Genomic DNA, 56,915 nt, shown 5'->3' with positions numbered 1-56,915 from the left:
GGTTTTCTGGTAAGGATGTCAATCAACACTAGTGGTGGATGCCGATTGACAACTTATGTGGTTGGGTTTCGGTTCGATTTTTAATTCCCGGTTTTGCGTGATTGGTTTAGAAAAACTCTAAGATACAAGTTTATTAGGGAAAAACTTGACTTTCTAAGTCTTTAGCCGCTTTTGACACTTTCAAGAGATAAAAGAAGAGAGAAAAGTTCAGGTGAGTGTTCTTGAGGTTTATGGAAGTTCTCTGTGTCTATTGGTGAGATTTCTTCCTTGAAAGTGAGGATATAATGCTAAGGACGTGTGGGGAAGGTTGCTGTGGTGCTAGCTTTATCGTTTTGGGTTCAAAATCTACCTATTCGAAAGGTGAGTGCATGATCATGGCTTATCTTAGCTAAGATATATATTTTTGTGATTATGTGACTTATTTATGTGATTATGTGACTTGTTTGATTGTTTTTCATGCTTGTTTTGTGTGATTCGTGGTTACTAAGGTTTCTAATGGCCTCTAGAAGAGTCTTGGCCGAATTGGACACGGTGGAAGGCGGAAAGCAAACCATCGAGAATGATGTTGCGGGGTCGGTGTCGATCGACACCAGGAGGTAGCTCTGTAACGAATTGGATATCCGGATCTGAATCCGGTTTCGACGGATTTGTAATTTTCATATCCGAATCTGTTTCTGTGTACACTGGATATCCGAAGTTTGGATATCCATTAAAAATCCGGATCTCCGCCAGATATCCGGATCCATCATTGACCACCATCAAACAACCGTTGGACAAGCTTTGATCATCGTCAGCTACAAACTGAGGGGATCCACCATGATTGATCACCGGAAACAACCCAGATCTGCCATGAGAAAAGTAATTCCAGTTGCTCTGAGGGGAAGGGGAGGGGAGGACGAGATGGCGGTTGAAGGCAATTTGATGGTGCTTTGGTGGAGTTGATCTTTTTGGTGGCTGTCGAGATGAGGAGTCTATGAAGACAAGGTTTGGGGATTAGGTTTTTTAGTTGGGCCAAGAATTAACACATTTTGGGTTTATGTTGTAACATCCGCAAACCAAATATTGCATTTTTGGTCTGAGTGTCGATCGACACCCTTGGTGTATCGATCGACACCATGTGTTTCGGTTTGGTCGTGTTTGTTTTAATTGCTGTTTAGTTTGGTTTGGTTCAATTAGAAATCCCTAATTCGCATTTATAAGTGAAGAAGCGACGAATTAAGGGTTTTGGGGAGTTTTGTTTTGTCGCCGTTAAGCGAGAAAGAGAGAAAAAGGAGAGAAAGCGTTGGAGAGTGTTTCCGTGAGTTTATGGGTCTGTTCTTGGCGTTTTTGGAGGGATCTGTGGCTGGAGAAGGGAGAGCTGTTTCTGGGAACGAAGGAGAAGGTTCCTAAGGTGTTGTTTCCTCCGTTTCTCAACCCAATCTTCCTATAAAAGAGGTGAGTGTTTGACCATGGTTGATCTAAGCATGAGATCTGTTTTGTTTGGGTTGTTCTTTGTTGCTTGTGGTGTTTGCTTGCTTGGGTTTGTTGTTTTCGTGTTTACATAGGTTCCCGAGGTGTTTGGATGAGTTTGGGACGGTTTCGAGATGATTTGAAACGGAGGATCGACGTTCGTGTTTGTGCAGTTCGCATCTGCAGAAGAAGCATCGATCGATACCGATGTAGCATCGATCGACACCATGTCGTGCAAGCATTGATCGATACCGATGTAGCATCGGTCGACACCAGTCTCATCCGAGACTTGTTTTTCGTGGTTTGATGTATTGTTTGTGTTTGTTTGTTTGCTTAAACATGGGAGTCTCAGATGCTTGTGTATATAACCTAGTAGATGGGAGGACGGCCTCACTAAGTATTTATGATAATACTTACGCATCTCAATTGTTATTTGTGGTGTGCAGGTAAAGGTAAAGTGTGATCGTGGAATCAAGGCGATGAAGAGGAGGATGTTCTAGAGACTTGATTGATTGTGGTCTTGCTCTTGTTAGGTTGCTAGTATTGACTTGATAGGACATTGTAGGATGTTGGAACTTGGTTATTTCATTGCTAGTATTGATTTATTGCATTGTTGGCTATTGGATTGTTATTGTTGGAATTCTTATTGGTTTAATGGAATTGTTTTGTTATCCGCTGTTGTTGATTGTTGCTAGGTTGTTAGTGGGTATGGGACCACTAGTGAATTAATATTAAAAAAAAAAATGGGTTGTTTCATTTTGGTATCAGAGCCCTTACGGTTCAAGGTCTAGGGTTCACTGTGCTTTTGCTGTTGATTTCATGCTAGAGTTGATTGTGTGAGTCAGTCAATTTTGTGTGGCATGAGGTCCTAGAACATCCTCTTCGAGCCTGCTTTGTGATTCCACGGTGAGTTGTGTTCTTGTGTTATGAGAATTATTTGTTGTTTAGCCTTCTGTTCTTGGTGATACAGATGGTTAGAGGTGAGGATGCTGTTGGTCGCGGTCGTGGTCGTGGTCGTGGACGTGGTCGTGGTCGTGGTCGGGGACGAGGTCAGGTTTCCGAGGCCAGTGAGAGTGTGACCCAGAGCATGGCCAGTGAGGAGGTAGCGGAGTCACAGGTTCATCCTAGTGTGTCTGGAGACCAGGCTGGTTTGGGTGACGACAGGGCGGATGGGCCCGGTGTCGGTCACGGTGTTGCCCCGGGTGTGGGGGTTGCAGCAGGGGGTGCTCCAGGCAGGGAGGATGTCATGATGGGCTTCTTAGCTCAGGATTTGGAGCGACTTCCAGCAGTAGTGCCGCCAGGAGTTGGTGGGTAGGTTCCAGTGGTGCCGCCAGTGATTGGTGGGCAGGTTCCAGTAGTGCCGCCAGTGGTTGGTCGGTAGGTTCCAGTAGTACCGCTAGTGGTTGGTGGGCAGGTTCCAGCGGTGCAGCTTGTGGTGGGTGTGCAGGCAGGTGTGCAGCCGGGGGCCGAGGTAGTGGATGCTCAGTATATGCAGATGATGGTGCAGCTGCAGCGAGTGAGAGCGGGGTATTTCTCGGGAGGTACAGATCCGAGTGTAGCGGATGAGTGGAGAGAGCGGATGGAGGATCTTTTCCTTTCGCGTCGGTGTCCCGACCAGTTCAGGGTGGATTTGGCAGTGTACTACTTGTCAGGTGATACACGTGTGTGGTGGAGGTCGGTGACAGCACGGAGGGTGCATTGGGATATGACTTGGGGGGGATTTTGTGAGGGAGTATAACTCCAAGTATTTTCCACAGGAGGCTCTTGATCGCATGGAGGCACGATTCTTGGGGTTGACTCAGGGGGACCGTACAGTGCGGGAGCTGGATGCAGAGTTCATTCGGCTTGTGGGGTATGCAGGGCGAGCATGGGAGCCAGAGTCGGCTCAGGTGCAGAGGTTCTTGTTGGCTCTGCGGGATGATCTGAGGACTCGGTGCAGAGTGAGGAGCTATGCTACGAGAGCGGAGCTGGTTGAGGTTGCAGCTGGGATAGAGGATGACTTAAGGTCACAGGTGGTTGTGGTCGGTCCTCCGGTGCAGCCACAGCGGTTCCAGCCGCATTCTGTTCCTAACAGGGGACCACAAGGTGCAGAGATCGAGGTACGGTGGTGCGAGATGCTTTGGGTGTGGTAGCAAGGACCACAAGGTGACCAACTGTCCGCAGAGAGGTGAGCAGCGAGGAGTGATGGAGCAGCGGGCGGTGACGGAGCCGCAGGCAGATATTCAAGTGTGTTACTACTGCAGAGAGACGGGGCATATTAAGCTTCGTTGTCCCAAGTTACAGCAGATGGCAGTAGCAGCGGTTCAGGCTGGAGGTCCGCCAGGGGTGCAAGTGTGCAGAACTCAGCCATATTTCAGCCTAGTGGAAAGAAGACACTCAGTGCCGAAATGAATTCGAAACGCGAGACACGACACTCGCAACACGAGAATCAAATCTCTGCTTCGCTTACGTAGTCAAAACATTCTCGCTGGACACCTGGTAAGGAATATTTGTATATGCCTAGTGATCACGACACGCGTCGATCAACAACTGGAAACGTGTTCAGGCTTGGTTTAGGAGTAGTTTGTCTTTGAAAAGTAAGCGGTGGGAACCCGCGCCTGTGCGCCTACCGAGCTAGCAACACCCCCTCTTTCTCCCCCACAACCCCAACCCCATCTCTTAGAAAGAAAAGGTAGCACCGAAGAATGGAAAGAGCGAGATGGTGGTATTCAAGTTCTTTTTCCCAAAGAAGTCCCGCCCCGACGAGTTATCTACAGACCCTCCCTGCAGTGCGCCCCTCCTTGAATTCCACTCAAAGCTTGAAGGATGAAGAGGCCGACCTCTGTTTTTGAACAAGTTGGTGTGTGCAGCCAGTGGGTTGGATTGATCTGACGTCGCGGGTGTACTCGACTGTGGAGACCGGTGGCACAAGTGCAGGAGCGATCACATGTATAACTTCTGAGACTCGAACTTGGTCAATTCAATAGTTCAGATTATGTTTGTTTTTGCTTGTGATCGGATGTTAGGTTCTCAACACATGAGGTTTGTGTAGGGACCTTGTTGGTGGGCGGGTTTAAGTCTCATGTTATGTTCGATTCTGGAGCTTCTCATAGCTTCATCACTTCGGAGTGTGCAGAGAGTGCGGGAATCAGAGGGTACTCCGGGGAGCGTACATGAGTTGTCAGAGTTACGGGAGGCAAGTTCCAGAGAGTTATTGGACGAGCTAGAGGAGTTGATATTCAGATCATGGAGGAGTCGTGGCCAGCGGATTTGCTTATCAGTCCAGTGGAGTTGTATGATGTGATTCTCGAGATGGATTGTTTGCATCGGCATAAGGTGCATCTGGATTGCTATCTGGGTAGAGTGGAGTTTGAGCGTCCAGGAGGGAAGTTGGTTTTTCAGGGTATTAGACCGACTTTGGGGAGTCTCGTGATCTCGGACATTCAGGCTGGGAAGATGATCGAGAAGGGGCGTGAGGCCTATTTGGTTATAATTTCGATGCTGGAGTCAGTGGGGGCAGTCTTCTGTTGGAGGTATTCCGGTTGTGGAGGAGTTTGAGGATGTGTTCCAGTCGTTGCAGGGGTTACCACCATCTCGGTCTGATCCCTTCACGATAGAGTTGGAACCGGGGACCACGCTGTTGTCTAAGGCCCCCTACAGGATGGCTCCAGCAGAGATGGCAGAGCTGAAGAAGCAGCTGGAGGATTTGTTGAGTATGGGTTTTATCCGTCCTAGTTGTTCACCGTGGGGAGCACCGGTGCTGTTTGTTAAGAAGAAGGACGGAGTTTCTGGTTGTGTATCGACTATCGGGGTTTGAACCGAGTCACTGTGAAGAACAAGTATCCTCTCCCGAGAATTGATGAGTTGTTGGATCAGTTGAGGGGTGCTACTTGGTTCTCCAAGATCGACTTAGCATCAGGTTATCATCAGATTCCAATACATGAGGCAGATGTGAGAAAGACGGCTTTCAGGACGAGGTGTGGGCATTATGAGTTTGTGGTGATGGCTTTCGGGTTGACTAACGCGCCAATTGCGTTTATGAGATTGATTAACAGCGTGTTCCAGGAGTTTCTGGACGAGTCAGTCATCATTTTCATCGACGACATCCTGGTATATTCCAAGAGTCTTGAGGAGCATGTTGTACATTGGAGGGCAGTTCTAGAGAAGCTGCGGGAGCAGAAGTTGTTTGCTAAGCTGAGTAAGTGCAGTTTCTGGCAGCGTTAGATGGGGTTCTTAGGCCACAAAGTTTCTGCAGAGGGAGTTTCGGTGGATCCCGAGAAGATTCAGGCCATCAGGGAAAGGCCGAGGCCGCAGAGTGCCACTGAGATCCGGAGTTTTCTGGGGTTAGCGGGTTACTACAGGAGGTTTGTTCGGGGTTTTGCGAGTATGGCTCAGCCGATGACTAAGCTTACAGGGAAGGAAGTTCCATTTGTGTGGTCACCGGAGTGTGAGGCGAGTTTTCCAAGCCTCAAGCAGATGTTGACTACCATGCCGGTGTTAGCACTGCCTGAGCAGAACGAGCCTTACGTTGTGTATACAGATGCTTCTGGAGTGGGGTTAGGTTGTGTGCTTATGCAGCAGGGGAAGGTTATAGCCTATGCTTCGCGGTAGTTGCGGAAGCATGAAGCTAATAATCCTACTCATGATTTGGAGATGGCAGCAGTGATCTTTGCTCTGAAGATTTGGAGGTCTTATCTGTATGGCGGGAAGGTACACGTATTTACAGATCACAAGAGTTTGAAGTACATTTTTACTCAGCCTGAGCTGAATTTGAGGCAGAGGCGTTGGATGGAGTTAGTAGCGGATTATGATCTGGACATAGCTTACCATCCTGGTAAAGCTAACCTAGTGGCAGATGCCTTGAGTCGGAAGCGGGCGGCTTCGGCTCAGGAGCAGGATATGGAGGCGTTGGTAGGTGAGATTAGTGCATTGAGGTTGTGTGCTAACTCACAGGAACCTCTGGGTTTGGAGGCAGCTGATCGAGCAGATTTGTTGAGGAGAGTGCGGTTAGCTCAGGAGAGCGATGAGGGGCTGGTTAATGCCTCCAAGGCTGCGGGTTCAGAGTATCAGGTCTCTTCTAATGGTACTATCCTTGTGCATGGTCGGGTCTGTGTGCCCAAGGGTGAGGATTTGAGGCAGGAGATACTTAGAGAGGCTCATTCGAGCAAGTTCTCTATTCATCCAGGAGCGACCAAGATGTACTGTGACCTCAAGCAGTATCATCACTAGGTCGGGATGAAGAAGGACGTAGCCGACTGGGTGGCAAAGTGTGATACTTGCCAGCTAGTGAAGGCGGAGCATCAGGTTCCTGGTCGATTATTACAGAGTTTGCCCACGATGGACTTCGTGGTGGGGTTGCCTGTGTCGAGGATGTTTGATGCGATTTGGGTCATTGTGGACCGTTTGAATAAGTCTGCTATCAAGAAAACTGATGGAGCAGCGGTTTTAGCCAAGAAATACGTGAGGGAGATAGTCAGATTGCATGGTGTGCCTGCTAGTATTGTTTCTGATAGAGATTCCGAGTTCACCTCGGTGCTCTAGAAGGCGTTTCATGCAGAGATGGGCACAAAGGTGCATATGAGTACAGCCTACCATCCTTAGACGGACGGTCAGTCGGAGAGGACGATCCAGATTTTGGAGGATTTACTGAGGATGTACATGTTGGATTGGGGTGGTCATTGGGCAGATCATTTGAGCTTGGTGGAGTTTGCTTACAACAACAGCTATCAGGCGAGTAGTGGGATGACCCCTTATGAGGCATTGTATGGGAGGCCGTGTCGTACACTGTTATGTTGGACTCAGGTGGGGGGAGAGGAGCATATATGGTGCGGATTTTGTTCAGGAGACCTCAGAGAAGATTCGGGTTTTGAGGCTGAACATGAAGGAGGCTCAGGATCGGCAGAAGAGCTATGCTGATAAGAGGAGGAAGGATCTTGAGTTTCAGGTTGGTGATAGAGTGTACCTCAATATAGCCATGTTGCGGGGTCCGAACAGGTCATTGACAGAGACTAAGTTGAGTCCGAGGTACATGGGTCCGTTCAGGGTAGTTGAGCGGGTGGGACCAGTAGCATACCGGCTGGAGTTGCCTGAGGTTATGTGTGCGTTCCATAAGGTATTTCATGTGTCGATGCTGAGGAAGTGTCTTCACGAGGGTGATCGGTTGTTGCCTAAGATTCCTGAGGATCTTCAGCCCAACATGACTTTGGTGGCGAGACCATTGAGGGTGCTCGGGAGGAGGGTCAAGGAACTTTGGAAGAAGAAGATTCCTTTGATGAGAATATTGTGGGACTGTGATGGAGTAGGGGAGCAGACTTGGGAGCCCGAGGCGAGGATGAAGGCAAGGTTTATGAAGTGGTTTGAGAAGTAGGCTGCGACTTGAGCTTATCTAGTCGGATCCAAGTTGTAGTCCGTGGCTGGAGCAGGTACGGAATATTCCAGCCCATCTCTCTTGATACTTGGTCGCTTAGGGGTGGTTGGTTGTGCGACTAAGTACCAAGATGAGGTGGTGCTCAGGATGCGGGTTGATGGCTTGGATTGTTGTATCTTATTTTTCTTTTGTATTTCGTTGAGGTTGTAACGATTATGACATTTTTAAGATTAATAAGATGAGTATTTTTCTTTATGTTTGACTGTTGTTGTCATGGGAAAAAAAAAGAAATAGCTCGGGGTACTATTTTTGGAAGTTTCCATAAATAGAAAGTTTCCACAAAAAGGAGGTTTCCAGATTTAGAAAGTTTCTAAAAGGGGAATTTTTGTGGGAAGTGTTGAGGTAGATCTAGCCGGGAGATACTCGATGGCATCAGATTTTTTTTTGCTCAAGGTCGTGTAGGCCCAACTCATTTGATACCGATAGCTCGATGGACTTTGTGGCCAGAGAGTGGGAGTGGTATGTTGCTTCGGATGACGATCCGAGAGCGCGCTTAGGGTAACGACCCAAGAGCGGGATATTTACCGTAGCTGTGAGCCGTGGCTCGACAGTGAGCCGGTATGTCTCGAGGGTTGCGACCCGAGAGCGGGTGGAGTGTGTGTGAGTGACTTCCTGGATGCCGTAGCTTAAGGCGGTTGGCCTGATAGCGAGCCGGCATGTTCGTTGGTTGCGACCACGGACGGGGGAAGCACTGAGTTGCGAGCAAATAGTGTCTTTGATGTGAGTATATTGGCTAGAGGGAGACCACATGGTTCAGTTGGAGGTGTGATGGCTGTTGCGACAGTTGCACGGGAAACCTTTGCTGACGGTGTTTAGTCTGGTCGGAGGACGTGCGTGCCGTGTTGACGGTGGCACGGAAGTCCTTGACGGATGGACAATGTTGCGGGATTCGAGGACAAATCGTTACTGGTGGGGGAGAATTGTAACATCCGCGAACCAAATATTGCATTTTTGTTCTGAATGTCGATCGACACCCTTGGTGTATCGATCGACACCATGTGTTACGGTTTGGTCGTGTTTGTTTTAATTGCTGTTTGGTTTGGTTTGGTTCAATTAAAAATCCTCAATTCGCATTTATAAGTGAAGAAGCGACGAATTAAGGGTTTTGGGGAGTTTTGTTTTGTCGCTATTAAGCGAAAAAGAGAGAAAAAGGAGAGAAAGCGTTGGAGAGTGTTTCTGTGAGTTTTTGGGTCTGTTCTTGGCGTTTTTGGAGGGATCTGTGGCTGGAGAAGGGAGAGATGTTGATGGGAACAAAGGAGAAGGTTCCTAAGGTGTTGTTTCCACCGTTTCTCAACCCAATCTTCCTGTAAAAGAGGTGAGTGCTTGACCATGGTTGATCTAAGCATGAGATATGTTTTGTTTGGGTTGTTCTTTGTTGCTTGTGATGTTTGCTTGCTTGGGTTCGTTGTTTTCGTGTTTACCATAGGTTCCCGAGGTGTTTGGGTGAGTTTGGGACGGTTTCGAGATGATTTGAAACGGAAGATCGACATTCGTATTCGTGCAGTTCGCAACTGCAGAAGAAGCATCGATCGACACCATGTCGTGCAAGCATCGATAGATACCGATGTAGCATCGATCGACACCATGTTGTGCAAGCATCGATCGATACCGATGTAGCATCGGTCGACACCAGTCTCATCCGAGACTTGTTTTTCGTGGTTTGATGTATTGTTTGTGTGTGTTTGTTTGCTTAAACATGAGAGTCTTAGATGCTTGTGTGTATAACCTAGTTGATGGGAGGACGGTCTCACTAAGTATTTAAGTATTTATGATAATACTTACACATCTCTATTGTTGTTTGTGGTGTACAGGTAAAGGCAAAGTGTGATCGTGGAATCAAGGCGATGAGGAGGAGGATGTTCTAGAGACTTGATTGATTGTAGTCTAGCTCTTGTTAGGTTGCTAGTATTGAGTTGATAGGACATTGTAGGATGTTGGAACTTGGTTATTTCATTGCTGGTATTGATTTATTGCATTATTGGCTATTGGATTGTTATTGTTGGAATTCTTATTGGTTTAATGGGATTGTTTTGTTATCCGCTGTTGTTAATTGTTGATAGGTTGTTAGTGGGTATGTGACCAGTAGTGAATTAATATTATTTAAAAAAAAATGGGTTGTTTCATATGTATACCCCAATAAGCCATATTATAAAACATTGGATATTATTATCGGATCCGGATATCCAATCACATTTTTATTATTATCTGTATTCGGTATTCGATGGATTTTAATAATTATTATCCAGATCCGGATATCCGCGGATACCGGATTTTATCTCAGTCCTACCATGAGGATGTCGGTCAACACCAAGGCATGACGGGGTGAGAGATTTGGTGAGTGTCGGTCGACACTATGTGGAGATGTCAGTCGACACCAGCTATGGTTTTCGGGTTGTCGAGGTGGGGTGTCGGTTGACACCAGGTGACCAGTGTTGCTAGACACCAGGTGACCAGTGTCGCTAGACACCAAGTGACCATTATCGCTTGACACCAACACTCAGCATGCGGTTGAATGCTTGTTCTCTTCCTGGTTTGATTTATGATTGTTTTTTTATGCATGTGGAGATCTTACTGCTTGTGTGTATAGCCCAGTAGATGGGAGGATTGCTTCACTGAGTATTTGTGATGATACTAATGCATCTCAATTGTTGTTTGTGGTGCTTAGGCCTGGGGAAAATACCCGGATCTGAAACACGAACCCGAACCCGATCCAAGAAACCCAAACTGAACCCATATCCAATAGAAGAAAATACCCGAATGGGTCTAGGATTTATGAACAACGGATACCCAAACCCGATCGGGTATTATCCGAAATCCAAAATAAATCCGATGAAACTCGATGCTCCATAACCCCTTAAGACACAACCCTCTATTACCGATTCCTCTTTTTTTTTTGCTTTCACCTCCATAACCCATTCATCTTCTTGTTGCGGCAACATCGAGAGTTTGTAAACTCATTTACCCTAATTTTCTCCCAATTTATCAAACTGGAAAACCCTAAAATCTACTCCTCTTCGTCTGAGACTTCACGGTGGCAATCAAAGGTGATACATCTGTTTAACTTTTTTTTACGGTTTCTTGTTCTTGTTATTCACTTGTGTTAGCTAAATTATGTGGGTTCTGATTTAGCTTCATGTTTTATTTAAAATTATTTGTGTTTCATCCCTTGTCTAATTGTATTGTTGATCTGATCAAGTTCTCTAAGTAGAAAACATGTTTTTCTCTGATTATTTGAAAGTATCTGATTATCTTGTCTAAAAACATGTGCTTGCTTATGTGTTTATTTGAAAGTATCATATAATCTAGTCTAAAACATGTGCTGATGTGTTTATTTGAATGTATCCGATTATCTTGGTCCAAGGAGAAGGGTTTCAGACTTCAGAAGCGAATCAATGGGGAAAAAGGAAACAAAAGTTAGTGACATTATGTTCGGTTCTATTTAATTTTGGATTGATTTTGGGTATCCAAACCCGATACAAATCCGATGGGTATTTATCCAAAATCCGATCCGAATACTAGAAATACCTAAATGGATCTAGGATCCATTTACTAAAATACCCGAAAATTCTAAATACCCGACCCAAACCCGATCGGATACCCAAATGCCCAGGCCTAGTGGTGCAGGTAAAGGCAAAATGTGATTATGGAATCAAGGTAGTGAAGATTAGGATGTTCTAGTAACTCGTTTGGTTTTTTTCTGGCTTCTATTAGGTTGTTAGAGTTGGGTCACTAGAATGGTGCTAGGATGTTGGTTCATTGTTTTACGACATTGTTTACATTATTGAAAATAATGTTTATTCGGTTATTTGATTATTGGTTATTGGATTAATGGTATTAGTTTATCTTATATGTTATTGTTTGATTGGTGTTAGGTTGTTATTGGATTAATGAGATCACTAGTAATATTGGTTAAAATAATGGGTCGAGTTGTTTCAATTTGGTATCCGATCCCATACGGTTCTACGTATGAGTTTGATGTGTGCTTTGTGCGTCGATGTTTGGATTGCATGCTTGATTGATTGTGTGGGTTAGTAAATTGTGTGTGGCATGGGGTCCTAGAACATCCTCTTTGAGATTTCAATGTGATTCCACATTAAGTTGTCTTCCTTGTGTGGTTTCAGTTGTTTTTGGTTCTTAGCCTTCCGTTCTTGGCAGTGCAGATTTTTAGAGGTGTTGGAGTCGCTGGTCGTGTTAAAGGTCATGGGTGTGGTCATGGTCGTGGTCAGTGTAACGCCCGTTAACCAAAATCCCGGTTTGGGAGGTGCATCGATCGATGCAAAGTTGCGTCGGTCGACGCAAGGTATATTTTGCGGGATAACCTAAATTAAACAAACATGTTGTTGCGTTTTGGGTTTTGGAAACCCTAGGGGTCGAGTATAAAAGGTTATTTCGACGCCCTTGCCAAGTTTGGTCACTTGTTCCTTCCGCAAAAGAAAGAAAACTTCCAGAGAGTTCATGTGAGCGTTCTTGTAGAGTTCTATGACGTTTCTTGTGAGATCTGTCCGTGAGAGTAGAGATCTGAGGCTGAGGACGTGAGAGAATCTTTTGAGGAGGCTATTTTCGTGGGTTTAGTATCAGTTTCTTCTTTCTCAAAGGTGAGTGTGAGACAATGGCTTATCTACGCGTTTAGGTGTGTGTTTTGTATGTTTTTGGGTGATTGATTGCTTGTTTGCTTGTGTGTGCGTGGTTGTCGTGGTGGTTTTGGCCTGTTGAGGTCGGATTCAACATCATGGAGCCGAGAGGAGACGAAGGAGATCGCTTTCGGCGATCCTTCGCGCCACTGCATAGGTCGACGCAATTAGGGATTTGACGGAGTCGTGAGAAACTGCATCGGTCGATGCAAGGAGTACATCGGTTGACGCAGCTAGGGATTTGGAGGATTGCATCGGTCGAGCAAGGGCGTTGCATCAATCGACGCAAGGAATGCGTCGGTCGACGCAAGTGCGCAGAGTCGTCACGTGTGTTCAGAGTTGTTTGGTTTGCTTACTTTTGTTTATTGTTTGTGTTTGTCTATCCGCTTGTGTATATAGCCCAGTAGATGGGAGGATCGGCTCACAGAGTATTTGTGATAATACTCACGCATCTCAATTGTTGTTTGTGGTGCAGGTGAAGGCAAAGTGTGATCGTGGAATTAAGGCGATGAAGAGGAGGATGTTCTAGAGGCTCATTTCTTTTGTTCTATGCTGTTGTTAGGTTGCTAGTATGGAATGATGTGGTCTAGAACGATTGTTCAGGTTGATGGTTCATTGTTCTATAACTTGGTTTATGTTATTGGCGTTGTTGGATAGATGCTATTGTTCTATTTGTTATTGGTTATTCAATTTATTGGTTTAATGTTTTTTATTTCCGCTGTTTGATTTGAATGTTGCTAGTGAGTATGAGATCACTAGATAATTATAATATTAAAAACAAAAAAATAGATCTAGTTGTTTCAGTCCGAGACAGGTTCCCGAGGCCAGCGAGAGTGTAGCCTAGAGCATGGCGAGTGAGCAGGTGGCAGAATCTCAGACTCATCAGAGAGGGCTTGGTGGCTTGGCTGGTGGTGGGTTTTTTAAAAAGTGATTAAAGTTTATATGTAGGTGTAAGTTTACAAAATAAAATTAAGAGTTTAGATTTTACAATTAAAAAAAATTATATATCGGGTTGGGTTTACAAAAGAGTGGTTTGAGTTTAGATTTTACAACTAAAAGAAATTATATGTCGGTTTGGATTTATAAAAGAGTGGTTATGATTTAGGTTTTACAATTAAAAGAAATTATATGTCGGTTTGGGTTTTCAAAAGAGTGGTTAGAGTTTAGATTTTTTAATTAAACAAAATTATCTTTCGGTTTGGGTTTATAAAAACATGGTTAGGGTTTATAAAAAAATGGTTAGGGTTTAGAGTTTATAATTAAAAAGTATAAATAATATTAGGATTTATGAATTTAAAATTCATATTTATGTTTTTATTTATTTATTAAACCACAGTATGTTTATTTACTTCAATTGCTTTTATTTAAAACTATCGGTTTGGGTTTTGAACCATGCTACGCGTCGGTTTATTTGACATATTTAGATGAAATTATATACAATTAAAGATAGTTATGAAATATTATCTTTTAAAAACATTAAATTAATATTAAGACAATAGTTTTATTTCAAATACACAATAAAAAAAATATGAAAATCAATTATGTTTAAGAATCAAATCTGATCAAAACAATCATGAACCAATTTTATTTTCTAATATTGAATTGACCGTCACTACTTATGTCTTCGTGTTTTTTCATTTACTCTGCATAATCTTTCTCGTCATCTTTATTGTCAATTTTGCATGATAGTTTTCATCTTTACTTTCGTCGTCTGTTTTCTTCGTTATACTCTTAGGGGGTGTATTCAACTTGATATTTCAGGTGAATTGTGTAAAAATTACAAATCCTCTGTTATTCAATCTTGGATTTTAAAAATTCTCCTGAAATCCACTGTTATTGAACTGATGATTTAAAAATCTACTTTAAAATCCACTGTTATTCAAAACAGTTTGTGGATTTAGATTTTAATAAGTTGTAGAGATTCTGGAGGATTTGTTTAGTTAAGAATACATAAATGCAAATCTCATGGTTTTAGATGGAATTTGAAAGAATTTTACCATAAATCATATCAACTTTCCTAAAATCTATCAGAATTCCAAATTTCCTAAATCCCATAAAATCCTCCAAAATCATGGTTTCAATACACCCCCCTACACGTCCTCGCTTTCATCCAATGAATAATCATTCAAAACCTTTTTGTTTTAAAGTACACACGACTTCTCAGCAAAACTCCAAAACCAAAATCATTGTCTTTTTCTCTTAAGATTTTTGCAATTCATGAAGATCAGCATAGCCACCACAGGTACTCAGTATTGATTGATACTTTTACCCATATACTTGGTTTTAGATCCATACAAATTGAAACTTCTTTAAATCAATAATTGATGATAGTTATAAAATATTATCTTATAAAACTTTAAATTACTATTAATGCAATTAGTGCAATAATTTTATTTCAAATACATAATTTAAAAATATATAAAAATTAATTGTATTTAAGAATCATGAACCAATTTTGTTTTCTCATATTCAAACTAATAAAAATAACTTATGTCTTTGTGTTTTTTCATTGACTCTCCATATTCTTTGTTGTCATCTTCATTGTCATTTTTGCATGGTATTTGTTATCATTACTTTCACCATCCTGTTCTTCGTTATACTCTTATTTTTCTTTTTCCTCGTCCATTTCCTCGCTTTCTTCCAATGAATGATCATTCAGGACCTTTTTGTTTTAAAGTGCCACACAACTTACTTTTTGTTTATTCTCAGCAAACTCCAAGACCAAACTCATAGTATTTTTTTGTAAGATTTGTGCAATTCATGAAGACCAAAATAGCCAGCACATGTATTTAGTTTTTGATTGATACCTTCACCCATATACTCAATTTTAGATCCACACATACTCAAAACTTCTCAAACCAATAATGATACTTAAAACTTTTTAGAGTTTAAATATTTATAGTATTTTAAACTTTCTATGGAGTTTAAGTATTTATCATATTTTAAAATATTCTATAAAGTTTAAATATTTATATATAATCTTTTAACTTTTTAAAAGTTTTGATATTTATAATATTTTAAACTTTTTAAAAAATTAAATACAATAAATATTGAAAATTTTACTTAAAACTTTTTAGAGTTTAAATATTTATAGTATTTTAAACTTTCTATGGAGTTTAAGTATTTATCATATTTTAAAATATTCTATAAAGTTTAAATATTTATATATAATCTTTTAACTTTTTAAAAGTTTTGATATTTATAATATTTTAAACTTTTTAAAAAATTAAATACAATAAATATTGAAAATTTTAAAAGTTTTTATTTACTCAAATAAAACATCCAATTAAACCGAATAAATTTTTTAATTTTGGATGCTTGATAAATTAAACTTTCATGCTCATTCGTAGTTGGAAGCATATTAGTCCTTATTTATAATGGTTCTGAAACATTTTCTAAAACTTTCTAGCGTATGTTGAACTTTGTACATTTTTTTTCCATAGATTAATTTTTTCCTTTTTTAAATATCATAATTTAGAAAACTATTGTATTTTTCAAAAATGTTAAATAATAAAGTGACTAATCCTTATTGGTTGTTCAAAATCGTATCTATCTTAACATTTTTGAAGTACATTTTTGTGTCATCCTCTCTTATCTTTGTATCCAAACAAGTCCCAACTAAATTTTCTACAATCCTTACAACCAAACACAATCTATCTACCTAATTTAAAGCAATATATTATATTAAAATAGAATTCTCCTTTCACTTATATTTAATCTTATATTTAATTATTTGAATTACTATTTAATACATAGAGTTAATAAAATTTTAGATTTTTTTCAGCATATGATGTGATTTGAATTTTTATAAACGGATATCTATTTTAAAAATTGTTTAGGATTTTGTAACCAAACAAGTATTTCCAGATATATATTATTTTACATTTGAGTTATTTTAATATATAATGAATATTTACAATTAAAAATTAAAATAACACGCAAGGAAATTATATTGTGCGAATGATTTGGATCAATATGAATATAAATTTAATTAGCTTTAATTTAGTGTTACACAGATAATTTATCATTTCATTATTTTGCTAACATTATCAATATTAGAATATTAGATATATTAAATTGAGTAATTTATGATAATGTAGAGAACAAATTATTTTGCGGTAAATTGGGAGTTAAATCCTATAATTAACAGTCAAATACAATTATATAATCTTATACTAAACAAAACTAACACATAAATATAACTTAAATTTTGATCTATTTGTTAAAAAAATTTGACTGTTAATTTCTTCAGAATGCACGGGTTATTGATTTATAAAACAAACAAAAAAATAAAAGAAATGGACCCGTGGTGTACCATGGGATAAATCCTAGTGTTAAGATACGATGGGAACCAAATCGAAATTCCATAAATAACATTTATGTTAGCTAAAATATAAAAAATTAAAATTGTGATTTCTAATAGCACCATGTTATAAATAATTTTATTGTTATGTAGATATTCATTATTGGCCCGTTAGTATAAAGCATAAAGCCTAAACCTAAGGGCATCCCCATTGGGAGGTTTTAATTTTGAGCCTCTTATGTACTATTTGAATTTTTAATGAATATATTATGTACTGTTTTAAAAATAAGAACTTTTGATCTCCTAATTAAAATTATCCCCTCCAATGGTGGGATATAATTTTGAGTCTCTTATTTTTTTAAAATATAATTTTTTGAAATTAAAAGTTTTACATGATGAAAAATGTGTAAAACAAAGAAATGCAGTCTGCCTTGAAACAAAAATGAAAACATGCCAAAATTGTCGAAAACAAAACAATGTCAGATCAATTTTCAGGATAACCATTAGAAGCAGCTTAGCCTATCTTGGTTTGCATATCTGCACAATTCAAAAGCCACACACCATTGAATCAGAAAAATAGAATTTCCTCATGAACTCTTTATTTAAAGAGATGAACATAGGAAAAAAAAGCAGCAGCAATTCACATCTAATCCATACTGAAAGCAGCTAATCTCTGAAATGTTTAGCCTTTGTAGTTAGCATTATCACTATCGACATGTAGATGAATAGCAAAAAGGAAAAAACCATGATCAGATAAGAAAGCAGATTGCGGCATTTAAATACTACATCTACAAATAAGAACAAGAGCAGTAAGTTGCAAATATGGACACGAAACAACAACAAAGGTGATGCTTGGATTGATGAGATTATGTGTAGTACCTCACAGAGAGACTTAACATAACTGGAGATGCTTGGCCTCACGTTCAGATGGCTTGCAAGTTTCTGTCCCAGAGATCGATCAGACTGAAAGATAGATTAAAATTGTTAGTTTTGCTCAAACTAAAGATAACGAAAGCAGAGATTTCACTAAGTTTGTGGTTTGTTATTCCTTGTTTGACAGAGAACAGAGAGTCCAAACCTGAAACTCATTCAACTTTAATTCAAAGTTACAGAGTAACCAGATTATATATAGTGTTTGGAGTAACCAGATTATATAGAGTATAAGCATATGGAGATTCCATCTCAACAGCTAAACTAAGAAAGCAAACAAATCAATGACACCAATAGAGATTAAAATTCATTCTTTAGCTTATTCACCTTGTAGAATTTGGAATTGAAATATTTCATTTACCATACCATGCTTTTTTTTTTCTTTCTGTAAGTCACAACCAACAAATACAGAAAATACACTTGTACAGATCTATTCACTATTGTAGTCTTTAAAAAGCACAATCTAAATCAACAATGGATACTATCTATGTCTTCAGAATCAAAACAGAGAATGCTAATAAGTTCTGTTTCAATCAATTCTACATGCACAATCATAAGTTCATGACACATAAACGTCAGATTCACCAATGCAACCAAACAGAAATGAGATCACCAAGCAGCTGAACATCAGCTAAAAGCTTTGTTGGAGGACAACCTGCGGATGCAAAAGCTTTACCAGAAAATTCCACTCTCTGCAACTCTTTTTTCATCTGCAAAATTTTGTCAATTGCAGCAATAAGAGACCTCACTGAGTTGGATAATCTCTAATGATAACCTCTACATTGACAAAACATGAAACTCACAGAAAATAGTAGAGCTTTATCAATCCAAAATCACAAACTTCTATCAATCCAAAACCAAACCAAATTCTAATCTAATCACCAAATCGAGAACCAAAAGCAATAGATCTAGAGGGTTATACCATGTTAGGGTTGAACTCCTTCATCTGCTGAAGTTTCTTCAACTTCAACTTAAGCTTCTCATGCTCAGCGTCTCTGGTCTCAAGCTCATCCCCCTTTGTTCTCAGATTACATGCATCGCCGGAGGTCACAAGAAACTGAATCACTCAAACCGAGCTTTCAATCGATTTTTCAGAGATATCTCTTCTGATTTTTCAATATCTTCGTAGACAAAGAGAGAGAGAGGAGAAAGAGAAAATAGTCGAGAGTTTTTTTGGCCAACAAATAATTGACACATACAGTCTCTTATTCTCAAATCCGGTATACTAAATAAGAGAGCCTCTTAATTATTTTTCTTATTTCTGATTTATTTTTTTCCTTTTTTTGAGTTACATACCCTCTTAATCCGGTATACTAATATTCTATTTTTATATAAATGTTGTATCCAGGATGAATAAGAGAGAACTTTTCCCCTCAAACTCTTGTTTCTATTTTCCTTTTATTTTCACGGCCGCTTTCCACAATTTTTTTCTTACGCTTGTCACGATATATCAATTAGGGAGTGGTCAAACCCTGAGAGATTCGATACACGCAGGTGAAATATTAAGCTCGCCGAGATAGCAGTATACATCCTCCCCCGCCGTTCGTTTCGTCGGTGAGTTTTAACTTTAAAATAGTCTTAAAAAATCAGTCTTCATCCTCTAGATTTATTTGGTGAAAGAAAACTTATTTTCAGTTATTGTCTCTCTATTTTAATTGGTAGCTAGGGTTTCTCTAGTTCTTCATATAAGAATTAACATATATATATCTCTTGTGTTTTCGATCAGCAAAACAAAGCAATCATGGTTTCAGATTCCATCCCGACTGATCTCGTCCTCGAGATATTATTGAGATTGCCTGCAAAGTCAGTCGCGAGGTTTCATTGCGTGTTATATTTCTCGTCCATATTTCACAGAGTTGTTCCTGACCAGATCCTCGGCTCAGCCGCGTCTCATATTCGCCATTGAAAAAGATGGTCTGTGGAGCATCTTCTCGTTGCCTCACCATCAAAGTTTATGTGAGAAGTCTGTATTGTCTTCTCTTGTAGTAACAGCCGAATTTCATATGAAGTTCCCTCAAGACGATAAGCGGATCTGTTCTCGTGAAGACCGACAATTTTCTTGTGGCTATGCCGGTGGTTTGATATATTTCTATGGTATGTGGACCAAAGAACAAGATTATTACAGAGAAGTGCCTGTGATGTTTAACCCTAAAACCGGAAGGTATGCAGCCTTACCTTACCTGTATAGGTACAGAAGGACGTATAGCTTTTTGGGATTTGATCCCATTGACAAGCAATACAAGGTATTGTTCATGTCTTGCCCATATTGTTCTGATCACAATAAAATTCTGACACCAGGAACTGGAGAAATGAGTTGGAGAAGGATTAGAAAATGTGCCGTAACACGTGGGGTTATGCATCAATGGGGTTGTGTATTACTTAGGTGACACGTCCGAGGAGTTACTTGAATTTGTGATAGTTTGCTTTGACGTTAGGTCTGAGAAATTCGACTTTATTTACCCATAAGGCTATTGTGAATTGATTAACTATATAGGAAAGTTAGGTTTGGTTTATTATGATGACTACGCTGATGACGTCGTTGAGTTGCGTTTGTGGGTTCTAGAGGATGCCGAGAAACGGGAATGGTCAAAATATGCCTACACCTTTGAGGGATGATAAGTTCTTGGATCATTACGTGTCCATCGTTGCGGTGACTGCTACGGGTGAAATCGTTTTGTCGATGGCTGATTATAAATCTAAACAACCGTTTTATGTTTTCTACTTCAATCCTGAAAGGAACATTCTTCGGCGTGTTGAAATCCAAGGTTTTGGAGATTACCATGATGACGCAGTCAACAATCCTAGTAGAGTCCACGTCTTTGTAGACGACGTCTTTTTAAAGGATTGTAGTAGACTCTACGCCTATGCAGACAATATAGAAGATCTTAATGTTAATGATTCAAAGCTACTCAAGTCAAAACTCTACGAAGCTATTTATCCGAAGATAGAAGAATTTGTAGAATCAGAATCATCAGACGAAGAATACAATTCTGATGGAAATAGGGTTCTAAAAAACAGGTTCAGCCTTTTGGGTTCCTCTTTTTCTGTTGGAGAATCACTTCCTTTAGATGGAGAGTCAGTTGATTCAGATGGGTCTGACAGTGAGTCTGGATTGATGCATCATATGAATCCCTCCGAGCAAAGACTGTTGCGTGAAAGTCAGAGACATTCGAGGAAAAGGTAACCGTGGCCGTGGAAATCGTGGCCGCGGCAACCGTGGACGTGGCTAGGTTTCCTCCATGATCGATGAACTAAGAAGAATACATAACATCATCAATTAATAATATTCACCACGAGTTTGCTGTGTCTTGTATGGGTTATAGGTCTTGCCAAAGACGCTCTCGATTGTGTGATGAGAAACAATAATGCAACATCGATTTTTTTTCTTTTGGTAAAAGATTGACCCATTTCTTTACGTACAAAGAATCTATTGATCTCTGTTAAAATATTGATTTCTCATATTTTAAGGAAGACAAAGAACTAACTAAATATAATTTTTTTTATTTAACTGAAACTTGTTATTTTATAGCATGAAAAAAAAAAATTTTATTTAACCCAAACATTGAGTTGTGTCTTGCGACTTACTCTCGAATGAAACATCACAAACAGAAAATCAAAACTTAGGGGGTTATTGGTTTGGGATTTAAGAAAAAATTTAATGACTTTAAAAGTTATGTAAAATATGTTGTTATTCAATCAAGACTTTTCAAAACTCTTTTAAAATTTTGTGTTATTAGTTGTGCATTTATAAAAAGTTATCTAAAAACTTCATAAATCTAGTGTTATTGGATTAAGAGTTTTATCAAATCATTAAAAGTTTTATGTTATTCAAGTAAAACAAAAGAATTTTGGATTGTTGATGAATTAAACTATTCTGTTATTGGTTTAGGATTCTATATTATTTTCTTCATAAAAAAAGTCATGTAAACACTGTCATCAAATAGAGAGATTGTGAGAATCATAGTCCATAACTTTTTGGGAGGTGGAGAAGAAGAGCCACGTTTGACGACGTTGCAAATTCCCAATCATCTTCCATCATATCTCCAAAAACTTCTGACAATAGAGAGACGAGGAGAGAGCAATGAAACAAAACAAAAACTTTTGAAATAGAGAGAAGAGCATGTGCATCCTCATGAGAAACAGAGGTCAATGTATATTGTATTCATCTCTATCTCTATCTCTCTTTCTTCTCTATGTGTGTGCATGTTTGTTTACGTCACGCTCCGAGTATATTAAAAGGATCATGACACCCTTTTTTGTATCATCGTCACTTCTGTAACAAGAAGTGGGAAACAGAGCAAAACCTCCAAGCAAATCCTCCTCCGAATCTCTTTCTCTCTTTGTTTTTATATTTTTTTTTACTCTCTTTTTTGACAAAAGCGTTGAATAATCAAGAGAATATTGTGCAATATTTTTTGAGAAAGTTTGCAAGATTTTACGAAAGATTTTACAAGATTAGGAAAAACAAATCTGCAAGATTTTAAAAAACTTCTAAACAATCTCTTAGAATCCTTCAATTTATACTTTCTATGATTTTATATAAAGTCATTAAAATTCTCATTCAATCCCAAACCAATAAGCCCCCCTTAATCTCAAACACCAAAAACTTAACCAAAGAAAAGGAGTCTTTTAAATAAGTCATCTTATAACAACATTTAACTAAGATACCACAATGTTTGGGTGGACTCTTACTCTTCAAGTTTGGGTAGATCATTCGTTGTTTACTATATTACTTACTAACACACAATTCTTTGTTCCTTAGAGTTAATATCGAAGCCAACCATATTGACTCTTCTACTTCAAATAGTGATATTCATATTACCAACACATGCTTTTTACTTCTTTGTTTTCCTGGTTGAAATGTATGCTCTTTTCATGGTACCCTAGAAACATGTTAGTTGCCTTTATATATATATTAACAATCTTGGGTCCTTGGTAATAATTTCATTCGTTATCAAGAATATGACGTAAATGAAATATATATATCTATAGATATATATAACATATAAAACGAGATGAACCGACTCGTCAAAGATATGAAATATATTGGAATGCTTAAAAAATATATTTGAGATAAACTCGATCTTTTCATCATCACTCACGCGTTCGCGGGCAGTCTAGGTGAGCTCGTACTTGCCGCCATCTCCATCGTCATCGTTGGCTTCACCTATGGTACATACTGAATAGTGTTATAATGTTTAACTGAATTAAAATTGTTCCCACTATTTTCTTTTTCATTGGTGATTACGACGATAATATTTTTTTCATATGCATTAATTTATTTTATTTGAGAGCGGTTTTTATAATTTGTTCTTTGAGCATAACATTCACTTTGAAAGCTAATGAGTGAACGTTTAATTTCTTACAATTACCACAAAGTGCTTGCAATTACGGGTGGAGTGACACTAGTAGTTCACATTACTTGTGTGTTGGTTTTTTGTGAACGGTCAAAAAAATTTCAGTTGGTTTTGTCAAGAACGGTCAAGTGTCATAAAGAAAAAAAGTTAGGCTAGGCAATTAAGATTCAAACACCCGATTACTATGATTTTTATCCATTCAAAAAAGTCAGATCACCGTGGTATATCTGGTCAGGTAGTTCTCAGTTTGGCGCTAGGCCAACTTAACAGTATTATGTGCCACGAGCAGTGCCGGCTCAAGGTTTTTAGGGGCCCTTGGGCAAATTTTTTTTTTGTTTGAATAAAAGATCAAAAAAAATTTTTTGAATCTCTGTTATATGTTAAAAAAATATGGATTTCATTTTGATAATATATAAACACTTGATAAGATTATAAAAATTTATTTGCGTTCTAAGTTGGAGTCAGTTGAGATAATTATGGAAAATAAAGAGTTTTTTTGGTTATTGACTCGTAAAAATATATTTTAATGAACTATTTTTGTGTTACAAATTTTGTTTTTGTCTTTTTTATCTTACATTATTTTTTTGATCCCTTTATCTTGCATTATTATTTTTTTTGCCCCTTTATCTTGCATTTTTTTTGTGCCCCTTAATCTTACATTATTTGTCTCCTTAATCTATGAACTCAGAGCGGTCGCACTGCTGGTCCCAAGGCCGGCACTGGCCACGAGTCTATGTAAGTAAATTCAAATACTGTGTGGAACATAAATTTTGTTCATTTTATTCAAATATCTTCCGTGAAATTTACATCAAACTAATTTCCCATACAACGAAAAGTGTCTATGGCTCCGAATAGTATACTCTATACGGACCAAAGCTGATAGATCCGAAAGCGCAATTTTTGTACAAGGTATTTTGGTAACCCATTCGGAGTCCTTATCTCAAAGACCAAAACTTTACCAAAGAAATATGTAGTGTTAATTAAATAAGTAAAGCTGCTTCAGCTTCAACCTTTTTTCTTTCTTTAAAATCATGTAACTATATATCCTCACTCATATAAACTTAAGAAAGACTTGAATCTGAAGGCTTTGTTGTAGGACTCGAACCTGAAGGCTTTGTTGTAGGACTAGAATCTGAAGGCTTCGTTGTAGTACTTGAATCTGAAAGCTTTGTTGTAGGTCTTGAATCTGAAAGCTTTGTTGTTGGACTCGAATCTGGTGTGGCCAAATGGGATGTTTGGTTCGGACTCGTAGAGCCCGATGACGATTGCGTGATTGAGGTTACGCTTGGTAGATTCTCCTGAGAAGCATGCATGTTTACTCTGATCCTATTGTGGATGTTCACATACTCATCGGTTTCGTCAAGGATCTCTTCCTGAAATCAGAGCAAACACATTTAGCCACATTTAAACATAAGGCAGATGCTTATGATTCAGATTCAGTTACCTGAAGAAGCTCTTCGATAACGTCCTCCATGGTGATAACTCCTACAACTTCTTCATTGGTAGGGAAATCAGGTATGGGGGTATTCTCAATATCCAAAATGCAGAACGAACAGCCTCTATGTCGCTTCTTAGCTGGAGCAGCCAATAAACTCGTTTTCCCCTGCTGCTCCTCACCGTTCTCGCTCTTGCCGGATTTTGCATCTCCAGTTTCAATTTTGAATACTGAATTCCAAACAAACATTAAGCAGACATGTGTTTTCATGTTTATCTATGGAAACTAGCTAAGTCATGCCAACATCGTACCTTCCTTCTCTGATACCTCAAACTGAGCTTTCGGTTTCCTACAACTGTCCTTGAAAAGTTCATCTTTTGTTTTCTTGTTTTTTCTGCGCTCAATACCATTTTCGCTTGTTTCGGGAGATTGCTCCTGCTCGTCAAGATCCTTGTAGACAACTGCTATGTGACTGTGACCCTTCTGGAACTCGTTTAGGATATCGTACAGTGGCATTGTCTCAGAGACACTGTACACAAAGAAAAAATGCAAATAGAACTGTGTCAAGAAAGATCCTGGCCGTAAACTATGTCAAGAATAGTCAAACATTAGAGAGTCTCATTTACCGCGGAATTTTTCTCATGGACATTTTTCTAAGAGGAACTTCTTTTCTAGCATCAACTGCCAAGAGATTTTTAACCTGTACAAGCATAACGAGACATTACAATCTGTGAATGAGAAGGTCATACTCTTTATATGTAAACTACTCTTTAATATCTGGAAACTCCTCTCTTGTTAAAACTAGGCTACACATTGGCTTAAATAATTAAATTTAAGCTCGACAATACAGTTTACTTCGAATACCAAACATACAGAAACACCAACTATGCAGAAATAATAGAGTGAGAAATATGAAAGGCAAGTACCAGAATGAGCCCAATTATATGTGTGGGGTTTCTGAAGTAAACTGGAACTCTGCTATGACCAACTGACATTATTGTATTCAAGGTTTCCCTGTATTGTAAATGACAGCAAATTATAAGTCCAAAATATCCAAGCGTATATCTAGAAGGGAAGATAAAAGGAAACAAAAAAAGATAAAGGAAAACCCACAAATTAAGATTGGTATCAAGATCAAGGGAAAAAGCATTCGATATGGGAGTCATTGCATCTTTTGCCGTCTTTTCAGTTAATTCAAGTGCACCTGTGATGATAGAAGTCTCATCGTTTGTTAGATCTCCACCTTTCCCAGCCTAATAAAGGAAGAATTACGTACAAGTATAAGTCAGGAAGGTTGGCTATAGGATGATACGGTTCATCCACATTCCTAGAACTATTGAGTCATTCACATATACCTAAGTTAGCTGCATACCTCATTTCCATGGAAAGTCACAAATGTCTTCAACTCAGCTCTACGTAAAAGAACACCATGTCCCTTACCCAACATCCAATCAAGAACCTGAAGCAACAATTTCCATCAGATTTAGCCGAGCATTTTTAATTAAAGCCAGAAAAGTAGTTACACAAATTCTAGTGGCTATAGCTAACCTTGCTGATTGGATACGAAATGGGGAAGAATAGAATAAGAAGAACACGGACAAAAGGAGCCATTATCGCTCCAACCTTGAGCCCATATCGAGTGCAAACTGCTTGTGGCATGATCTGCAGATACTCTACTATGATCACACAATTTGTACAAATGAAAAAGAAACGAAACATCGGTAGAAACAGATGTGAAACCTCTCCAAACACCAGTATAAGAGTCACTGATAGAAGAATTGCAATCCATGGAGGCACAATTTTATCCAAAAATATCGGCAGAGCCTACAATCAAAAACGTAAAACAGAGATCATCATCATCATCATAACCATATATACAAACAAGTCTCTCCATGGAATCTCTTATTACCTCCATAGCCATAGAGTTTCCGATCAAAAGAGTACAGAGCAAAAGATGCTGATTCTTCACAACTGGGAATATCTTACCTAAACAAAACCAATTCACAACTTCTCAAATCATAAATTCTACGAAACAGAGACCTCATTTTTTTTTTCCAATTCCAAATGAAACAAAAATTTGAGTTCCAAATCTCTAACCGGCGTTGATTCGATCTTGAGGACGACCAGATTTGATGAGAACTTCGAGGTCGACTAAACCAAGAGACATGAGACCAAGCGTTAAACCAGCCATCAACCCAGCGAACGCTACAAGAGATATGATAATCACGACGTAGAACCAGAACGTGGTTCCACAGCACGGAAGATCCGACGCCATAGTTTTAAGCTACCGGAACCGGAGGCAGGCAGGAGTCTGATAAAAAAAAATTTGTTTGTTCCGGCGACAAAATTGAGAATTGTGTTTGGGGAGAATTAGGCAAAAGAGCTGATTTTAGTTAGTGTGACTCTTTGGTGGTAGAGTAGTGCGCATCCGAATCAGACGCAATGAAACGTTTTTGTTCTTTTAGTTTTAAGCTTTCCTTTTTGGGTATTTATTTAACATTGTTTTTAAGATCGTGACCGGATTAATCTCCGGTCGAATTTTACCAAATCTGGTGGACCACCTTAATATATACAGTACAAATATATATATATATTTTCTTTTTTAAAGCGTGTAAATATCATTTAAAATGAAAAATAGGAATTACATGTAGGTTACCTAAAGTTTAGTTTCTTGGCAAAAAAAGAGTAAAAAACAAGGAAGCAAACGAGTGATGCAAAACAATCATCAAATGAGCCAACGGATCAAAAGGTTGCGAAACTTCTGACGATGCTGTCTAGCATGGATTGAATTTAAAACTTCTCAGACTATGGATTTGAAGATGGTAGCTGGAGGAATTTGATGTGAGTTATGCAGCATGTTGTTCCTCTGTTTCCAAGTTGAATAGATGATCGACTGGGCAACTAACTTCCGAAGAGTATATGACGCAGATTCCGAATTTCCACTAATCCAGGAAAGAAGATCTTCCTATTGGTGGAACATAACTGTGTTTAACCTTAACCGAGTGAAAGCCATATTCCAAATAACTTTAGTGAAAGCGCAAGAGAGGAAGAGATGGTCCCTGGTCTCAATCTGAGAAGAGCATAAACAGTAAATATGGCTGACTTGCAGACCCCAGGATTGGAGCCTCGACCTTGTGGGGAGTCTATCCAGTTGAGCGACCCACATGTGGAAAGCGTTACGCGGTGTTGCACCTTTGAACCAAACTAATGGTGCCCAATTTTTCTCCTCCTCCTTTAGTCGAATGCTTTGCCAAGTCCTCGAAGAGGAGAACCTATCACAGTCAACATTATCTACACACCAACTAAACCAGTCTTGTTGAAAACGGTTTAGTGGTAAGTTGATTGAGGTGAAAAAAATATGGAGGTTTAGTGCATGGTCGGAACGAGGTGCCGGCAGGAGCCAAGAGCTCGAATCAGTGGCAGCAGAGACCGTTGAGGTAACTGGGATTCGTAGGATTTTGGGACCAGTCTCACCAAGGTAAGTGATGAGTGGGCCAAACGGAGTCCAGTTATCCATCCAGAAGCTGGTTTGAAGGCCATTACCTAGTTTACACTTCAAGAACTTCCTAGCGAGAGGCCTTAGCCTTAGGAGACATTTCCATTGCCACGAGTCATTGACTGATTTTGTAGCATTCCAGAACTTAAAACTGAAGTTGCTTGCCGAGCTGTGAAGGTAATGTGATTTTTGCCAAGCAACCCACAGAGAACCACTTGCTGTGAATAATAGCCAGATGAGTTTTAGATTTAGCGCAGTTTTACTATTCAGTAAATCTCCTTATGCCAAGACCACCTTCTGTTTTGGGCAGACAGACCTTTGACCAGGAGACCTTTGCCTTATGATAATTCTCAATCCCTCCAGACCATAAGAATCGAGAACAAAGCGATTCGATTTCACGGATGCAACCTCTGGGGAGCTTAAAGTCGACATCCAAAAAACCATTGTACCAGTAATCACCGACGCTATCAGTTGTAATCTCCCAACGAAAGACAAGGATTTGACAGCCCACATAGTAAATCTTTTCTTCACCTTCTCAACAAGAGGAGCATACTCAATGAGTTTCAACTTTCTACTCATCAGTGGCAGCCCCAGATAACGGATAGGCAAGGAGCCCTAAGGCACTACAACAAATATGTTTATTCTTATCACGAGAAAAACGCTATCATAGGCCTATGATAGCATTTTCATCGACGCTATATTATGGTACTGTTATTATATGTACCGTACATACGATAGCGTGAGTTTAGTATGCTATGTTATAGTTTTATAACATAGCTCATATAAACTGCTGTATTATCACGATTAAATTTTTTAAAAAATTTAAACAATATTTGATTTTTCGTGCTATGTTATACATCTCTTAGATAGCTGTTGCAAAATGCTGTTTTATCTTTAATAATTAGTCAAATTATGTGCTATGTTATGTTCTTATATCATAACGTTTTTTTAAAAGCTACGATAGATGATTAAAACATAGCATTATTCAAATGTCAAATATTCTATTACATGTACTTTTATAACATTTTCTGATATGTGATTATAGTACACATACCCAGTTTTATAAAATGTCATATATTGACCATTAATTAATCATAAGTTCATATCCAAAATACATAAGAAAAGTCTTAAGAACAAAATAAACCATCAGGTACTTAACATTACACAATAAAACTTCAATAAAACCTCCAGTTTAAGACATAATGACCTTGTTCTCTGGCCAAGCAATGCAAGAGCTAAGTGCATCTTCTAAAATCTCAATTTCATCTGATGGCCTCCAAACTTTTACATTGCTCACCTTCACAATATCTATCCATACTTTAACTGCATTAGAACCCAAGGGAGTGTGGTGAACCTTATGTGTTGGCTCATTTGTTGCCCATCGTCCTTCAGCCACAACCCTGTTCTTTCCAGTTAATTCCATCAACTTGCACTTCTTATTCTCCTTGGAAATAACTTTAGTAATGCGCTGCCATGTTTACAATATAAACCATCAGTCATCATAATTAACAAAAAAACTTCATAATATATGAAAACACTTACTGGAGACTTCCTGAGAGAAGACTGTGATGGTAAAGTATTCTTTATTGGAGACTTTGGACCTGTTGCATCATCAATAGGAGATTCAGAGCCAGATGCAGATTTAGAAGACGTAGCTGCAGAATTAGACACTGATGCAGCCTTTGAAGCTGTTGCTGAATACTTAGAAGCTGTGTCGGCAGACTTGGCCTTTGATGCAGACCTAGAAGCTTCTGGTATATCAGTTGGAGATGAGGTATTTTGAAAATCAACTCTACTCAGGGGCCACGATACAAAAGCCATCAAACAGTCCTCAAGATATGACATTTCAGCTGTAGGTCTCCATAGTGATATATCAGGCTGCTTTACTGAATCCACAAATACTTTAACTGCTTTTGGTCCAAGAGGAAGTCCATTAACCAATGCACTTGGTTCTTGTGTCTCCCAACGCCCTTCAGCAACAATTACTTCACCCTTAGACAAATCCAATAGTTTACATTTGTTTGCTTGTAGACCCTGTCAAACACAATCAGTAAACAAATCCAGTATGAATGTTATTGACAAATAACAACAATCAGTAAACAAATCCAGTAAACAAATAACAAATTACCATTGGGGCGATGTCTTCTATTTGGATGTCGTTGTCTAGAAGTTTACACTTATCAGCTGGCCATGCGATTATATGTCCAACAGCTTCTTTCATAATACAGATCTTTTGTGCAGGTCTCAATAGAAATGCATCTGGTTTATATGCAGCTTCAACTAACACTTTGAGATCCATAGGGCCTAGACGACAGTCATTCACTATGTCATCAGGATCAGAAGAAAGAATACGACCCTCACCAACATTTTCATTTGTCGTCTCAGTCCAATCAAGAAACACACACTTAGGATGTCCTCTTCTGTTTACACTCTGCAAAAATTTTATGAGAAAATAAGAGTTATAAACGTAAATAAGGAGAATCACTTAGCTGATATGAAAAAAATTAAGAATCTGTTACTCTTGCAGCTGAGTTTTCACCCATTTCAGCTTCTGGTCTCTGTAACATAAACAAAAATAAAGTCAATTTATAATACTCTAACTGGTTGATGAATATTTTAAAACTCTTAAAGTATCTAACCTGATTTTTGATTCTGACAATTTCACTTTCCAAGGCATTGACCTGTTTTACTAATTTTACTTGCATCTCTTCCATATCAGCCATACACTTGTTCTTCACTTGTAAACAAGCTAATTTGGTCTTGCTCATGCCTCTACCCATTACCCTCAGCCTACCAGGATTGTCACGTCCTAAAAGCTTGGCGAGGTGATCTTCATCTGGATTTGTTGAAAATGTTGGAGCATCACTTCCAACAATTTCAGCTGCTTTTTGCTGTAAAACATGAAGACAATGTCAGGTTAGCAGCAATTCGTATCACCAACAATTTCAAACATGAACACTAATTCAACAACTCTATTCAGACTTACAATCATCTCAGCTGCATTCGTATCTACTGGTGTACCATCTTTTTTGGTTCCAGACTTGATCCAAACCTTCATTCTTGTCACGCTGGAAGGATCTCCACTTTCAGCTTTCTGTTCCAAAAACAAAATTTCAGTAACAGTACAACAATCTACCAGCACTAGGTAGTAAATAACATAAATAGAAAATATATGCTTGCCATTTCTTCTGTTAGTCTGACAATCCCTTTACGGCTAGTGGTGTGAGGTATCTGTTTCTTTCTTTTTGCTTTATTTTCATCACTCACAACCTAACAATGAAACTTGTTAATTACTAATCACCAATCAAGTACTAAACTTTTATAATAACAAGTAATTACCTTAAATGCAGCACTCGTTTCGAGTTTGACAAATTTTTGCCACTCAACAGGATTAATATTTGTTGGTCTCAAATTCATCCTCTCTTGGTTATTTGCAGCCAAATTAATAGCTTTCACTGTGACTGACTTGTGTGCTCTCCACAGATTTCCCATCTGGTGAATCACAGATACCCTTTGCCAATCTTCATCAAGCTCAAACCTTGCCTGCATTCGCTTACACTCGCACAATAATTATGAAAGTAAATATGTTCAATTGACAAACTTTTTAAAACGAAAAAAACTAATTGTTACCTGAACAGATTTCCACACAACTGTTTTGAGATCTTGACTCACTTTCTTCCAGGTAGCAATGTTGATTGGGATGTGTTCCCGCATCAACGTACCTACATATGATGCCAACTTAACTGACCCTGGACCAATAGCGTCTCCCATTAGATTGTAATCAACTTTCATTCTTTCATTTGGATCCTTAGCTAGGTTTTTCATCTTTGTTGGTCCTCGTTTTCTTTTATGCTTAGCAGGCTGGTCATGTCCTTCATTCAATTCAACCTCTCCTTCTGGCTCGTCTGTACTGGGTCCATCTTTATCAGTCACTATAGCTGGTTGTTGTTTAGTTGGTGGTTCTTCTGAATTATGCACCTCTTCCTCCACACGATGTTCTGTTGCTACAGGTTGGGCCTCCATAGTACAAATATACTCAACATCATCATCTTTAGACTTTCTCTTTCTTTTTTCTCCTGTCTTCTTCGTTCCTGCAGCCTTCTTTTTAGCTCGACCCATTTTAATTCACCTGCATAAAAGGAAAAATTAATTACTTATAACTTGACGATTATAAAGAGAATGAATACAAAATCTATAGCATCCAACAAACATCAACAAACATCAACCAAAATCTATAGCTTCATAATATGCATAGATAAGACACATAGATAAATGATTCAAGAAGCTACATTTGGCACATATATGCCTTCACAATCAGATCTAGCATATTCAGCTTCATCCATTTCAGTATCCATGTCAACATCTACTGGCAATGGACCAATTATATCTGCATTTCCATCCTGTACATCTTCTTTACTATATCTTCTTGAAGCACCTCTCATAACAACAGACCAACTTGATCCCTCTTCAGTTGAATAAAATACTTGCTTTGCTTGAGATGCTAGAATAAATGGATCCTTTTGAAAGCTTACTTGGCTCTGATTCAAGTTAACAAGTGTAAACCCATCTTCCACTTTAACTCCATTACCTCTTACTGCCCAGTCACATCTAAACATAGGCACATAAAACACATTGTAGTCCAGCAATATGATGTCAACATTCTTTTCTATGTGCATTACATCCAAATTATGCCGTACTGGTAGATCCTAAAATATAGAAATAAATTTCATAAGAATCTCAACTCAATCATATATTAGTTTATGAAATCTAAAAATAAGTAATCATACCTTCCAAGGCAGATTAAAGAAGATTGATCTTTTCTTCCATCTTGACAACTCATCCTCATCTACTTCTACTTCCTCATCTTCTTCGGATTCACTGGATACATCATCACTATCATAGATTGGTTCTTTATAGACAGTTCTCTTTCTCTTCATCCCAGATTTTTTCACATTCCCAAAATCATTTTTGAAGTTTTTCAGATTTTGATAAACTTCATGACCAGTTAAAATTCTTGCCTTTCTCCTATGTTCAGCTTTTCCATCAAACCAAGTTTTTTTTTCCCTATATCTGTGTGTTGGAGCCAAAACTTTTCTATGACACATATAGACATGCTTCCTGCTAAACTTCAACCACATACTATCTGTATTTTTCCCACACATAGGACAGCCCATTTTTCCCTTAACTTTACATCCAGCAAGGTTTCCATACGCGGGAAAATCACTAATAGTCCAGAGAAGCATTGCCTTCAGAGTAAATGTACTTTTACTAAAGGCATCATATGTTACCTCTCCATTCTTCCACAGATGATTCAAATCCTCAATAAGGGGTTCTAAGTAGACATCAATATTGTTACCTGGTTGTTGTGGACCAGGAATCAATAATGTCAACATTATATTCTCCTTCTTCATACAAAGGTGAGGAGGCAAATTGTAGTTTACCAATAGCACAGGCCAGCAACTATAATTACTATTCTTCATGTTGAATGGATTAAATCCATTTGTGGACAGCCCAAGCCTGATGTTCCTTTCTTCAGCTGCAAACGAAGGATACTTATCATTCATCTGATCCCATGTAACAGAATCTACCGGATGACGAAGTTTTCCATCTGTGCTCTTGTTAGTGAAATGCCACCGTAAGTCCTTGGCCATATCCTCTGATCTGAACATTCTCTTCAGCCTTGGTATAATTGGAAAATATCTTAATACTTTCTGTGGGACACCTTTCTTTACCTCACCAGTGTGCTTATTAATTTTCCACCTTGAAGCATTACATTTGGGACAATTTTCAAGCTTCTTGAACTTCTTTCTGAAGAGGCAGCAATCATTAACACATGCGTGGATCTTTTCATATCCCATATGAAAGCTCTTTAAAAATTTCTTCACATCATACAATGATGTGTGAAGGACATTATCATCTGGCAACATGCTTGGCAATGTCTGAAGCAAATCGTTGAAGCTCTTGTCCTACCAGCCATTATGTGTCTTAATCCTAAACAAAATGACAATAGCCGATAACTTGCTGTGATTTGAACAATTTGGGTATAGTGGTGTTTCAGCATCCAATATCTTTGCAAGGAACTCATCTTCTCGTTGGTCCTCACACTCTGCAATCTCACTTAAGTCACCCACCAGATTCTCACCTAATTCACCTCTACAAGCCAACTCTTCATCCAAAAATTCAGCAGCTTTATATAACTCAAAAACTTCCTCATTCCACTAATTTGGTTTGGCTTGAACCTCCTCCACCGACTTCACATCTCCATGATGATACCAATCACTGTGCAGCTTGTATGCCTCATCCATCCCTCTTCTTACAAGATGATCAACCACAACACTGTCTAACTGTCGTACTACATTACGACAGTCTTTACAAGGACATATTATCATGTCTATGTCAAATAAAGTCGCAGCATCCCTTACAAATTTCCAAGCACCTCTTTCATATTCAGGATCAGCTCTTCAATAGAGAAATAAAAAAGAAAGAAAATAGAAACTCTTAAAGTATACAAACCCTATCTGAAACCTAATTATAAAATATTTATATATATATATAACCTTACCTGCTTAGATGCACCTATGCTTTGTCCAACATTATATGTTATAATATTAATTTTAACCTTTATAACAATAATGCAATCAATAAGAAACAGAAAATAGAGATACATATTACATATCACATATGTTATAATAGAGATAAATCAATAATCTTCCAATCAAAGACCGTAAGCAACAATTTAGACAATTTCTTGTATTCAAACCATAAGCAACACTAAAAGAGTATTTCATATCATTGTTATACGAATATTAACAAGCTAAAAGAACAATATTAACAAGCTAATATCATTGTTAAACGAAAGAGACTTAAAGGACAGAACATTGCAATCACCAAAAGTTGGAAAAATTGGTTAATGATACTAACCTGTTGCAATCACCAGAAATGAGAAGCTTCAGTTCCCCAACATTGCAATCACCAACACTAGGAAAACAAAAGCACAAATTAACTCTCTAATCGAATCGTTAATGAAGGCAATCAACAACACTAGCAAAAAATTCTCATATCCAAAACCGAAAATTCTCAAATCCGAAACCCAAATTGCAATCACCAACAGTAGCTAAAAATTCTCAAATCCGAAACCTAAATTGGAGTGAAATCGTTTATGAAGGCAAAAAATCCCAAATCCGAAACCTAAATTTGAGTCAAATCGTTTATGAAGGCAAATCTGACCTAAACTTATCGAAATCACACATAAGCTGTTCGAAATCACAAATAATCGAAAAAGATAACGAAATTAGGAGAAGAATTTAGAAGATTCGACCTCTCAATTGCGATGGATATGGAGATTTAGGGCTTCTCAAGAACGGCGAAATTGGGGCTTTTCACAAACGGCGATAATGTTGGAGATTTGATAGAGATTTCAGATAAGAAATTAGAAGAAGAAGAAGAAATCGAGCTGGTGTAGCGAGCTTAGGTTGTAACGAGAGAGAGAGAGAGAGTGTCTCGAGATTTTGGTTTTTTTTTTTGGTCGTCTAATTGTATTTCACTAAGTATTGGCGGACTAAGTCACTTTTGTTTCCCGCTCTATAATTTTCCTATCATAGCGTTTATAAGATGCTATTATAAAGTAACCGTAAAAAAATCTCATCTTTCATAGCAGTGACGGAAAATGAGCTATCTCCATTTGCTATCAATGTGCATATTTGTTGTAGTGAGGGAAACCGTATTGCGTTATTGCTAAGGATTCAGTGTCATTCACCCCTGCCAAAAATAATTCTGTCTTTCCTCGGTTCATGACCAGACCTGACCATCCCCCAAAGTCGTCTAAAGTCTCATTGATTCCATGAAGTGACGAGCTTCCTCCATCAAAAAATATCATAACATCATCCGCAAACATCAAGTGGGAGATGCCTAGTTCCTCTGTTTTAGGGTGATAAAAGATATAGCCAAAGTCGTACCGTGAGTGAAGCAACTTAGAGAAGACTTTCATTGCTAGCACAAACAAGTAAGGGGACAGCGGGTCACCCTGTCTGAGCCCTCTTTTGCTTCGAAAGAAACCCCTCATAACTCCATTAACCGAAACTGAGAAAGAGGGTGTGGTGATACATCCGGTGATCCAAGCAATGAAGATATCCGGTATATGCAGGCCTCTCAAAGTTGCTAGAACGAAGTCCCACCTGATAGAGTCAAAAGCTTTGCGCAGATCGACTTTAAGCATTCTCCTTGGGTCAATATTAGTCTTGTGATAGCCGTGCACAATCTCTGTTGCAAGGAGTACATTTTCGGAGAGGTTTCTACCAGAGATAAAAGCAGACTGAGAGGGAGAGATGATACCAGGTAGAAGCTGCTTTAGCCTATTTGCCAAAAGTTTAGATATAACCTTGTAGAGCGTGTTTAGGCTGGAGATAGGTCTGAACTCAGAGGGTGAGAAAGCATTGCACACCTTTGGAATCAAAACCAGGGTGGTGGCATTCCACTGCTTGAGTAGTTTACCTGAGGAAAAAAACTCTTTAATTGCAGAGGTGACCTCACCACATACAATGTTCCAGCATCTGATGAAGAACTCTGCTGGGTATCCATCAGGCCCACTCGACTTGTGCAATGGGATGGAGCAAAAAGCATCCTTGATCTCTGTATTTGTGAATGAAGCTATAAGCATGTTTTGGTTGTCTAGGTTGCAACGGTACAAATATGGGAATTTAATATAAATAGAATTTCAACAGATCCATTTTTAATTCCACAACTATTATTTTAATAAATAAATTTTAAACTAAAAACTCTTAGGAAATTTAATCCTCTGTTAGCAAATTCCACCAAACGTTTATACTCTATCCTGAGAAACATGCATGCATGTTGACACTTATCCGGTTGTAGATGTTCACAAAAAACCCCCCAAATTCGCGAAAAATCCTAGAGCGAAAAACCTTAGAGATTGAAAACCCAAAGTCGAAGCAGCTTAGATTCCTTAGGGAAGACATCGTTAATGTCGATTGTCGTTCTAGATGCAGAATTTGGAGGAGATTTCGATGAAGAAGCCATTGACAGAGATGAATTTCACATCGACCAGTTGGTCAACGAGTTCGTCGACGAACTACCGGTCCGCCATGATGTGTATCCGGAGAGTGATACTGAAGAAAACGGTGATGGAGAAGAGCCAGTTCATACACATATCAGGCGCGGTGATGGGTGATAATGGATAATAAAATCGAGGTAATGGATCGAAATCGGGTTTGTTTTGGTATAATCAAGTTTATAATTGTATCTTTGAAACTGGGTTATAAACATCAAAATATAATTAATATTTTGGATATATTCTTATATTTTGGGTAATCACTCGATTCTTGGTTTTTGTATAAGTTCAGTCTGGTTTTCAAGATTAAGAATTTTGGATTGTTTTTTTTTTCAAAAAAAAAAAAAAAAAAATTGGATTGTTATTTGATCGGTTTTGGGTTTTTTTGAGAGTTGGTTCTGGTTGGATTTTAGATGATAATTGAGTAATATTTTATTTATAATATCATTATTTATGAATTATAATATTTTATTTATAATATTATTATTTTATGGTGTAAACACCTACACCATCTAAAATTTTCATATATTATGATTACGTATTGCAAGGCTTTCTCAAACAGCAATACAAGTACATTCTCCAGTAACACAAGCATAATAATAATCTTTAGGGCATGGATGAGTAGAAGGACAATCACTATCCTTCTTGCATCGCTTATTGGTTGGCTCAATCTCGACTGTTGGGTGCGGACAATGGCACTTTCTGTCAATACATTTCGCATCTTCTTCTGAACATTGCACCACACACTCTTTTGTTGTCTTGCATGATATATCATCGGCCTGCACTCCAATGATATTCGCCAACAATGTACCTATTAATTGCAAACACATACCGTATTTAATATTTTATTCGGTTTTATAGATCGACTAATCAAAATATTAGGGATTATATGTAGAGAAGCTAACATGAGAGACAAAGAACAAAAATGATGAAGATTGTTGTTTTCGATGCCGCCATGTCTTTTGTGTGAACGTTTTTTGATATGAGGATGAGTTTATGGTTTAGAGTTTAAAAAAAACGTTTTTGATATCTTCACATGGTGCCATGGTGGTTTGATGCTTATATATTATATCATGAAGCATGAAAATGGCAGTTTAGTTAATGCATAGTCTTGACTTTTACAAATAAGATTTACTCTAATAGATGATATTTGCTAAGGAAAAAAACTAGGAGGAAATTATGTTCCCATATTTTTTACTATTTAAAAGTAATATTTATTTTTTATTTTTGGTAGGAGGATTTAAAAGTAATATTTTATATAACTCCTTTTTTATTCCTAGATATTTTAAAGTAATCTTTTTTTGGTATGAAGATTAAAAGTAATATTGATGTAATTCCTTTTTATTCCTAGATCTTTTACTATTTTAAAATATATTTAAATATGAGATCCACATTAAACATCCTCTTCATTTGGAATATTATGAAAAATACACTAAAACCTTCATAAAATAACAATGGTGGGAATATGATATTTTCTTTATTAATAGTGATACTAATTTATTTATAAATTAAAAATTTAATTTTTAAAAGCATAAAATATTAGTTCTAATTTATACTAAACCGGTATATAAATTATTGGGACGGTGACTGATTATTTTTATAATTTTAAGTCTCGAAATATCCAAATAAAGTAAGATGAGAACGAAATCAGAATTTGAGACACAAAAGGTATCCATCATGAGAATCGAGAAGAAAAGCTCGTATGTGTGATACCTCGGTTTCAGAAATTTGCAGAAAAGTTTAAAAGAATTTGATTTGACCACATATGTCATTAAAGTGCAATTATTTTTCGGTTAAAGATCCTGAGAGAATTCCACATTTGGTTTGGAACTGTACAAATGAGGACAAAACATATGAAAATATCATATGGCGATTTGTAAGGACGGTAAACAAGTCTTAAAAGCCTCCAGACTAGCAAACTGACTGTTGGATATGGATAGGCACACAGGTCTAGTGAGAGAATGTGAAGCCCATTAAAGAAGGTGGACCCATGGACTGAGAGTAGACATGGGGCCCACTAAAAGGTGGCGATCAGAGTGTTATAGTATGTGTTGTGGAGAAGGAAGTGTCATCTTTGGAAAATCTACTATGGGCCTATGGCAATGAGAGTCTACTTTGTGCATTGAATTATATCAGTAACTTCAAAAGGGATTATATGCCACCAATAAGACTTTCTCAGTATGTGAGCTGATTGCTCGAGTAATTACCCGGTACAATTAACCGTGAGCCATTATATGCAGGGTCAAATCCACAAGGACCAATGGTACACTAAAGATTTGCAAGACTTGTAAATAGTTAAGGTGAACGAATGATTATTTGTTTGGTTTCAGAAATTGTAAATTAAAATGCAATAAATAAAACTGTTTAACTTATGTGATTAAAACATTGGGGTATAGGGTATTTGAGAGATCAATGATTAATGGGGAAATGAAACAAGGAATTCAATAGTTAACAACCATTCTAGCACATGAACGCAAGATTTTACTAACCCTCTTTCAAGGTATTAATCACTAAACTTGACTATTCAGTTACTAAACTTTCATTTGTAATCTCCTAATCAAATTTGTATTATCAAACAAGTTCACTAAATTAACAATACCTCCTAACATCAACTTTCACAGGGTAGAGAAATATTATTCAATTCATATTAGTCCATGCATTCTATTGAACAGTTTTGATACATAGAAAAACCTAGAATCTAGAACAAGGTGATCAGTCATATTCTAGCATTAAGAGCATATAAATCAAAAAAGAAAATAAAATTCTCAAGCAACAGTTAAACCACTAAATCATTTGATCCCCTACTTAGAACCCTAAAACCCAATTAGGATACTCGCACATACTGAATTCAACAACACAAAGAGATTAACAAAACATAATTAAATTGATGAAATAAAAAGCAAAGAGTTTAGAATTCTTCTCCAAATTGTCAAGAAGGATGAATGAATCTCTAATCTCCAGAAAATGTGTCTCAGAAAAAGTCTCAAGTGCAATAAAAAAATTCAGAAAATATAATAGAACTAGTATTAAAACATAATTTCCTAGTGGTTTTTTTTAATAAAAAAGTTAGTGTGATTACATGTTTATCAAAATTAATACAGTAATCAAAACTAGAAAAAATAGTTTCTCAACATCAATCAGACTTATAATTTGAATCTTATAGAATATCTAAAAAATTATGTCATACCAAACATTAATGCATGGTTCTTTCACAAAAATCAACATTAGCCTACATATAGATATTTGTATGTTCTTTTTTTTTTTTGTACATGGTAAACGTGCGTCAGGATCTAAAGGGTATTTCACCAATTTGTGCTTAACAAAATCAAATGTTAAAACTAAACAACGATTATTACCTTCAGTTGGTCATAATCCAGACATTTTTTGCTACATGATTTGCTCTGTGGAAGTGTTCTTCTTCGGAAGATATTTTCCACGAAACTTTTAAATCGAAGTCTGTGTCTTCTATATATATACGGGTTTCCCTCAGATTCTCCTTTTTTTTTTTTTTTATAATCCAGGTATCCAAAGTCCAATGGGCTTTGACTAGCCCACTAGCCCGAAGGTTTGGCATGCGTCCCGAAGGCGGTAAGAGTGGTTCCTGGAGGCCCCATAGCCCAATGTTAAATTTTTCTGCGGTGACCACTTAAGGTGTTTGCAGCCGTGGGGATTCGAACCCGAAAATATTGGAAATCTCATCCTCAACTCGAAATCCATCCTACCACTAGCCCATCTATGAGTGGTTTCCCTCAGATTCTCACGTAAATTATCTTCACAAAATCAATAACCAACAAAGAAAAAATGATAAAAAGAAAATTGCAATTATTAACAACTTATACAAAATGATGTTGACTAATAAATACCAAATTATCACATAATTGGTAGAAGGGAGAGTGACGACTCGTTTGATCGCGAAGAATATAAAACCTACAAACTTAGATGATAAATTGCAAGAATAAATTGCAAGAAGAAATGATTGCATATATAGACATCGAAGAGATCGGGAGGAAAGTGAGACAAATATTAGGATTTAGGAACGGATTTAGTTTTATGAGAAACAAAAAATGCTGTGAATTTGCAACGTATTATTTTGCTGAGAAAGGAGAATGATGCAGTTATATGTAAATTAGTTGAAACTGAATTGATGTGTAATTTTTGTTTTCTTTTTTACCACGATCTCACTTTTATTATAAAATAATAATTTTATTTCACACTGTAATTATGTTTTTTTTTGTTTTTTTATGTGATATAGATTTCTGTTTTTTATTTCTTTCCACGATCTCTTTTTTGTTTTATCTTCTTTTTATATATTTAAAAAAAAAATTTACTGATTTGTCAAAATTTTATTGGTGCAGTGACTTATGCTTTATAAGATAAAAGATGTGTCTTGCTAATTAGGTTTTTGGGGTATTTATACCCTTATTAAAATTAAAAAATGAAAATGAGAATAGAAAAATTAAGAAAAAAGAAGTGTTTGGATTGCAAGCAGAATAACAACAGATTTCACTAGAATTCTCCAGACATTAGCAGACTTTTCCATAAACTTCACCAGACTTCTCCAGACTTTTACAGACTTCTCCATACTTCAGCAGACTTGTCTATAAACTTCACCAAACTTCTCCAGACTTCAGCAGACTTGTCTATAGACTTCACTAGATTTCTCGAAACTTGTCCAGACTTCATGATTCAGTTCAACTTGGAGATGTCTAAAAGTCACATCCTCTTCTTTACCCCAAATAAGCTTGAATCCAACCAAAATATTCCAAATCCAACACGTCGTCTCCATAACTAATCACAACTCAAGAAAAGACAAAAAATACACAAAGGACGGAAAGACACAAAAGACGTAAAAAATGTGACAAATGACTCAAAACGAATACTAAATGAAGGACAAAAGACTTCAAAATTAAACACCACATATCATGAGCCAAGATTACTAGTGTTCTATTAATATAAGTAGGGCGGTCTAATCTTAATTAGTACCCAGATTTCAATATCAATTTTTGATTTCTTCATAAATTGTCAATCACCAAAAAATTGCTAACTATTCACCATTACTCATAATATTACCAAATTTTCTAAAAATATTAGTTCATATTTTTCCATTAGAAAATAAATTTCTGCATATATATTTGCGATTACGTAATTTATTATTAAAACTTTATATAATAACATTAACAAGTATAAATATTTTTTTATAGGATAAAACGGACTTCAATTTTTAAAAATATTTTAACAACAGAAAATTTAATAGAATTTAGATTCATAATTTGCCGAATGTTAAGATTTTATATCATTGCATTAACAAATTTATATTTTTCTGATACAATACAGGATTTTTACTTCTTTTTATGAATATATTAACAACAATTCTAATAGAATTGAATGAAGTTAAAAGTTTGATATATTAAAAATATTTGATATTATGATGAACTTTTATTTATTTCTGAATATATCAACAAAACAAAATTCAACCAATAAGGTTGAATTTATTTTACTAATAAAAAGGTAGAATTTTTCATGTTGTAAATTAAACACTTAAATAGTCTAAAGACCGTTAGGATTAATTAGGTGTTGTAACGCTTTCTTATAAGCCATACAAGTACATTCTCCAAAAAGGCAACCATAATAAAATTCTTTAGGGCAGGGATGAGTATCAGGACAATCATTATCCGTCTTGCATAGCTTATGTGCACAATGGCATTTTCCGTTAAGACACTTTGCATGTTTTTCTACACATCGCAACACACACTCTTCTGTTGTCTTGCATGGTATATCATCATCGGCCAGTACTCCAAACCTATTCACCAACAATGTACCTATTAATTGCAAACATATACCATATTTAATATTTTATTCAGTTTAATAGATCGACTAAACAAAATATCAGAGATATAAATATATATAGCTAACATGAGAGACAGAAAACAAAAATGATGAAGATTGTTGTTTCGATGCTGCCATGTCTTTTGCGTGAACTTTCTTGATATGAGTAGGAGTTTATGGTTTAGAGTTTATAAAAACGTTTTTGATATATTCGCATGGTGATTTGATGCTTAAATACTATGCCTTGGAGCATGAAAATGGCAGTTTAATTAGTTAATGCATAGTATAATTTTGACATAAATATTTTGCTCTAATAGATTATATTTGCTAAGGAAAAAATCTAGGAGGAATTTAAGTTCCTAAGATCATCCTCCCCTAAAGGGTGTCAAAACTATTAATCAATAGGAGATTTAATATTAATTTGGGGGGGTTTATTTGAGGTGAGAATGTGAAAGAATTGATTAGACATTTGAATTCCAGTGTTATTAGATTAAACATTTTATCAAGTCTTTTAAATTCATATGTTATTGGATTAAGTACTTTTAAATAGTCTTTTAAATTACTTCAGAATCTAGTGTTATTCAAGTCATTAACTTTTCATTTCTATTAAATTCTAGTGTTATTGGATGTTACGTATTTTCTAATGGTAACTAGATTTAACTAGAATGTTAAAGAATTGTTAGTGCAAATTGTGAAGAAAAAAGTCTGACCTTTTAAGCTAGGATTTGGATAATACTTTGCACAAAATAATAATAACAATTATGGCCAGAAAACGCATGCAAGTTCTTCAGTACGATTCTTACAGCAGTGGCGCGCGGCTGGTTTGAAGGTTCTTTTTCTTGTCGCAGGATTGAGGTGAGCGATCAAAAAATTCAATGTCACGTCATTCATCACCGGCAATCGACGACACTTAACTATAACAGGTGTTGCTGGTTTTCTCGGCGACTGTTTTGGTGAGTCGCAGCGTCTCCGATATTAACACCGGCGTTGTACTCTCCCCAGATATTGCCTTCCAAAAACTTATTATAAAGCATTTTTTGGTCGCTACTTGTTGTCGCTTGTGAAATGAATCCAAACAGGCTCTCTCTCTCTTTTGTACTGTTTCTCAAGCTGCTGCGTTATTTCGATTCCAACCATGTGTTTTTCTTTTTTGCTTTCGGTCGATGTCGTTGTCTCCTCTCTTACATGATGCATTGATTTCAAAACCTTTGCAAATAGAGTCATGTATTCGTATGTGATTTAACGTCTTTTACTTCGATCTCTTTGTTCTCAAAACTAATTGGAACAGAGCATACGTCTTTTAAACATTGACATATTGGAAATGAGACTATTATTATTAAATGAGCAACATTATTAGTATTTGTTTTAATTCAGACTGTGATTTGGTAAAAGTGATACTGAGTAAATATTCTTTATGGATATTCGAAAGATTAGTGTGAAGTTTGTGTTCTCATGTATCGGATCAGCTGATAAATATTTTTTATGGATATTCTAGCATGTTTGTTTTCAAATTTTAAATTACTATCTGCTCTTATCAACCATATATCATAAAATCCCTTTAAAGTAGTATTTGTTACAATGATTCTTCTCCTATATAATATTGGAGACCCTTTCACTTCTCAAAAGCAAAACAAACAAATATCATCTCACAAAAACAATTTGAAGAAAACCACAGTCATCCTTAGTAAGTTTTCTATTTCAGATTTATATAATTATTTACACTCCCATGTTAAGTCATTTCCTTATGTTTTTTTTTGTTTCTTTCTCTTTAGAATGGATGCAGGAGAAGAGTCCCACACAAAAGCAAAAGCTAAGAAAGGTCCATATCATGCTTGGACATATGAAGAGAGTCAAGAGTTGCAGGCTATATTAGTTGAAGCTATCAAACAGGGGTGGCGTGACAAAAACGGTTCAATAAGTAAAACTACGGTAGAGAAAAAGATACTACCAATGCTAAATAAAAAGCTTAAATGCAATAAGACTTACATTAATTACTTAAATCGAATGAAGTCTCTAAGGAGGGAATATAAACTGTATTCTGAACTCTTACGCTTCAGTTCTGGTTTTGGATGGGATCCCATCAGAAAACAATTTACAGCTCCAGATGATGTGTGGGCAGCCTACTTGTTGGTAACTCTCCTTTGGTTAACTTTCCCAAATTTAAATATGTTTTAATTACGACTGATAAATAATAATTAATGTATGATATTTTTTCAGGGGCATCCAAAGCATGAAAACCTAAGAACCAGCACTTTCGAAGATTTTGAGGATTTGCAATTGATTTTTGAAACTGTTATAGCAAAGGGAAACAACACGTTTGGACTTGGTGGTGATTCAAATGTTGAAACTTTTGAAGTCGAAGATGATGATCTTCAAGCAAGAGATGATTTGTTGTTGGGACCTAGTCTACTCTTTTATTTTATTTTGTAACTATTTTTCTACGTTAGATGAAAACTAGAAGAATTTATCCATTTTCAATTCTATTAAAATTCTACTCAAATCTAATAAAATGATACAAATTATAGACTTTAGAATCACAAAGAAAGATTTGGAAATCTTTTACAGTACAAGAAAATCTATGAATTATGTCATTAATTCTTTTCTAATAAATTTTTTCACATTCTCTCCTCCAATACCACCCCCTTAATTTAATAATTTCTACTAACTTTTAATTGAAGATTTTCTTTGGTAATTGTAGAAAAAAGTGACCAATGTTATGGTGTATGAAAGGTTATATAGTGTCTGTTGGGAGACAATCATCTCTTTAAATCTTTTATTTTTTTATTCTTTTATTTTACTTTAAGATGTTCTATTTTTTCCAATGGAGATGCTCTAAGTTGTTTTATTATTTTAGAGTAAGATATATAATCTATAGCTAGCCTAAGGCACTTTGCACTCTCTAAAAACTCTAGTGAATGGTTGATGAAGTGAAGTAGATAGATGGTGAAACTGTTGCTGCCCAAAGGACACTAACAACAGATTTAATAGAGAGGGATATGGATCGGTGGGTGGACCGAGAGACGTCACAAAGATCTGTAAAAAGATCTATGATAAGCCACATAACACTCAAGCTTCAAAGAATCATGCACAAGAAGAATGAGAGGGTGGTTGCTTCTATCTCAGAAGAAAACCTAAGAAAACATTCATTTTATTTCATTCAACGTCATAAGGGTTACATAGCTAATAAGGGAATTTATATACTAGTCCAACAGTTAGGAACCTTCTAGGGTCAAATATTATATAATAAATTAAGGACTAAACTTGAAAAACAACAACTCTTAAAAGAAAGACTCATAAAAACTGTAATAGTCATAATCCTGCAAAACAAGAAAATTGAAACTGCCAGGTTGTGAGCATTTTGTCAAACTGGCCGGTTTTGCCAAATATCATCCTGGTGGGTTTGAGCGAGTAGCGGCCAGTCTGAAGCTTTGTTGTGGCCAGGCAGTTCTCTTAAACCGGTGGATTCTCCTGCACTTGAAATGGTAAACAAAGAAGCTTCCTTGATTCCTTGGAAAACTGGTAGGAACACAGTTATTGGAGTATTGAGTTTCTCTTGAGTGATTTCTAGCATTTCCTTGTCGATCTCGTCTTCTTGGAGTTCTTCAAGCTCTATGATAGCAATGAGATTCTCTACAGAATTGTTGACTTCTTCTCTTAGTTTCCTCTTGCATGATCTAGTTCTTGGTGCTTGATTCATAGTGGGGATATTGATGGTGTCTTCTTTATATTCAGTTGATTTGGTTTTGATATCCTCATCAATGAATTTCTTGTACAAGGTATACATAAATTCAAATTTATGATTATTGACCTAAAGTGTCGTATTTTTAATGACATATAGGACTATCAAAATGAAAAATAGTTATAGAATATACTAAAACACTACAGCTTTAAAGCAGAAAAATGGTTTTATACAACAAATTTTTGATCAAGCTCTGACCAAAAAAACCTTTAAAGAAAAAGAAAACCATACATTAGCGGATCACAACCAATGTAGTTGGATAAACATCTTGTTTAAGGCTGCCCTCAATCTATTGTAGAAGCATGGTGATAGCTTGATAAAGGCTCTGATTGGTAATGATTGTTACTTATGGTTGTAAAGACTTTAATTTTAAAATTTTAGCTGTAGAGAATTTGGCTGTAGATGCTTTGACTGTACAAACTTTAACTGTTAAAATTTGTACGGTAACAAACTGTAACTGTTATTTTTATTATTAAAAATATTTAAATGATGATATTAATAATGATAATAAAAATAAAAATAATTATTATTGAAATGGATCTTAAAAGAAAGAGAACAAAATAAGAATAATTAATTTATAAAAAAATATATGTAAAATATATATTTAAACTTGTGGAGAGCTTTATTATTATTTCAATCATCATGAAAAATAAGGAAGAGAACAAATAACTACAGTTTTTTATTATTTAATTTTTAACAGCCAAAAAAGTCTCACATTTGTGGCTTTAAAAATTTGTAAGTACAAACTAAAAGAATGGACAATTAGACTTTTAAGGCTTTAAAAAATATTAAAGCAACTAAAATATGATTGATAAAATTTTGGTTTTTAAGACTTTAAATTAATTTTAAAGTCTTTAAAATCTCTTCCACTCAGAACCTAAGTCGCTTGGTCTCATCATTGGGCCATTAGAAATTTGCAAGGCTGCCTCTTCTTTCGCTCTATTCTCATCGGGTTCAAGCTGTTCCTTAACTTTATTCTTCTCAACTTCAAGGTGCTGCTCCTTAGATTCAAGCTGCTGGTCCATTATCATATAATATCATATATATATATATATATATATATATATATATATTCATATATATCTCTTATCAAATTGTGTTAATTTTACATTGGGACAGAAATATTTGTTATTTTATAACTTTTTCTAATTCATCAATTGAGTATCAAATTATATAGGTTTTACTGTATTTCTCAGAGCAAGTAGCGGATATTGAATGGAAAAACTGCCTCAATCAACCTGAACAATTTACAAAATGGACTTTCATACCCAATTAAATGTTTGACATACACTGTTTTATGTTTATGTCAAAAAAAAAAAAAAATGGCTAGCGGAAATATAATTCGGCTAAAAAATGCATGGCATAACGTTTGGATACAAAAACGTGTTCTGCAAATTATTCTAGTTGATTTGGTCGTTTTCCCAGGAATTAAACCCACACCTTTTGTGTGGACGACTAAGGGTTTCAAAATCAAATAAAATAAGACGGGAACAAAATAAAAATTTGACGCATAACATTTATTTATGTTGGCCAAAATCAGAAGATGCTGATTTTTCACTACTGTAGTTTTTACCTAAGAGCAAGAATGGAAGTGCAGAAGATATGTTAAAGAAACGAAAGATCACAGCAACAACAATGGCCCTACAACGGCTGTCAGTCTGTCACTCAACTCAAAAATTAGAAAATCAGCAAACTAAAGAGCTAAAATTTAGTAATATTGTCGGAGACGATCAATCACTTGATTACAATCAAGAGAAGAAAAAACTGGAAAAATATTCACTGGCTTGACGATGACCAGATTTTATAATCGTAATCTTTGTTATCGTGTAAAACTATACAAAAGTATTACGTTGATTAAATTCAGCTGACAAACACAAGTATTGATCCAAACCGATTCTTAAATTTTGGTATCAGAGTAATCGAACTTGATTGTTACAGAGTTCAACTCAGACCAAGCAACATCCATCTACACAGGAGAGTCATGTCTATCAATGTAGAGAGGAACATAAAGCCGTTACCTTACACAAAGCTCAAATTTTTGAATCTTCTTTAGTCTTTCTTCTTGCTCCCGAGCAATTTCATTTTCTCTGGTAACATGCCATGGATGAACAAAAACATTGATGATACCAACAAAACCTTGGAAAGAACAATTATTATGACAGAAGAAGATCCCCCGGTTGCAACAAAGTTATGATAGAGAGTAATCAGAATGACTATGGCAATGAGAGTCTGCTTTTTCCATTGAATTGTATCAGTAACTGCAACGTTCATATGCCACCAATAAGACTTTCTCAGAATGTGAGCCAAGATTACTAGTGAATTTCTATTATGAGTAGGGTAGTTTAATTTTTAGTATCAAGATTTTGGTTTAGATTTTCGTGAATCTTAGTACCTATCTAATCTTTTAGGTACGGTTTCAGTGTCAGTTCAGGGTTCAGGTTTTAGTTAGTTAATTAATTACAAAGAAATTCCCAAAAAAATCCAGAGACATAGCTATATGTACCTTCTGTTTTGGGTTGATTTTGAGCTGCCAAGTGTGAGAACGAATCTACCGTCCTCTTTATACCTTCCTAGCATTACAGAAAAAAAAAACAATGAAAGTGCAAGGGTAAGCAATAGCGAAGCAGAAGATATATCGATCTCTGTCTCAAATGAAGGAAAAGATTGTATAAACCTGAAGTGGGACAACAGGAGCATAGCCTAAACGATCCTTTGCTTTTGAAGAATCAAAAGTTCTGTTGCAAGAGAGTAGCCTTACTCTAGAAGGTGTTAGCACTGGTACTTTCATCCCATATGGCCCCAGTAATTTATATACCAGTTCCACAAGATGTGCTATTGGCATCATTATAATTGCAGGTATCTTTATACTTGGCCTGAAAAACATACAGCAATTTACCAATTTCTAATTAGTTCATCATGAACAAAAACAAATCAAGTGTACTCGGAGAATTTTTTTTTTACTTGCGTTGGCTAGGAAAAAAGATAAGGAAGGAAACGAGATATCTAATTACGACTACAGATAGAACCCCTCAAAAAGTGGAAGAACCTTATTGTAACTTTTGTTATAGAAAATATACCTCTCATAGCCAAGTCCTTCAAGAAGCTGTGACATAAACTCCCAAAATTTAATTGGCTCCATGTTGGTAATGAAGTATGCCTGCACAGCCATTTCATGTAGCATTACTACAGAGATGATTTCCATACATCATAAACATTGCTCAAGTAGCCTACGAGGAGATTAACTTCTATAAGAAAAATGCCATAATTCTAGATAATGGGCAGTTTTGTTACGAACTTAGCACACATTCACAACCTACATGTAGTATGTCACCTTATAACCCAAACTAAGTCCAAGAAAAGCAACGAGGACAATTTAAATTTCCAAATACAACCAGACTGTAGCCAAACTCGTATACAGTATATGTTTTCATGAAATGTGATTCAACTTTCTAAGTCTCTTAATTCCCTAAGGAGCAGACATAAGGTTGTGCCTTTCTTATTCATTCAGTTGCCCCAATGCTTTCATTTACTACAGTTAACGTTATAACAGACAAGACTAAAACTTAGAGAGGTAATATATACACAATAAAATAAGAACAGCAGCAAAACATAGGACAGTACCACTATGATATTACAACATGGTATCAATTGAAACCAAATACCTGGCCTGCAGCTTTTGCACATACTTCTCCTCCTGACGCTAGTGCTCGCTCAGCACAGACATGGGCGTGCACAACATTTTCAACATAAGTGAAATCATAGAAGTTACCCCCATCACCTATAATGAACTAGACAATAAAGAATCCAAAACGAATCATAAACGTAAACTAAATTATTGAATGTGCTAGACAAAGCAAAAGACATGAGACAAAGACAATGCATCTTTAGCTAATTAATCATTTTATTAAGATCCTTATTTTTCTTAAGAAGCACGCTATTTTGCTAAATAGATAAACGCATATCTGCAAACTATCAGATGTTTCAATATGTAGCATGGTCATATATTACACACACTGTGATGGAATGATACGGTTGGTCACTTGGTCTAGTGTTTCACTGTAAAAAGAAGGCTAATGATGTGGACTTTGAGTGAGTAGTTTGAAGAGAACTAGAGAAGCCACTAATGGAATTGGAAGGTCTGCAGTTACAATCTGAGAGTTGCAGTTGCAGTCTGAGAGTATAAATAAGAGAGATGAGTATCGAGAGAGATTATGTTGAATATTGTGAAGATTGGTCAAGCGATGTGCTTGTGTTTGGAGAGGTGAGCTAGTCATGTGCTAGTCTCTCTCTTATGGTGTGTTGGGAGCTGAGCTAGTGATGTGCTAGTCTCTCTCTGTTCTTATCAGTGGAGTAGTGATATCGTAAATCTAACATGGAAGTATCAAGACTGATGAAACCATCACTTAAAAAGGAGAGACAAGAGCACAATAGATCACAAATATAGCATTTAGAAGGCCAAGAGATAAACAAAGAAAATATATCCAACCTTGGATTTCCCAGCTCTGGCAGCAGTAACAAGCGATGGAACCATTAATTTATCACCAGGACCAAATATGCTGCTAGGACGTATGCAACAAGTGAGTAGTCCATTCCTTCCATTTGCTTTCAAGATCAAAGCTTCTCCTTCAGCTTTAGTAGCTGAATATGAGTCATTATGCTGAAAACATAATAGAGTTTCTCACTCAGTAAACAGAATCTAAAAAAACAGCAACACAAGCAAATGATGCATCATAATCCTGTAAAAAATATCAAGTTCTAAACAAGATAAAAAACAAAGACCTTGGGTGGGTACGGCATTGATTCATCGGCATTCAAAGTACCATGGACCCCGTCAAACACGACACTAGGAGAGCTTGTGTAGATCAGCCTCTTTACTCCAACCTCAATACAAGCATCAATAACATTTGTAGTCCCTACCCACAAAGAAGTTGGTATTAACACTAACAAAACTTTTCAGCTCTAAACAGAGAAAGATTTACAGATTTGAAGTATCTTCAAACCTTGAACATTAACTGAATAATGAAGCTGGTGAAATTTAATCGATGAATCTGGAGCTGCCATATGAAACACCACTTCTGCTCCCTCAAAACCTGTTCAACTTCATCATCAGATACCCAAATTCGATGAATCACTAAACTCAATCGAATTCGAAGCAAAATTAACCTTTGACAACTTGAGATTTGTTCCGGAGATCAGCGGAGACGTACTGAACTCGACCGGATCTAATTGCTTCGCCGAGAAGTCCAGTCTCCTCGTGAGGCTCGAGATGTATAGCCGGAGCTAAATCGGCGATGCGGACGTGGAACATCTCGTAACGTATGAGCATTTCCACAAGATGCCTTGCGGCGAATCCTCTACCACCGGTAACGACGCACCATCGCTCAGTCTCCGTAACTTCCATCACCATTGTTGTCTTCTTCTCCGCCGAAACTATTCAAATCCAAAGTGTAGAAGAAAATGATCATAATGTATTCAAAAATTGATCAGCCAAAAACCGAAACTATAATACAAATCAAAAACAGATAACAATAGTTAGATGGGAACTCAGAGCCGAGCTCAAAATCGGAGGAGTTACATTTTACGACGAGGTGGAAATCGACGGCGTCGAGTTCGCAGGTGGAAGTCAACGGCGAGAACGGCGGTGCTGGACGGTAGACTGAGAGGAGAGAACGTTCGGAGAAACAAATAAAGCTTGGTAGATTGCTGATGAAATCGAGGTAGTTTTTTTCTTTTTTTCCTTTTTAAATAAATACATGAATAATTGCATAATTTATTATTAAATTATTTCCTTAGCATTTAGTAACGGATTATGCCTAATCATTCAATTTAAGTAAAAAAAACCTTGTCGATTCGAGGACAAATTCTTGGAATATAGACCTACTCAAAACTAAGTTTGAGACGAGTGATGATGCCTCTTTCATAGTGCCCTACCAAATCCGATAGTTTGAGACATACACCGATGAGGACACTTCAAAACAATTATAGATTAAGAAGCATATTACACGGAAGAGATTTGTTGAAGCAAGGTTTGATGAGGTCTATTGGGAGTGGAGTTTCAGCTACAGTCTGGATGGATAAATGGATTCTTGATGGAGAATTGTTGAAACAATGTGTGATGAGGTTGCTTGGGAATGGAGTTTCAACTACAGTCTGGTTGATGCTGGCACATATGATGATATGAACATGATACGTATTACGTGCTAGGTGCTTTGGTTTTGTGTTTTGATTTAAGGATTAGAGTAATTTCCGATTTACATTAGAGCTATGGTTTTGGAGTTTTTAATTTTCTTAATGACGGTTTAGGAGCTTGTAAGAAAGGTCTATAAAAGGATTCCTTGTGATCAATAAAAATTAGCCTCCAACAATTAACCTAATTCTCTAGAAAGAGACTAGGTTAAAGGGAAAGTTTAGCTTTAATCTTTCCTTATAGTTGCAATCAAGGCTCCAAGATCAGCGGCAAAGGCTCAGGCTCGTATCAGAACCTTGGTTATCCGAATACTCAAGTCAGCTTACAGCCTATAAACTTGCTTAAACTGTCCCAAAGATCAAATTATTCATGTGGAGAGCGCTTTCTAGTGCACTAGCTGTTTCAGAAGTCAATATTCTCATGGTCGTCTGAATCCTGTATGTCAGGTTTGTAGAGTGGGAGTTGAATATATGTGTCATGTGCTTTTGAATGTACGGCTTCTCAGCGGGTATGGGCGCTGGCTAAGATACCCTTCCTTGTCAAGGTTTTTCGATTTCTCTAAGTGAAAATATAAATTACATTTTTACTTTGATGGAAAATGATAACTTACATGAAGCTTGAAGGTTTCTGTAGGTTTAGCCACTCTTAGCTTAAACTCTCATACTTTCTTAATTTTGTCCAAATTCATTACAAAGCATATTTATACTACTTTTACTTTTTAACCTACAAAGCCATAATTGGTCTTTTAGCTTCATAAAACAAACTCACTCAAGTAGTTGGGCCTGAATACAACAACATAGTTCATTGGCCCTTTTTCTTCTTTCTTCTTCTTTCTCCTACGACAGAACACCTTCTCTTCTTCTTCTCCTTATGATTCTTCATCTACTCTTCCTGGTCTTCTTCTTCTAACTTCACTTTTTCATATTTGATTCTCTTGTGCAAGATTAATCAAAGATGAGATTCCAACAAAGCTCACAGAATTTCAATTCCTTGAATTTTATGGGGTATTTGGAAAATTCGAAATGCTACTTTGATTGCTGGTAAAACAGGAGATTTAAAATTATTGGTGTCACTTTCCATGGAGAAGCAACAAACTGGTCAAAACAGAATGAAGTACCTGTGAATGGTATCATCAAATGCAATGGGAGTTCTTCGCGGATTAATCCATTTTTTTTTTTGATAATCTAGATATCCAAAGCCCAGTGGGCCCTGACTACCCACTAGCCCGAAGGCTTGGCGTGCGTCCCGAAGGCGGCAAGAGTGGTTCCTGGAGGCCGCATAGCCTAATGTTAAATTTTTCTGCGGTGGCCACTTGAAGTGTTTGCACCCGTGGGGATTCGAACCCGGGAGTATTGGGAATCTCATCCTCAACCCGAAATCCATCCTACCACTGGCCCACCTATGAGTGGTTTGGATTAATCCATCTTTAATGTGTGGTGGAGCGTGGATTGCAAAAAGATGATAATGGTGCAGCAGTTTTTCATGCACGTGATGCTTTTTTACCGGCCTTTAACAAGATCACTGCAACATTGCGTTGTATTTTGTGGATGCTTCAATGTTTAAGTGATCTCCGTCTAACAAATATACAGGTATGGTCAGACTGTCCTGCTGCTATTGAAGCTCTAAACAATCCCGACAAGTGGCCCCATTATCGGACATACCTTGGTTATATAAACAAATCTTCTTCCAAGTTTTAATTTAAATGGCGTAAATTTAAGGTATCGCTGCCTCAAGCTAACTATATAGCTCGTGACATAGCTAAGAGTGTAAGATGGCTGGGCGTTTCCAATCTTATTTGCCGTTAGGGGAGCCTGCTTGGCTTCATGCTCGTATTGAAGATGATGAATGTCTATGTTAGTGTTTCTGTTTGTGTCGTTGTTGTTGTGTATGTTTTAGCAGTTTTTATGTTACGGTGTGTTAACCATCGGGTTTGTTATGTTATGTTTATATTTTATAAAATCACAGCTGAAAAATAAATTAATAATAGAAGCTCATGTTTCGCAAAGGCTAATAAGTAATAAATCTATTCCACAGACGACAAAGAATGAATCTCTTTCGAGGAGAGTATGAAGACGACGGATGATAAATAGTGCATAGTCACCCCACACGTGACATAGTTAACGAAAACATGGGACCAGAGACCACTAAAAATCCAAAAGACAAGTGACATGCTTGAGCAGACGCCAAAAATGTTGGGATTTTTCTACAGAATTTTCAACGTTCATTAGGTTCACTCCTTTTTATAGATGGCTGTGAGTTCGATCGGTCTTCGTCTATTGGTATTTTGTCTCTATCTTATAATTATTAACGTATCCTATGTCATTTGGAACGTCCGACTATTCTTTTCTCAAGTCAACTGTCAATGAGTCAATCCTTTATTTTGTTACGCACTTGACCGAGTGTACGGATACATGGTGTGCGGAGACCATTATAAGTCGTCCATATAGTTTCAGCTCTCTCTCCTTTTTATTTGTGTGGCTCATGTCTCTACCATATGTTTGAGCTCTCTCTTATCACTACTTCACTCTTCTATATATACATGCATAAATGCGATTCACATTTATTAAGATGGCATCTTCGACATTGATCTCTTCCATGCTATTTCTTCTTCTTCTCTTGTTTTCGCTTCATATGGATGAAGCTCTTGCTGCTCAACGTAAAATCCGCAAACTGAGTAAGATTTTTTTTTTCCCTTAAAAATCTTTTACATATTAATATTTATGTCGAATTACTAGTAAAGTATAGTTGATAATTTAAAATTATTTGATCCAATTACATGTTTTCATATAGTTTTCTTATTTTATGTTTATTATTTTGTGACCATCATATATATTTTTTACCTCTTTTATGAACAGAAAACATTTCATTCATTTTGTTACAAGATTAATAAAGAAAATTATCATTAGGGAATATAATAAATATGTACGTTATTTTTGAAAATTTGGATTTAGCTATATATATAATTAGTTATATATCTTCTAAATAACCTGCGTGACTGTATAAATTGAAGTGTGAATTATGGTACGTGATGCAGATGAGATAATCAAGGTGAGGAGGAATTTGGAAGGCAATGACTACAAAAGCTCTAAATCGCGAGCTGGAGGGAGCGTATCGAATAAATGCCACAGCAAAAGTTATAACACGACCGTCACTACTTATCTAATTACTAATGAATCGTCTTCCCCATGTATAAAGTGCAACGTAAAGAACGGTTCATGTTATAGTTGCACCAAGACCAGAAAGTGCAGATCGTCCAACGGCTCACCCTGGAGGTGCACCGTCACCGAGGTGTGTTGCCTTATAGTATATTCATCGAGATAGACTTATCGGATGCAAAATCAATACATATATATATATATATATCTTACCTTTGTGAGTTGGAATATGTATAATATTACTTTGTATTAAATAAAAACAATATGAATATCAGAATATTGTTATAAGTTATAACACATTGTATCCATGTACATATGCATGTCCAATTTTGATTTGTAAGTAACAAGGGTGAGTCGAGCATATAGGTTTGATCTTCAGATCTTGGAGACCAAATCAAAGCACAAGCTTAATTAGAACTAGCTTGTATGTGATATTCCAAAGAGCTTAAGAAACGTACCTTTGAAGAATCTACAATTCAGTTGTTCCTCTTTATCAAAAGAAATGATACATGTGAATATGTGATGCAAAAAAAAAACTAAAGGCTATTTTCAGGCAGCAGTTAAATAAAAATCAGTTTAGTGTAGTTTTTCATAGCTGTTACCAAATTAGGTAACCCCAAAAAAGAAAGGGGGTTTAATTTTTCGGCACTATATTTGGATTTTGTCACATTGCACCAAATTTTAATTCCATAATTGTTGCATCAAAATCTGATTATGCAATTTGTCGGAAAAATATTTGTGATTTTGGTTTATTCCAAATCTTCAAAAGGAGAAAGAGTTGCATGCATTTTCTTAAAGTAGGGAGAAAGAAAGTCATCCATTGGTTTTAAAGATAGAGATTGAGACTTGAGAGTACCCAAAGAGAAAATATACGATATGGAGTACGAATACGTCTCAAGTCAAGTGTCAACTGAACTCCTTTATTTTGTAAGAA

At 36.9% G+C, this 56,915-nt stretch overlaps 6 protein-coding genes, 2 long non-coding RNA genes and 3 pseudogenes across 11 annotated transcripts; 3 read left to right on the top strand and 8 right to left on the bottom strand.

Moving 5' to 3' along the window:
• Nucleotides 1-17,066: 17,066 nt before the first annotated feature.
• LOC104758032 (uncharacterized) lies at nucleotides 17,067-18,932 on the bottom strand. Of its 2 annotated transcripts, XR_015587748.1 has the most exons (5): nucleotides 18,642-18,922; nucleotides 18,375-18,429; nucleotides 17,669-17,752; nucleotides 17,447-17,577; nucleotides 17,091-17,326 (listed from the first exon to the last, which is right to left on the bottom strand). It is a non-coding gene; the product is annotated as an uncharacterized LOC104758032 (long non-coding RNA). The 2 variants fall into 2 exon arrangements; XR_762609.3 differs by lacking the exon at nucleotides 17,447-17,577 and having other exon boundaries at nucleotides 17,067-17,326; nucleotides 18,642-18,932.
• A 518-nt stretch (nucleotides 18,933-19,450) lies between these two features.
• On the top strand, nucleotides 19,451-21,142 carry LOC104758031 (F-box protein At1g47340 pseudogene; annotated as a pseudogene). Its single transcript, XR_015587747.1, has one exon. The product of XR_015587747.1 is annotated as an F-box protein At1g47340 pseudogene (transcript).
• A 2,691-nt stretch (nucleotides 21,143-23,833) lies between these two features.
• LOC104758030 (DUF21 domain-containing protein At1g47330) lies at nucleotides 23,834-27,053 on the bottom strand. The gene is made up of 11 exons (XM_010480835.3): nucleotides 26,609-27,053; nucleotides 26,421-26,497; nucleotides 26,252-26,335; nucleotides 26,060-26,173; nucleotides 25,884-25,970; nucleotides 25,625-25,764; nucleotides 25,438-25,525; nucleotides 25,138-25,211; nucleotides 24,823-25,040; nucleotides 24,521-24,741; nucleotides 23,834-24,449 (listed from the first exon to the last, which is right to left on the bottom strand). The coding sequence occupies exons 1-11, from the start codon at nucleotides 26,784-26,786 to the stop codon at nucleotides 24,138-24,140; spliced, it is 1,593 nt and encodes a 530-aa protein (XP_010479137.1). The 5' UTR covers nucleotides 26,787-27,053; the 3' UTR covers nucleotides 23,834-24,137.
• A 423-nt stretch (nucleotides 27,054-27,476) lies between these two features.
• LOC147924589 (uncharacterized) lies at nucleotides 27,477-28,586 on the bottom strand. Its single transcript, XM_087496842.1, has 2 exons — nucleotides 28,331-28,586; nucleotides 27,477-28,225 (listed from the first exon to the last, which is right to left on the bottom strand). Exons 1-2 carry the CDS (start codon nucleotides 28,584-28,586, stop codon nucleotides 27,477-27,479), a joined length of 1,005 nt encoding a protein of 334 aa, XP_087352968.1.
• A 613-nt stretch (nucleotides 28,587-29,199) lies between these two features.
• LOC147924588 (uncharacterized) lies at nucleotides 29,200-31,793 on the bottom strand. Its single transcript, XM_087496129.1, has 9 exons — nucleotides 31,638-31,793; nucleotides 31,347-31,550; nucleotides 31,188-31,277; nucleotides 30,994-31,101; nucleotides 30,647-30,898; nucleotides 30,527-30,565; nucleotides 30,136-30,438; nucleotides 29,550-30,041; nucleotides 29,200-29,475 (listed from the first exon to the last, which is right to left on the bottom strand). Exons 1-9 carry the CDS (start codon nucleotides 31,776-31,778, stop codon nucleotides 29,200-29,202), a joined length of 1,905 nt encoding a protein of 634 aa, XP_087352255.1. The 5' UTR covers nucleotides 31,779-31,793.
• A 995-nt stretch (nucleotides 31,794-32,788) lies between these two features.
• Nucleotides 32,789-34,601, bottom strand: LOC147924587 (uncharacterized; annotated as a pseudogene).
• Nucleotides 34,602-37,524: 2,923 nt separating this feature from the next.
• LOC104758029 (defensin-like protein 289) lies at nucleotides 37,525-38,127 on the bottom strand. The gene is made up of 2 exons (XM_010480834.3): nucleotides 37,980-38,127; nucleotides 37,525-37,885 (listed from the first exon to the last, which is right to left on the bottom strand). Exons 1-2 carry the CDS (start codon nucleotides 38,029-38,031, stop codon nucleotides 37,629-37,631), a joined length of 309 nt encoding a protein of 102 aa, XP_010479136.1. The 5' UTR covers nucleotides 38,032-38,127; the 3' UTR covers nucleotides 37,525-37,628.
• Nucleotides 38,128-44,673: 6,546 nt separating this feature from the next.
• On the top strand, nucleotides 44,674-45,330 carry LOC104759804 (uncharacterized protein At2g29880 pseudogene; annotated as a pseudogene).
• Nucleotides 45,331-48,519: 3,189 nt separating this feature from the next.
• Nucleotides 48,520-52,497, bottom strand: LOC104758028 (3beta-hydroxysteroid-dehydrogenase/decarboxylase-like). 2 transcript variants are annotated; one of them, XM_087495443.1, is made up of 10 exons: nucleotides 52,215-52,497; nucleotides 51,803-52,069; nucleotides 51,640-51,729; nucleotides 51,419-51,552; nucleotides 51,126-51,296; nucleotides 50,302-50,427; nucleotides 49,717-49,796; nucleotides 49,314-49,512; nucleotides 49,143-49,209; nucleotides 48,520-48,726 (listed from the first exon to the last, which is right to left on the bottom strand). In XM_087495443.1, exons 2-10 carry the CDS (start codon nucleotides 52,044-52,046, stop codon nucleotides 48,689-48,691), a joined length of 1,149 nt encoding a protein of 382 aa, XP_087351569.1. In that variant the 5' UTR covers nucleotides 52,047-52,069; nucleotides 52,215-52,497; the 3' UTR covers nucleotides 48,520-48,688. The 2 variants fall into 2 exon arrangements, with proteins under 2 accessions (XP_087351569.1, XP_087351568.1); XM_087495442.1 differs by having other exon boundaries at nucleotides 48,520-48,897; nucleotides 52,215-52,482.
• An 865-nt stretch (nucleotides 52,498-53,362) lies between these two features.
• On the bottom strand, nucleotides 53,363-54,171 carry LOC147924586 (uncharacterized). The gene is made up of 2 exons (XR_015587534.1): nucleotides 53,944-54,171; nucleotides 53,363-53,863 (listed from the first exon to the last, which is right to left on the bottom strand). It is a non-coding gene; the product is annotated as an uncharacterized LOC147924586 (long non-coding RNA).
• A 1,117-nt stretch (nucleotides 54,172-55,288) lies between these two features.
• On the top strand, nucleotides 55,289-56,273 carry LOC104758027 (uncharacterized). Its single transcript, XM_010480831.3, has 2 exons — nucleotides 55,289-55,500; nucleotides 55,861-56,273. Exons 1-2 carry the CDS (start codon nucleotides 55,374-55,376, stop codon nucleotides 56,145-56,147), a joined length of 414 nt encoding a protein of 137 aa, XP_010479133.2. The 5' UTR covers nucleotides 55,289-55,373; the 3' UTR covers nucleotides 56,148-56,273.
• The last annotated feature ends 642 nt before the right edge of the window (nucleotides 56,274-56,915 follow it).

The sequence above is a fragment of the Camelina sativa genome, chromosome 17 (genome assembly GCF_030686135.1).
Source record: "Camelina sativa cultivar CO46 ecotype springtype chromosome 17, ASM3068613v1".
In the NCBI taxonomy this organism is placed as follows: domain Eukaryota; kingdom Viridiplantae; phylum Streptophyta; class Magnoliopsida; order Brassicales; family Brassicaceae; genus Camelina; species Camelina sativa.
This window is presented reverse-complemented; position numbering and strand designations above follow the sequence as displayed.

Bases quoted from the DNA above. Each gene is read 5' to 3' on its own strand.
- LOC104758030 (XM_010480835.3), bottom strand. From the start codon at position 26,786: ATGGCGTCGGATCTTCCGTGCTGTGGAACCACGTTCTGGTTCTACGTC. The intron at 26,498-26,608 runs GTTAGAGATTTG...GGTTTTGTTTAG, and splicing joins TCAAGATCGAATCAACGCCG to GTAAGATATTCCCAGTTGTG. The intron at 26,336-26,420 runs GTAATAAGAGAT...TTTTGATTGTAG, and splicing joins GAAACTCTATGGCTATGGAG to GCTCTGCCGATATTTTTGGA.
- LOC147924589 (XM_087496842.1), bottom strand. From the start codon at position 28,586: ATGAGTAGAAAGTTGAAACTCATTGAGTATGCTCCTCTTGTTGAGAAG. The intron at 28,226-28,330 runs GTCAAAGGTCTG...TATTATTCACAG, and splicing joins CATAAGGCAAAGGTCTCCTG to CAAGTGGTTCTCTGTGGGTT.
- LOC147924588 (XM_087496129.1), bottom strand. From the start codon at position 31,778: ATGGGAGACGCTATTGGTCCAGGGTCAGTTAAGTTGGCATCATATGTA. The intron at 31,551-31,637 runs GTAACAATTAGT...AAGCGAATGCAG, and splicing joins TTGTGTGGAAATCTGTTCAG to GCAAGGTTTGAGCTTGATGA. The intron at 31,278-31,346 runs GTAATTACTTGT...TTTCATTGTTAG, and splicing joins AAACGAGTGCTGCATTTAAG to GTTGTGAGTGATGAAAATAA.
- LOC104758029 (XM_010480834.3), bottom strand. From the start codon at position 38,031: ATGGCGGCATCGAAAACAACAATCTTCATCATTTTTGTTCTTTGTCTC. The intron at 37,886-37,979 runs GTTAGCTTCTCT...TGCAATTAATAG, and splicing joins TTTTGTTCTTTGTCTCTCAT to GTACATTGTTGGCGAATATC.
- LOC104758028 (XM_087495442.1), bottom strand. From the start codon at position 52,046: ATGGTGATGGAAGTTACGGAGACTGAGCGATGGTGCGTCGTTACCGGT. The intron at 51,297-51,418 runs GTCTTTGTTTTT...TTATGTTTTCAG, and splicing joins CAATGCCGTACCCACCCAAG to CATAATGACTCATATTCAGC. The intron at 50,428-51,125 runs GTTGGATATATT...TTTATTGTCTAG, and splicing joins CCAGAGCTGGGAAATCCAAG to TTCATTATAGGTGATGGGGG.
- LOC104758027 (XM_010480831.3), top strand. From the start codon at position 55,374: ATGCGATTCACATTTATTAAGATGGCATCTTCGACATTGATCTCTTCC. The intron at 55,501-55,860 runs GTAAGATTTTTT...TACGTGATGCAG, and splicing joins ACGTAAAATCCGCAAACTGA to ATGAGATAATCAAGGTGAGG.